General features: G+C 45.6%; 1 pseudogene; it reads right to left on the reverse strand.

Annotated features, from left to right (window-relative positions):
- Positions 1-2,654: 2,654 nt before the first annotated feature.
- On the reverse strand, positions 2,655-33,227 carry LOC124665039 (annotated as a pseudogene).
- Positions 33,228-50,699: the final 17,472 nt, after the last annotated feature.

Consider the following 50,699-nt stretch of genomic DNA (forward strand, 5'->3'; position numbering starts at 1 on the left):
CACACCGCCGCAAAGAAGCACCCCCGCAGCTAGGTACATTCGTGAAGTAGTCGCGCATCATGTACGATCCCATCGCTCGGTTGCGAGGGATGCACAGCCATCCGTCGGTAGAACCCTGCCTCTTCCTCTTCCGGTTGGCTTCGTCGTGAAGGTGCTGCAACGCGACGAACATAAGCATGTCTTTGATTTCGTCGTCATCGGATTTCGAATCTGAATCATCCGAGGATGATGAATTGAAATACTCGTCAATGGAGGTGCTCCACGATGATCTCCAAGATTCGCTCCACGAACTCATATATTTACAAATCAATCCAACACTTCTTATCTCCGTGGTGCTATGGCGCTAAATCTAAAACAAAATCGAAGGATGGGCGGAATCTTACCTCCAGGCGGTGGTGCGGCGGGACGGCGGACGAGCGCGGGGTCACCGACGCACGTGGAAGGAGGAGCGTGGGTGGCGAGCGCGGACAGGAACCGCGGTCGAAAGGCTCAGGGCGGCATAAAAAAACACGAGGTTCCGAGCCTCTACCTTGCTCCCAAACCTCGCCCACCGAAATCCATGGCGGCGGTGGCCAGAGGCGCTAGCGGGTGCGTAGGGATGGGGGACTCAGCTCCAGCGACTGCAGAACGAATGTGCTGGCGGGGTGTAAGCTGTTCGGTGGCGATGCACGACCGGAGCGGTGCAAATCTAGGGGCGGGGGCGGCGCGAGGGTTCGACACAGAAATCAGCTGTAAGTTCAGCGCGGGAATCTTTGCCTGAAATCCAAGTATATCTAGCTTTTCGGCTAGCGATGGGGTATTACAGTAAACTAATTTCGTCCAAGCCCATTCTGGTATCTGGTTGGGAGACTTTTTCGACCTGGTACCACATTCCAGCGATTTTTTTCAATTTTCACCCTGATAAGGGGTCTGCTAGAGATGCTTTTAAGTGTTCGGTTAGGCGTACATCTTCTAGTATTGTGGTTCGTTTACAATATTAGCAATCAGCATACGAGAAAACAATGTGCAATCAGCATACGAGAAAACAATGTTTGCCATATGAGCCAAATACAAACAAGCAAACAATAAACATCATTTGCGACCATCCAAAACAGAGTAGGTCTGCATACGTGCAAACAATAACCGTCTGCGAAATTGACCCCTTCGCACACAACACATTGACTACCTTTACCATAGTGATGGTTGGATAAACCGTGTGACGAGCCATTTCAGTCGTTATATGCTTAACTCTACTACATACTACTAGAGGTTATTTATTGCTTTGACACAGAGGACGATGGCTGAAATCAGAGCTCTAGCAAGGGCACCACAATACACCTGTGACCAAAACCGCGGAGATTAAGTGTCCACAGCGTTTCCTCTTGAAGGCGTCCCGGAGGACGGAGTGCGAGCAGAGCACCGTCTGGCCACCGCGTTTGATCGTGTGGAGCTGGCACAGCGCACGGCCGGCGACCTTCCACGCGAAGCCGCACAGGCTGATGTTGTCCCGCCGTATCGCGTACTGGTAGACGATCTGGTAGATCGCGCAGGCCTCGCCGAACACCTCGTTGTGGTTCCTCGGGCTCTCATTAAACTCCTCAGAATGGTACAGTATCTGTAAGTGCGGCCGGGTTTGAGTGCTTTCAATGCGCGGAAGATTGGTGAGATATGCAACATGCTTACCCGCTTATATTTTTGGTAAAGCTCCAGAAACCTCTTGTTTCTCTCTTCTTTGCTGTGTACTTGGCACCGTAGAAGGATGTGCTCTCCCTTCGATAGTCTTGGTAATGGCTTGTCCACTGCTCCCTGCACTCTTTGGTTACCACTTCCTCTGTAAAGCACGTCAGGACTGCTATATCTGAAACACATAAGGGAGACAGGAAACAAGACTACAGGTAAGCACTGTTTGAAACCAGAGACAGCTAGAACTGTTGTTATTGTCAATTTACCCGCCAAAAGGTGCATTCATGTATGGTAACCGAATTGAGGTCACGTTAGCAGAGTGTACACAAAACTAATCATAACCATGTGTTTGTGTACTAACTTTATGGCCTAGCACATGCTAAACTATACTTCACTGCCTAAAAATCCTAGAACCGAGGCATAGATAGGTGCATCTCTATTGACAACAACCAAGTGACATGGATATTTCTTCAGTAAGGTAGTGCAAGCAGGTGGAACTTGGAACTGCAAAAAAAGACAGATAAGCTAGAAACCCAATGAGAACATGAAACTCAAAGGTGCACCCAGGTGGGAAATCTATTTTCGGAATGTCAAAAGTTTTGGTACAAAAAGGGTATAAAAATTGCTTCTTTAAGCACTGAAAATGTTTTTTTATGACCAGAATGTTCCTTTTCCCATGAAAATTTACAAGCATAAAAAAGACTCAAACATTGAAAGGTGTATTTTTTTCGGATTTTAGTACACTTCCATGTTTTTATTCAAATTCTGACCATCACCTAAAAGTAGTGAAAGGGCTAAATTTTGTAGGAAGTTAATGCTTGGGAAGTCTCCAAGCCGTTAGTACCTCTGGTGACCAAAAAGCAAACTAGAAATAGCAACTTACTGACTGATGGAAAAATGTCATACTGTTGTGACATTGCGTTTGCTTGATCATAAATTTTTCCCAGCACTGATGTCGAATGGTAGGTCCGATGTGTTTTCCCATCCATATGTGGATATTCTTTGACCTTCAGTGTGTGGGGGATATCGATCTATTTGAAAGATAAACAGAGAAGGAAGGCTTAAACATCAGTTAGAGTACAATACGGCATAATTTTCTTACAAATGAAATCAAAATTATTCACAAATTTTTAAAAAATCCACATCATGTCTTCCTTTTCAACATCACAACTTGCGATGTTTCACAAAATGACAAGATTTTTTATGTGCATTTAGAAGAAAAAATAGCTAAGAGGTTGGGCCAACATGCAGAGGCCGAGGATTAAGCTCTTTAATAGTTGTATGAGCTTGGTGCAACAATAGACCTATCAGCCTTGTGCATAGTGTGGCCAAGCTGATTGCAAAAACCATGTCTCTTCGGCTGACCCCTATTCTGCCATCCATGGTCACTCCCAATCAATTTGCTTTCATTCGTGGTCATACTATTCAGGATAACTTCATGCTTGTTCAGCAGCTAGCTAAGTCCTTTCACTCTGCCAATGCCCCTACTGTCTTCAGCTTTTGATACAGTATCCTGATCGTTCTTGATCGAGCTCATGCAGCACCTTGGCTTTGGGCATATTTGGATTAATCTGATCTGCTTGTTGCTGTCAACCGCCTCTACCAGAATTTTGGTCAACACCAATCCCTCCGCTGAATTCTTCCACCACCGTGGTGTCAGGTGGGGGATCCCCTATCCCCAATGCTCTTTGTTCTAGTTATGCAGGTATTTCACTACTTGGTCGACCTATCTGCTCATTTGGGACTGCTTGCAGCTCTGCCGAGCAGCTGGGGTGCTTGCCGCACATCTCTTTATGCTGATGATATCATGATCTTCTTCAAGCCCACCCTTAGTGACTATGATACCATCAAGCAATTGATACAAATGTTTGGGGAAGCCACTGGTCTTCATACTAATATCCTCAAGAGTGCAGCTACTCCGATCAGATGTTCTGAGATGGATAGGCAACTAATTGCTGATCAGTTGCTTTGCCCTATCCTTGACTTTCCTATCACCTACCTTGGTGTGCCTCTATCCATTTACAAGTTGCGGGCCCAGGACCTTCAACCCATCATCGACACCCTCCACTGCAAGCTCTTTGGATGGCATGCCAACCTCCTCTCTAAGGGAGATCGCCTTGTGTTGGTCAAGTCTGTGCTATCTGCAGTCCCCATCCACACTATGTTAGCTACTGATATCCCCAAACCTGCTAGTGAGGCTATCGTCAAATGCTAACGGAACTTCTTCTGGTCTGCCGGTTGCAATGATGGCGGTGGGGGCTGTGCCATCGCCTGGAAAGATGTATGTCGTCATGTTGAGTTGGGAGGCCTTGGCGTGCTGGACATCAAACGCCTGAGTTGGGCACTGCGTGCCAGATGGCCCTGGCTCCGCCGTGTTGACCCTGCGAAACCATGGGCCATGTTCCCTATCCACTCCAATGCTCATGTTGAAGCTCTTGTTCATTTGGCCACCTCAATCAAGCTAGGCAATGGCACCAAGGTGCTTTTCTGGTCTGACAGATGGATCGCCGGACAGAATATTTCCCAGCTTGCTCCAGCTGTCCTTGCTGCTGTTCGCCCCAGCGCTGTCAGCTCCAGATCTGTTGCTGAGGGTCTTACCAATAATTCTTGGATCAGGGACTGGAACTCTCTCCGTTGAAGGGGTTCTGCAGTTTTTGCTTTTGGTCGATCTCACAGAAGCTCAAGTGCTGTCGCCTGCCACTGAGGATGAGTTCATCTAGAATCTCTCAAGCTCCGGTCTATACTCTAGCAAGTCTGCGTACAGTGCCCTTTTTGCCGGAAGAACTTTATCTCCGCACCATTTGGCCATTTGGGATTGCTGGGTTCCCCTCAAGTGCAAAGTGTTTGCTTGGCTTGCTGCGGCTGATCGCTGCTGGACCAGTGAGCGCAGGCTGCGATATGGCCTATCTACTTCTGACACTTGTGCTGTTTGTGATCAAGAATCCGAGTGAATTAGTCATCTTCTGCTGCAATGCCCTTTTGCCAAGCAAGTCTGTTTCCATACCCTGTCTAGACTTGGCTTGCAGGCCCGTTTGCCATGCCCTGATGAGACTTTCTCGTCTTGGTTTGAGATGGCTGCCACTCGTGTCGCCCCAGCCTGCTCAAGGCTGCAAGGTCCATCATCATTCTCACCTTGTGGAGAATTTGGAAATCCAGGAATGATGTCGTCTTCAACAGCTTGAGCCCTTGTCACATGGATCTCTCGTTCTCTATCCTCGAGGAGGCTCGGCTATGGATTCTTGCCGGCGCCAAGGAGTTACGTCGCTTACCTCTCCATGCTCGACCTCCGGACTCTCTGGCCGATGGGTTAACAAATGTTAACCCATGTATAGTTTTCTTCTTTTTGTCCTTGTCTTTTAGATCCTTTTTTTTAGTTTCTCTGCCTTTCTTTTGTAGTGCCGCTAGAGTTTGTACAGTTTTCCGCCTCTTTGCGGCTCCTTCTAATATACAAAGACACTCGCTTAGGCGTGTGTTAGAGAAAAAATAAAATATGCCATTATTGTAAAATTTGGACTAACAAAACTCCTCTTGAAGGAGCTCAATACCTTGGGCTGCTAGTTCAAGGTCTCTAGTATCATATACTGAACTGCATGCTACCTAAGATGGCGGAACCACTATGATGATTGTTAAGAGAATATTTTACTCAGCACATAATGCTACCCACGCCTCTAATTCTGATTACTAACCCTTGTGGACTCTACTCCTGAGATGGATGCCACAAAATAAACTTTTTCGATATTGAAGTACAAACCAGCTGACAACAACACACTGACAGTAAAAAAAGAGGATGCCGATAGTCAGAACTACAATTCATATGAGACCAGGACAGATAATAACCTTGTTCCCTGTCTTGGGGGCATCCAAGGCCTCATAGTAAATGTCACATAACTCAAGCATCTTAGTCTTTATCATTTCCCGTTTATGTTCTTGAACTTCACTTGTCAAGAGTTGATCCATATATACCAACCAACAATCCGCAGCTGTACTCATCACATAACTGAGGGTAGGAAATTATCAAATTATCTTACCATATAGTTTCTATAATTCACATGTAAAGGTCTACAAAATGGTCACACAAAACTAGATAACTTAAAAGCATATGGATCAGATATGATGTCTCTACATGCATCTTATCTTGGTACTACAGTTACACCCATCTTGCATATACTTGCTACGTGTTACTGTACACATACGTTATCACTTTAAGCATATTCACATACTATTTCCAAGAAACCCAACGAAAAATAGATGAAAATATTGCACGTGAATCCATAGTTTTTAGCATATATTAGAACACTTTGTATTTTCACATTGCATGCGAGTGCATAGTTTTTATGCAATATCTTAAAAAACACACATACAAAAGAGTATGTAATAGTGTGGCACACATGTGGAGTTATATACTCCCCATACCATGTCTACATACTTCCGTTAAACTAGATATCTCTACATTGTAAGGAACAAATCTTTGATTGGAGGAAATCACACCTAGTAATAAGATAACGGTTTCCTTTATGCGGAGCTCGAGGCACCGTTCAACGAGGATGAAATTTCGGAGGTGGTGCGGCGACTCCCTCATGGGAAGGCGCCGGGCCCGGATGGGTTTACGGCGGAATTCCTCCAGAGTTGTCGGGCCATGGTGAAGGGTGAGTTTATGGCCACATTTGCCAAGTTGTCCAAGTTGTGCGGGTGCGAAATTCAGGGTCTTAACGAAGCACCGCTAATCCTGCTGCCCAAACGACCAGGCACGGCGGCCTTGGGTGATTACCGCCCCATCAGCCTGATACACATTTTCGCTAAGCTGGTAGCGAAGACTTTGGTGAATAGGCTCGCCCCTAGGATGGAGTTGCTAGTGGATCGCAACCAGTGCACTTTCATTAGGAAATGCAACATTCACGACAACTTTATGTTGGTAGAGCAGATGGCGAGGTTCCTACACCACCTTAAGGAACCCAGGGTGATGCTCAAGCTGGACATAGCTAAAGCCTTCGACTTGGTCTCCTCGGGATTGCTAATTCAGGTTCTCTCGGAAACTGGGTTTTGGATCAAGGTTTTGTGAGCTTGTGGCCATACGGGTGATGCTCAATAGCGAGCCAGGCCCCCCATCTGGCACCGGAGGGTTATGAGACAGGGGATCCCTTGTTGCCATCATTGTTGGTGTTGATCATGAACACGCTTAGTAGGGTGCCGGCGAAAGCCATGGAGCTAGGCATGTTGCAAAGGCTGGTCCACCAAGAGATGACGATTTCGGTCTCGCTCTATGCGAATGACGTGGTGATCTTCTACCACCTGGATGAGGCAGATCTGCATGCGGTTTGTGCCAACCTCAAGGTTTTTGGCGAAGCCTCTGAATTGCGCACCAACTTTGCAAAATGCTCGGAATCAGATTCTACCCCGTCAAGTACTTGGAATACCCTAGCTATTCGTTGACTCCCAGCTGAAGCTTTCCAACCGATGATCGATCGGATTGGGATAAGTTGCCGACATGGAAGGCAGCCATGATGCCTAGAGCGGGACAACTTACCCTCATTCGCTCGGTGCTCGCCGCAATCCCTCTTCCAACTTATGGTGCTTTCCCTAAACAAGAAGGCCCTTAAGCAGGTGATTAAGATTTTGCGCGGATTCATATGGGTGCGCAGGAAGGATGTTGAGGGTGGACACTGGGACAAGGTGAGTAGGCCGATGTGCTACTGAGGCCTTGGTATACCAGACCCTGCACGCATGGCCATCAGCCCTAGGGCCCGTTGGTTGTGGAGGATGCGTACAGATCCCTTGCGACCTGGGCGCGGGCTTGACATGCAGTTCACTAGGAGTGAGCGCGATATTTTCTTTGCTTCCACAGTGATGGTGTTGGGCGATGGATCCTCCACTCTTTTCTAGGAGGATAGATGGTTGGATGGGAAGTCAATCGGATAAATAGTGCCTAATTTACTGGCGCTAATTCCACAATGCCCTAGGAAGCGATGTACGGTGGAACATGCACTTACCGAATGCAGCTGGATCACATATATTTCAGGGGTTGTAAACTCTCCGGCACTTTGGCAGTAGATTCAGCTGTGGACCAGGATACAGGGGTGCACCTGATGGATGAGCTTTACAAGCTTGTTTGGCCAGTTCTCCTCTAAGACCTGCTACGATGCCCCTTTCCAAGGGTCGTTAGTCGTCTCGGGGTCTTGGAAGTTGAACTGGAAATTCCGGGTGCCACCTAGGGTGTGGTTCGATGTTGGACGGGTGAGAGACTCGCGTGCCGCCGGTTGCCTCATCGGCCGTGATCCATGTTCTGTGACCATTCGGAGGAGGCTATGTCACACATTCTGACAGGGTGCCCGTTTTCGCGGACTGTCTGGCATGAGGTCATATCCTGGATCCGATCTACTGCTGGACCTCCCATTGCTGAAGGGGACTTCGTGGAGTGATGGACGCTGGTGGTGCAATCCAACCGACATCATATGGGCAAAGGAACCTACTCATTGATTATACTCACGGCATGGTGAATTTAGAAGCATATGAACACGATCGTCTTCAACAACGAGCTACCTTCAATGGACTGCCTAGTCGACACGATCAAATCCGAGGCAAGATCATGGAGCGGATGCGGGAGCACGAGGGCTACGCCAACTTCTCCCTTAGACTAGGTTTCTTGGGTTGAGTTGTATGGTGTGGGCGTTGGTCCACTATTAGGACTAGTAAATACAACTTCATTTTCTATCAATGAATGGGTGTTGGTCCACTCTTCGGACTTGTAAATACAACTTCTTTTTCTATCAATGAATCGAAACGCAAAGCTTTTTGCGTTTTCGCGAAAAAAAGTTTCATGTATGCGCATGTGCGTGCGAGCTTTTGTGATTTTAGCTGGAAATGCTAACGAATGTGGTATACACCAATACTTGGGAGTCGGAATAAAATGACGATTGACTAAATCATAAAATTATGTAAAGAAAGGGCACAAATTTGTAAACATAAAACACATCCAACAGCCAGGATTGGTGCCTAAAACTTACAAGGAGGGAATATTTTGAAAGGATAGCACATGCCAACATTATAACAATCTCTGATCTTAAGTTTTCAACTAGCCATGATGATTACCCACAAAATGAATATGATGTTACAATATTTTAATTATGTATTGAGTACTGACAACAACTTAAATATCATCATTAATTAGATGCACAGTGCTTTTTGGCACTATTCAGCTATCTTGGAGGCTTTGCCAGGCAATAACATAATCGTAAGATAATAATACCTGGGTGTAAATCTAGTTTTTAAAAACTCATGGAATAAAAGGATTTCCAGATCCGGACCATTGAAATTTTGAGGCTTCTTCTGTACAGTCTTTTTTGGCGGGACCCTTTGAACCCATGCTTCAGATGGTCTGAAGTGCTCCAGTAACTGAAAGGTTTTTTTTTCAAGAAAAAGTGAGAGTTCTGCAGAATGATGGCATAAAACAAAATATGAAACAATGGCATAGGCTCTTGTAAGCATAGTGAATGACCCCAAAGGCACACAAATCGTAACTCTTCTCATTTTTTAAGTTAAATAAGTCACAGCATGTTCAGCAGAAGTACATTTATTAAATTCTAAATTCTAAACAAAGATTTTTTTTTTTGAAGATAAATTCTAAACAAAGATGGTATGGAGAAATGAATGGTTATTGATAAATTTTTGAATATTATATATTTTTAATTTTTTTTGGAACAAACTATCCATACCAAATCGTAATACAAACTTGCAATTGAGCTGGAAGATAAAAAAAAGTAATGCACGTTGGTAGAAGAAAATATAATATATTAGCAATCAATGTTCTCCAAGGGATTATGTTGGTAATCAGATATATCTGAACCAAAAATTTCACTGCAAAATGGCAGACAAAAACTAGCCGACCTGTGGGTTTCTTGAGACGAAGAAACTGTCGCCGTCGTGATCGCCGCCTGCCATTTCATCAGCTAAAGAGCGTGGCCCGGAAATAGGAAAAAGTATAACATATTTGGAGAAGCCCACGATATTCTTCTCTAAATCAGGAATATGAGTTGCAGTTAAGACATGTATATCTCCAAAATGTAACCCAGGATATCTGTAGACAAGAACCTCTCCAGAAAGTTGGCCATTCTCACTGTTAAATGAAATAAAGATAGTTAAAGAATAGAAGTTAGAGTACTGATTTTTTTTCCAGTAAACCAAAACTCGTTACTTCAAAAGATATTTAACTACTTTTTGTGAATTCATTGTTCATCCTGAGAGCATGTGCTCCCAGGATCCATCTGATAGTAAAAAGCAGATTGAGAGAAACCATTATCTTATTCATGTTAAACTGCAACTGAGATTGTTAGATTTAAAATTGCGACAAGAGGAGAAAGGAAAAGCATCAGGATGACATGATAGATTGTTTGAACTGAAATCAACATGGTGGATCACTGGATATTGCTACAACAGTTCAACTTACTGTATAACACAAACTTCATTGGGCTTTAGTGTCCCTGTAGGGTCTGTTGCGCCGATCAGATTGTAAGTCTCGTCTATCGGAATTCTTCCTAGTTTGATCCCTTCTCTTTCCTCTCGAATCATTTCAGACAGCTGGTATTTCAAATAAGCCTCATCTTCAGGGTGGATTCCAGATAGAATCATTCGTGCCGACATTGAGTCATCCATGTCAGCATGGTTATATGCAACTGTAAATAGGGACTACATTAATAGAAGGACCAAGCCAAGGCTTCAAAATGACTATGTACAATAGTTGGAAAGTGATAATTTTCTAACATTAAAGAAATACAACTCCTGCCACATAATATTGCTAAATAAATGCTCTATTCACAATATTTTAGACTAACCTTCGAGAGAATCACTAGTGTTATAACAAGCTTTCTCAACATCTTTTACTGCCTTCCTTTGAAGCTCCAAAAAATAATCCACTGGAACCCCCCATAATGAAGCAATGTAATTAAGACCTTCGATGTATAGGCTCTTTTGGGACGATTGCTGAGACCAAAAGGAAAGGATTTTAACACTGGTAGAAAAGTTTGAAGAAAAAATATGCATATTTATCAAAAGATAGTACTACCACGGTTTAGAAATAAAATGTATTAGTGTCAGCTACCAAAACCAGTTCACCCAATACTTAAGCAGTGGGTAGAGTGGGCAACCCTACTCAGGCATGAACACTGAACACCCGTTCAGCATATACGCTCGAAGAAGGTAAGGAGAATGTGACCAAAATACATTACCATCTCCAATACATATTGATAAATGTTTAAGATTTTTCAGGATAATATGAAAAACTACATGTGCATATTCCAGTCATACAAACTACTTAAGCCTGACAACCAAATATACATGGCCATCAATTACCCTCTCAAGTTTTTAGTTAATTTTTTTCTGAACAAGTTCGTTGGAACAAAAAGGAAAATTCTTTTATGAAGAGTAGACTTCTGGCTATCACTCTCCTCGCCAACTTCCCATAAATTTGTAGTATGTTGGCGATTTCCATCCTTGTTTCTTTCAAGCAAATTCAATTAGAACTGGGAACTCGAAATGATAGTTCTGCTAAACTAAGAAGTTGGTTCTACAACTTTTATGGGGACTTTCCCAGTTTTTACCAAAAACAAAATGGTTTGGATGATTTCATCTGCATTATGGTTGGCACCAGATATCCCCCCTACTTGTACATAAATCCAATAAACACAGGTCTAAGTTGCTTACCTTGTAGAAACTATTTCCAATGAGTTGAAGGACTGCCCGTCTAGTAGATTTGGATCAGGTGACACTTTTATCATTGATGGTCGTATATTAATAGTTCTGGGAGGAAGCTGCAATAGAGAAGAATAGATTCTTAAAAACCTAGATAAATAAATTTCAGAAAATTGACAGATGGTCAACAAAAATGATGCTTGGAAAAGAAAACCAAAGATTTTGCTTCCACTTATCCATGACTGACGACAAAATAACAGAGAATTCAAATATAAGCTTTATTGTGAAGTTTGGCCATATTCTAGAACGGAATTCTCAGGCCAATACGATCAATGACTTCGTACTATTGCCATGCACTTTGTGATATATATAATGTACTACCTCCACTCCAAAGCTTAAGGCTTATATTATTTTTAGAAAGTCAAACTATGTCAAGTTTGACCAAGTTTTTACCAAAAATCATTAACATGCAAAATACAAAATCAATACCATTAGATAGATAATGAAATATATTTTCATATGGTATCTACAAAATATCATATTTATTGATAGATTTTTCTAAAAGTTTGATCAAATATTATTAGGTTTTACTTTTTAAAAAATATAAGCCTTAAGCTTTGGAATGAGGTAGTATATTCTACATATAGAAACCTTTAATGTACAAAGCAGCCACTCGTTTATTGAACCTGCAAATCTTACAAACAATAAAAATCCTACTAAAAAATGAATTCAAGTTACACCTACCCTTCTATCAACGAGAAGGGTTCCCTTTGCAACAAGTCCATCATAGAACATACGCATCTGCATAAGAACAGGCTGGAGATAGCAAATGAGCAATACACTGATCAGTTAAACAATAGAGTATTTGAGGGGTAAATAAGATCATCAGATGTTTTAGTCCAAAGAATACATATCGCAACCAATGTTAACCTGGCATGGGATATCATCAACCTACTTATGTATTTTCCTATGAAACGTGAGAAGTCATCAAGGTATTTAACAAGCGGAGCAAAATAATGTAGACATGATTACATGACATTTTTGTCCATTTTCTACAAGTTCAGTACGGAATTTAAAAAGTGGGGGAAAATGGTTTAGGACCTAATGGAGACTCCCTGGCCAGTGTACACCGTCGGATGTGCCAACAACTAAATATTTAGGATCAAAAATCCTAATATATGGAGCTTGTCATTGAATGATTAAACATGAATCTAGCAAAATAACAGAGAAAATAACGCAGTTGGATATAAGTTAAACAGATAAATATGAGAACAATATACCATTGGCATTAGGATGGAACTGTTATAGTACTTCTTTAGGTGAGTTCACAAGGGAGTAAAATAAAGTACCACCTTAAGCAGGCAATCTTATCCTCAATTAAGATATGAGTTTGTGTACCGATGATATTTATATCCATAAGCTTCCACTACAGTTATTAGTTGCGTGTTTTTGCATGTGCAGTACATATGTATGAGGTTAATATTTTGCTCACTTCCTTTACCATGCAGTGTAACTGTGCTGCCAAATCAGAATTTACACAAACTAACTCTGGATTCATATCATGTCTATTCAGAATTAAAACTAACTACTCTGCACTAGCTTGTAATATCATACAGGATCTGTGTTTATCAAAGTCTTCAGTTGGCATGTAAATGTGTCCAAAATGAAAAATAATAAAATATCCTTCACAGACCCGATATTTCTGTTTAAAAAATGATAACAAAGAAAAAAAGGTATGATGTTGAGATATCATGTAGATATTGGGAAAAAAAAGAGAAGCACACACGTGCAGGTCATTTGTCCCCAGTAAGTTTCCCTTAAAGACACTTGCAGGGCATTTCTTGGCTAAATCTTCTGATATTAGGCCAGTCCCATCAGTGTGGATCAAAGCATCCCCATGATTAAGAATAATGCTTCCATTTGTATCCTGAAATATTTCCATGAATATAAATTGTACATTCCCGTATCAAGCCAAAACTTCAGAGAAAGAGAGATATTTACCTTGCAAGGTACATCATCAATAGTTATGACATTAACATTTGATAGGTCGTTGGCATCTAGTAGTGTGGTAGCTTTGGATAATACTAAAGAAAACCTGTATTCAATAAGAGAATAAACAAATAAATTTCACCCAAAGAAGAAAGAGTGGCTGCAGCTGAAGACGAAGAGAACAGGCAGACAAGAGAAGCATCCGTTCTTCATTTCCACTACATAGTATGTTGAAACATCCCAAGCACAGTAACACTGAAAGAAACATGGGAGATAACAAAAATAGGCTATGAACTTGTGTAGAAACATCACATGTGTTGTCAAATCGAATAAAATTTCATGTTTTAAGTTTTAAAATCTGACAACTCTTTTTATAATCTTTTCAGCAGTCCAAGCTCCAATGCAGATAGAAAAAGCACAAAGTTACAAACAGGACATGTCCTAGAAGATATGCTTATAGGTATGCAATAAATAGTCGGTACTGTGAAACAAAGAAAATAGATCCTAACCTGGCCAAATATTTTGCCACGGTGGGCACAGTGTGAATATGCATAAACATCTTACGGGCCTCATCAATAGTTTTGTTGGAGAGGATATAAGGCTCGTCCCTGTCCCATCCAGACTCAGTACGAACAAAGTAACACTTGACAGAGGAACTATATTTTTGGTTTCCATCTTTCTTTCTTTTCTCCTTCCCTCCATTTTTGAAAACTGGCAACACAGTCAGACAAGTGAATACAAATAATTGAACCTAACAAGTGTAGTTAGTATCATAAGAGACAGCTTTTCTATATACAAAAAAGTGTAGTCCCGATGGTTCACATTAGTACAGAAAACATGAAAAACTAGTAACTTGTCCATTTATATCTAAGGTTACCAAGGCTTCTTGCAAAACCCCAAACCATCAAGCAAAAAGCATATTTTTCATCAAAAGAGGATGAATTTATTGTGACAATTCAAGAGTAGAGGAACTTTTCATGATTTTGTTTCCTTATTAATCATGTTCTACATAACAAGGATGTGCTAGAGGAATTATGTTGTAATTTAATCTTCGTTCAAATATGCCAAAGGGTAAACAAAGAACACATGTATAATGTTCTCATTAAGAGTACAACTTGCATGGCATGATCACCATGTATTTAAAGTTAAGCAAAGAAAAATGCATAGAAAGTATTGGATAACTGTTGGTGCATCTGTTGGGCTGTCTTCTTGTTCTCTGTTGTGGCCCATCTGGCCCAGCCCAGTTCCTTACCTATATAAGGTGCTTCTATCTCTCGTAACCCTAACAAGAGAGTTTCTCCCTGCAGCCACCATCTATCCCTACCTCAGGTTAGGCCCTCACCTCTATCTACATGGTATCAGAGCAAGGGGCAACGACAGGCTGCTACGGCAAGGAGGGGAAGGTAGTGACAAGTAAGGAGATGAAGAGGGCATCCTGCGGGTAAGCCCTTTGGTGTTTTTGAGAGGTTAGTTTGGTGTCAAGCATGGGGAGAACGGGGATTTGGCCAAGACTATAGAGAAGCTAGCAGAACTTATCACTACCAAAGGAGATGGAGGAGGATCTGCTGGAGGGGAGCAATCGTTCCCCATACCGACATCGGTCAGAAACTTGAGCTGCCGGCAAATGAAATCAAGTTGGAAGGAGTGGCCAACTATCTCCGATGGTCAAGGAGGGCGCTGTTGATTTTGAACTCGAAAGGGCTAGATGAACGTGTGAGTGGTGAAGCTACAGAACCAGCAGACAAGACCAGTCCTGAATGGAAGAAGTGGAATCCCATAAATTCTCTGATTGTGGCATGATTGCTTGACTCTTTGGTTCCTAACATTATTGCTTCTATAGAGGCACTCACAAAGGCTTCAGGGGTATGGGACACCCTATCAAATCTCTATTCTGGAAAGGGGAATATTATATTGATTTCTTAGATTGAGGATAAAGTGCATGACTAGCAACAAGGAAACAAAACTGTGATGGCATATGTGGCTGAGTTGCAGCATCTTTGGGGAGATTTAGATCATCTTGATCCTCTGGAACTTGCCCATGGGGAATGCGTGAGTGCTGCTGCAAGCTGGATTGAACGTCGGCGCGTCATAAAGTTCTTGAAAGGTCTTAATCAAGATTTTGAGGGATGAAGGGCTGCTTTACTGCATCAAACCACTACCCCTTCTCTCAAAAAAGCCATTGCAGCTATGTCCAGAGATGAAGTGCGTCTGAATATGACAAAGGACAGCGATTCTATCCCCATCCGACCGTCTACACAACCGAGAGACAAGAGATGAGAGACTGCTATACTTGTGGATAGAAGGGACACTTGAAGCATCAGTGTACCTCCTTTGCTACACCCGGTAGGGGGAGAGGAGGATACAGAGGAAGAGGTGATGGTAGAGGTGGTGGACAACAATATGGCAGAGGTGGTGGACAGCCATATGGACAGCAGTATGGCAGAGATGGTGGAAAACAATATGGCAAAGGTGGTGGATAGCCATATGGACATCAGTATGGCAGTGATGGTGGACAGCAGCACGCTACATCACCCAAGGCACATATGACAGCAGCTTCAGAGCCAACTACCAGTACCTTTCAGGGACAATCAAAGGAAGAAGGACAAAATGAAGCAACCTTTGGAAACTTTGCTCAATATGTCTACAAAGATGAAGGTATTATTGATAGAGTGTCTATAGCCACTCATAATGTTAATTCAGATTGGATTCTTGATTCTGGAGCACCCAAACATGTTACTGGGAATATTAGTGAGTTTGACTCTTACACTCAGTATCCTCCCACACATAGAGTCACTATCCAAACAGCAGATGGCACATCACAATCTATAAAAGTGGAGGGGTCGGTGCAATGTACACCCAACATAAAATTGTCATCAGTTCTACATGTTCCTGCTTTTCCTGTAGATATGCTGTCTCTAAGTGCCTTGATTGATCAGCAGGACTACGGTATAATAGTTGATAGATATATGTGTTTAATTCAGGAAAGGGAGAGCAGCAAGAAGATTGGGACTGCAACCAGGCATAGAGGTCTTTGGCACATAGATTGTAGCAAGATGGGGCATGATGCGAGTTCTCAGTGCTTGCTGCGATTGTTGGAGGAAAGGAGAGTATGGCATCTGGTTCATCATTTTCGAATGAGCCACATGGCGTTTGATAAAATGTTTCGAGTTTTTCCTGATGTAATGGATGGAGTGGACAAAACCAAATTACGTTGTGATGCCTCGCGAATATGCTAAGAATACGAGAACCTCTTATGTTAGTAGAGGGATCAGAAGTGTATCCCCATTTTTGTTAGTGCACTCTGATGTATGGACGTGTCCTGTTGTGTCACTAAGTGGCATGACTTTTATTGACTGCTATTCCAGAATGACTTGGATTTATCTTATGCGTCACAAAGATGAAGTGTTCATTTGTTTTCAGAGTTTTTGTGCCTATGTGAAAAACCAATTCAATGTTTAGGTGCAAGTGATTAGAACTGATAATGGTACTTAAAATATCAACAAACCTTTTACTGCTTTCTTATGTTCACAAGGTATACGGCACCATACTTCATGTCCTGACACCCCTCTCCAGAATGGAGTTGTTGAGCGGAAGAATAGGTACATTCTTGAAGTGACTCGATCTCTTATGTTTACCATGAATATTCCCAACTTATGGAGTGAGGCAGTTTACCAGAATGCCTTCAAAGATTCTAGGTATGCAGTCTCCTTGCCAACTCCTTCAAAATAACAATGACTTTGTTGTGCCACCCAAACTCTTTGGCTATACTTGTTTTGTAAGGGATCACAAGCCATCTATTGGCAAGCTAGATCATCGGGCTATTAAATGTATTTTTATTGGCTATTCCTCCATAAGGGTTACAAGTGTTGGAGTCCCACTGGCGGGAGGACATTTGTAAGCATGGATGTTACGTTTCGCGAGTCAGAACCATTTTATGGCGGTGAGAGTGATCTTAGTGGCTTGTTCTAGGGGCTTGACCATATCGGTGATGCTCAACAGGGGGAGCAACAACAAGGTGGTGATCAAGAGCAGTAAGATGGTGACCAACAGCAACATCAACAAATTCCTATTGTTGCGGATATTCCTGCAATTCCTTGTACACCTACACCACCTAGACCCGTACCACCACAAAGATGGCTGCAGAATCCACTTGTGTACTCCAGAAGACAAGTACAAAGGGAACAAGTAGATGCACTGGAGGAGCAACAAGACCAGGGGCAGGGGGAGCAACCCATTGGAGCTGAAAATCAACGAAGCACAAGCGTAGATTCTGTTAAAGAGAACCAACCTCAGACTGAGTCCAATAATAGCCTAGACTTTCCAATTGCAATAAGGAAAGGGACAACAAAAGCTGGGCCCCCAAAGCGACTTAGTTATGATGACTATGACGTAGGAAATTATATTTCTTACGAGGCATTGTCACCCTCTTTGCGGGCTTTTGTTGCTTCGCTGCAAACTGTATCTGTTCCTAAGGATTGGAAGGCGACCAGGTTGGACCCGAGATGGTGCAATGCAATGATGGAAGAATTAGAGGCTTTGAAGAAAAATAAAACATGGGAGTTGACATATCTCACTAAAGGAAAGAATGCAACTGTAAGTGCATCTATTCGTCAGAAACAAAATGCAGAAGCAAAAGTGGGGAGATATACGGAAAGACTTGTGGCCAGAGGATATAGTCAGACTTATGGCATTGACTTTGATGAGACGTTTGCACCAGTGGCAAAAATGAGCACTGTCAGAATATTGATCTCTTGTGCAGCAAATTTCGGATGGCCCTTGCATCAACTTGATATCAAAAATGCATTTCTGCATGGTGATCTTCAAGAGGAGGTATATATGGAGATGCCACCAAGATTTGTCACACCTGAAACTAAAGGGAAGGTATGTAGACTGAAGAAATCACTATATGGGCTCAAATAATCTCCAAGGGCCTGGTTTGACAGGTTTAGACAAGTGGTGTGTGGCATGGGATATGGTCAATGCAATGGATACCATACCTTATTTTACAGACATTCTGAGTAGAAAATCACTATCCTTGCTGTGTATGTTGATGATATTATTATCACGAGAGATGATGATGTGGAAATCGCAAAACTGAAAGGATGTTTGAGTCAAGCCTTTGAGGTGAAAGATTTGGGAAAACTTAAATACTTCCTTTGGTCAAAAGGGATATCACTATCTCAAAGAAAGTATACCTTAGATCTCTTAGATGATATGGGCATACTGGTGTGTCGAGTGGCTTCAACACCAATTGACCAAAATAATAAGTCTGGAGAACCCATAGACAAGGAGAAATATCAAAGACTTGTTGGAAGACTAATATACTTATGCCACACGAGACCAGATATATCATTTGCAGCGAGTGTAGTGAGTCGCTATATGCATGACCCGATGGATGGACACTTGGAAGCAGCTCAAAGAATCTTGAGATACTTGAAGGGCACTCCGGAAAAAGGATTGTGGTTTAAAAGTAATGGACACCTAAATGTAGATGGATATTGTTATGCAGATTGGGCTAGCTGCTTAGATGATCGAAGATCCACCTCAGGGTATTGTGTTTTTGTTGGAGAAAATTTGGTGTCATGGAGAAGCAAGAAACAATCTGTTGTCTCGAAATCAACAGCCGAAGCAGAGTACGAGCTATGTCACAGAGGCTCGGGTGAAATGTTGTGGGTATGAAACCTTCTAAGAGAGCTGAAAATTTTAAGGCAAGGAAGCTTGAAAGTGTGGTGTGATAATATGTCTGCCGTAAACATAGCAAACAACCCTATCCAGCATGAGCGAACTAAACATGTGGAGATAGACAGTGTGGCCCTAATCTCCTACTCAATCAATGCAAGAACACAAACGAGCAGAGACAAGGATTGTTGCCGCGTACAACGTACGTCTTTTCTGGTTTCTCTTCTTCCTATTATTTCTGAAGAAGCTCGGAAACAGACTCAACAACGCGAGCTAAAACCCCGCTGCACGATCCTACTAAATCGTGCCATCCCACGACTTGATCGTGCTGTTGAGGGTAGAGACCACTACCTGACGTTGGAACCGGTCAGCTAACAAACTCCTACCATCCCAAGACTTGGTCACCGACGGCTAAAGCCCAATCGTCACTAACTGACGCTAACCGAGCTAAGCGAAACTACTGACAGAGACACTAAGCTTATTGACACCTAGAACTGGAGAAAGGCTAGATTACCCAACAATCTCCTCCTAATCTTGACTTCAATCATCTTGACCATACCAATGTGCTGGCGCAGCTCCTGGATCGCACTCGCCCAAGTGACTTGGTCATGAAGTCTGAGAGCTGTGCCTCAGTACGGATGAACTGAATGGCGATGTCGCCATTCTCCACACATTGACGAATGAAGTGATAGCGAATCTGGATTGGCTTGCTTCGGTCGTGAAAGACCGGGTTCTTGGCCAGCGCGATCGCTGACTTGTTGTCGACGCGCAGTTCAGTGATGCCGTCGCCGTGGCCAAGCAGCTCACCCGGCGAGCCGCTGGAGCCGGATGCTCCGACATGCCGCACCGGTAGCAGCGACGTACTCAGCCTCGCAGGGTCGAGAGCACGACGATCTTCTGCTTGGTTGCTTGCCGGGAGATGGGACACTTGCCGTAGAAGAACAGCATCCCACTCGTGCTCTTCCTATCGTCGACGTCGCCAGCCCAATCGGCATCGCTGCAGCCGACGAGACGAGCTTCTTCTTCTTCCTGGCGTGCGTAGATGCACCCAAGTGTCTTGGTACCAGCTACGTAGCGGAGCAGGTGCTTGACCGCACTCCGGTGTTCGCCGGTGGGCGCCTCCATGAATTTGCTGAGGTAGTTCACCGCGAAGCATAGGTCGGGGCGCGTGTGCACCAAGTAGCGTAGGCCGCCGACGACGCTGCGGTAGAGAGTGGAATCCACCGCCTTACCGCTGCCCTTCTTGCTCAGCTTCAGCCGCGGCTCCATGGGCGTGGCCGCAGGGCTGCACTCGCCCATGCCCATGCGATCGAGCGGCTTCGCGCATACGCGGCCTGGCTCAGCTGGATGTGCCCTGGCGCCTGCTTCACCTCTATGCCCAGGTAGTAGGAGAGCAGGCCCAAGTCGCTCATTTTGAAGAGCTTGGCCATCTCCTCCATGAAAGACTTGATCTCCGTCGTGGCCGTGCCCGTGACGATGAGGTCGTCGACGTACACGCCAAGGAGCAGCCGCTGGCCGTGCTTCTCACTTGTGTACACGGCGTGCTCTGACGGACACTTGACGAAGCCGAGCGTGGCGAGGCTGTGATCCAGCTTTGCGTTCCAGGCGCGTGGAGCCTGTCGCAGCCCGTACAGCGCCTTGTTCAAGCGAAGCACCTTGCCTTCCTGTCCGTGTCGAGCGAACCCGGGCGGCTGTGTCACGTACACCTCCTCCTTGATCTCGCCGTTGAGGAAGGCAGATTTCACATCGAGGTGGTGCACCTCCCACCTCTGCTGTGCGGCGACAGCGAGAAGGAGACGGACGGAGTCGAGACGAGCGACAGGCGCGAAGACGTCGTCGAAGTCGACCCCTTCCTTCTGGACGTAGCCCTTTGCCACGATCCGAGCTTTGTACTTCAGGATCTGGCCACGCTCGTTCTTCTTGACCTTGTACACCCATTTGAGCCCAATTGGGCGGTGGCCTTTTGGAAGGTCAACGAGCGCCCACGTCTCGTTCTCCTCGACGGAGGTGAGCTCCTCTGCCATGGCCTTGGTCCAGCTCTCCTCCTTCAGCGCCTCAGCCACGCACGACGGCTCCTCCGGCGTGGTGAGTAGTAGGCGCTCGGCGAGCCCAGGGGCTACGAGCCCTGGTCCCAGCAGGTCAGCGACGCGGCGATACCTGTGCGGCTCGCCACCATCCGCAGCGTCGAGGAGCTCGGGATCAGCTACCAGGGGAGGCGTGGCGAGCTCAGCAGGGTGCTCGTGCGCCTCTTGGGCTTGTGGAGGCGTGGCCGGAGTTCCCGGGTCCTCCCAGTTGTAGGAGTGCTCGCCGCCGCGGTGCTCCTCCAAAGCCTGCGCCGGCTCCAGCGGCGCATATGGCAGCGACTCCGTGGTGACCACGTACTCCACCACGAAGTCCTGCGATGTGCTTGGCGTGCCGTCCTTCTCCTCCCACTTCCGGCTCGCCGGCTCGTCGAAGACGGCGTCGCGTGTCACATGCACGCGTCGAGTGGTGGGATCGTACACCCTGTACGCCTTTGATCCGGGCTCGTAGCCGATGAACACCATCGGCGTGCTGCGATCGTCCAGCTTGCGAAGGAGTGGGCGAGCGTTCTTGACATGCGCGACGCAGCCGAAAACGCGGAGGTGCTCGACGGAGGGCTTCGTCCCGTGCCAAGCCTCGTACGGGGTCATGCCGTCTACGGAGCGGGTGAAGGCGCGGTTCAGCACATACACCGCTGTGCTCACCGCCTCTCCCCAGAAGTAGTTGGGCATTCCCTTAGCTTTCATCATGGACCTCGCCATGCCCACCACTGTTTGGTTGCGACGCTCCACCACGCCGTTCTGCAGGGGCGCGTATGGTGCCGTCAAGTGTCGCTTGACGCCAGTGTCCGCGAAGTGAGCAGCGAGCGCCGCCGAGGTGAATTCTCCGCCGCGGTCCGTGCGCAGCGTCCGGAGCCTGCAGCGCCCCTCCGTTTGCGCTTCGGCTTGGAAGCGCTTGAGGGCCGTTGCTGCTTCGTCCTTCGTGGCCAACAACGTGAGCCACATGTAGCGGCTGTAATCGTCGACGAGGAGGAGGAAGAAGCGCCGCCCAGCTGGCGTGGGAGGGGAGATGGCTCCGCACAGGTCTGCGTGCACCAGTTCGAGCGGCTCCTCCGCTCTGAACTTTGCTTGTTGCGGGAAGGGCGTGCGCCGCTGCTTGCCGGCGAGACATGCACGGCACGGCTCCCCTGTCGGTACGACCGCCGGCAGCCCGCGCACCATGCCCTCGCGCCCCATCTTCTGCAAGGCATCGAGGTGGATGTGGCCGAAACGCTCGTGCCACCGCCAAGACATTGTGTCGTGGCGTGCGGCGAGGCAGGTGCCCACGATAGGACGCAGGGTCAGCTTGTACAGCCTGTTCGGCGCGCGCCGGACCTTGACGAAGAGGTTGCCGCGCCTGTCATGGATCGTGAGCGTCCCGTGCCTGATCCGTATGTCGCAGGCGAGCTCGTCCAGTTGGCCGAGGCTTACGACGCTGCTCCGGAGCTTCGGGATGTAGTAGACATCCGAGAAGACGCGGTGCTCTCCTCCATCGATGGAGAAGGCAATTGTCCCGCGCCCCATGATCTGAACGACGGAGCCGTCGCCAAACTTGACGCTGCCGTGCACCGCCTCGTCCAGCTCCATGAAAGCCGAGCGATCGCCTGTCATGTGATTGGACGCTCCAGTGTCCAGGAACCACACGGAATCGGCGGCGCCGCCGTCGTTGCTTGGGACGACCTTGGCCTTCTCCTCGTTGAGGAAGACCAGCTCGCGCGCCGGTGCTGCGGGCGCGACATGAGCAGCTGGCGGCGCCTCCACTACTAGTGCCATCGTGGCACTTGGCAGCCCAGGGGCGGCAGGCACTGGATCGAGCACCACCTCGGCCAGCAGCATGACGGGGTCGCCCTCGTCTTCCCCTTGGATCAGGTGTGCTTGCGCACCCTCGTCCCTCTTCTTCTTGCGACAATCGCGAGCCCAGTGGCCCTTCTTGCCGCAGTAACGACATTTGTCGTCCTTGGATGGGCCGCTGCGGGCTCCGTCCTTGCCACCACCTTGGCGATGGTCCCTGCGCTGCTGCTTCCCGCCGGAGCCACTGCCGGGCTGGCGTTCAGCGGCGCGTGCCCACCACTCCTCCTCCGTGAGAAGCAGGCGGTCGCCAGCGTCAGCCTCTGGCTCGCCGCGTCCCTCGGACGCCGACAGCCGGCCGCTCAACTCCTCGATCGAGACTTCCTTCAAATTGAGCAAGGTTTCAATCGAGCAAGCCATGTGTGCATACCTCTTCGACACGACGCGAATGATCTTCGACACGCCGTCGAGCTCGGTGGTGGTGTCGCCCAGAGCCTGGAGTTCGGTGATGATGCTCGAGACGCGGAGGGAGAAATCCTCGACGTTCTCCCCGCTCCTGAACGCCATGACGTCGAAGTCCTTGCGGAGTTTCTGCCGGCGCGCCTCGCGGACGCGATCGACACCAACGCGCATGGTCTTGATCGTGTCCCAAGCAATCTTGGCGTTGTCCTTGGCGGCGAGGAGCTGCACCATCTCCGACGGCACTGAGCTCAGGATGGCGCCGAGCGCCTGTCTCTCCTGCCGCTCAGGCGCGTCGTCCGCGTCGACAGCCTCCCACAGGCCCGCGGCCTGGAGCTTGACGCGCATCAGGATTGCCCACTCCGTGTAGTTGGTCTTGGTGAGTGTCGGCCAGGACGTGGAGCCGCCGCTGCCACCGTCCCGCACGATCGTCTCCCGCACAACCACCTCGCCGCTACCGCTCCTCCTTCCCCGCTTCGTCCGCGGCTTTGCGACGCGCGCGAAGGGGGCTCTCGGCTCGCTGCAGCGCTTGTAGCCGCTGCATCCGCCGGCGCTGAAGGTGCCGGCGGTGGAGTCCCAACCATGGGGTTAGGCTCGATACCACTTGTGGCCCTAATCTCCTACTCAATCAATGCAAGAACACAAACGAGCGAGAGACAAGGATTGTTGCCGCGTACAACATACGGCTTTTCTGGTTTCTCTTCTTCCTTTTATTTACGAAGAACCGGAAACGAGACTCAACAACGCGAGCTAAAACCCCGCTGCACGATCCTACTAAATCGTGCCATCCCACGACTTGATCGTGCTTGTTGAGGGTAGAGACCACTACCCGACGTTGGAACCGGTGAGCTAACAAACTCCTGCCATCCCAAGACTTGGTCACCGACGGCTAAAGCCCAATCGTCGCTAACCGACGCTAACTGAGCTAACTGAAACTACCGACGGAGACACTAAGCTTATTGACACCTAGAACTGGAGAAAGGCTAGATTACCCAACAGACAGGTTCTTTATTAAAGAAAAGATTGATAGAGGGAGTATCTCATTGGCTTATGTGAGATCAGGACAACAAGTGGCAGACTGTTTAACAAAAGGGCTAGGCTCAAAGGAGTGCAATCTTGCCTGTGCCAAGATGGGGATGATTGACATTTATTCCCCATCTTGAGGGGGAGTGTTGGATAAGTATTGGTGTATGTGGTGTATGTCCTGTTGGGTTCTCTACTTGTTCTCTGTTGTGGTCCATCTGGCCCAGCCCAGTTCCTGACCTATATAAGGTGCTTCTATCTCTGTAAACCTAACAAGAGAGAGTTCCTCCCTGCAGCCACCATCTATCCCTACCTCAGGTTAGGCCCTCACCTCTGTCCACAGAAATCATACGCATTAAATTCTTTTCATGATCGCCACTGGCAGGGTCTGTTGTATTTTGTGCCTTCTCGGTGTTGTGCTTGGTTCTTTTGGTCCATGGTACCATAAAGTATTTGTAGGCATGGTGTCTACATCCTGATTAACAAATCTAATTGAGAATGTGTGTATGGAAGGAGTTAATTGAAGATCTGTGAAGATAGAGACGAAGTTGGTTGGTTTGGATGGCTTCTACTTTTCCATAGGATATGTAATCTCTACTGGCATAATGTTTGTATGTAGTAAATGAAAATTGTACTAGAATAAGATTCAGCTGGGCGAAATGTTGTCTAGACAAGATTTAAATATTCTGGTTTCCAGCTAAAACTCTTACTATGTAGCATGTAGCAACAATGCTTCCCTACTTTTCCTTAGCAGTTGTAGAAACTTTAATTGTGATTCGTTCATCTAGGGCACATTATAGGTTACTATAGAACACAATAGAATACTAGTACACTAAATATTTCAAATCCATTATTCAGTCTGGCATTTAAATATATTCCAATAGATGCTGCATTCCAGGACATGGAAACTTACTGAGAAATCGGTAACGACGCAAACCCAAGATGATGCCATCTTCAGCAAACTGTTGGTAATAACTACAGTGGGTACCGATGTTATCTCCAATGTTTCTATGCCCAGGTATCTCTGAGAAGTTAACGATAAGAATATTGTCATCACCAACAACTTTCTGCAGCTTGTTCCTCGTGTTCTCCCTATATGGGCCCTGAAATAAATCAAATAAACATGAAGTTCTGGAATATATTGATGTGTACTGGACTACTGGTAATGCATTCTGTGCTATCAAATAAGAGGTTATAAGTTGTACGAAACAGATAAGAAAGAAGAGAAGTCGTTGTACTGATGGTGTCTACTGGACAGTCAAACAACCAGGACTTGTCTACTACAAGGCAAGCAGCACTTGCAATTATCATAGGAACGGTCTACTAATATTGAAACATTAGAGAATAAATTACATTCAAACTTGGCCGCACAATGAATCCACTCAATGATGAGCATTCATCATTCAGCTGGAAAATTGATTAACAAGGGTATGAATACCAGACTACCAGTCCACAGCTGGCGCATACACATTGCTGATTTGGTGCCCACATCCATGTTGAAAAATACATGGCGACAATGAAATTCAACATGAAATTTTGCAGGTACCAATACCACTGTACAATTGGGTATATTTGATGAAGTGCATCAGACCAGCACTTCCCAAAAAACAGGGATATCGGCACCCATGCATGGGCAGTTGGGCACTGACAAAGTATCTCACTAGGAGATATGAAAAGATGGAAGAGAAGATCAGGATAAAAATGTATCATGATTAAATAATGAATGTAAAATCTCCATGATAGGAGGACTAAGGAACTTTCAAACCTTAAAGATGGTAACTACCGAGTCTTCTGCTTTCTCGATACAGCAATGATATACACTTGCTTTACTTGGGTCCCAATCAAGGTTCTGCAAGTATCAGTTAGAAAATAATCCCATAAGATACATGTTAGGTATACAGGGAGAAACACATAAACAAAGGAAATGCATTTGACTTATCTCAACATGGATGTGAAATTTAACATTCAGATAGGAATCAATGTTGGGAGGTACATATAGAATCATTATTCAGAACATGGAAATGAGTCTACAATGAGCTACAGGAGATGCATAATGGCTTGCACATAGAATCATTATTCAAATTGTGACAGGGCTTATGATTACAAAAGCTCTTAAATAAAAAGTATAATGCTGATTTCTTTTGTTTCCATGGAAAACATTCGTACAATCTTTGTTTTTCATGAAATATAGATATATTTTCTAGAAATGCAAGAAAAACTTGCCTCCCTCATATCTTGGGAACATGACAGCTGGTGCTATAAAAAACTGTGATCTTATTATGGGTTCTCCATAGGAAGATGACAGTTGGTGCTAGTAAAAGTTAGTGATCATACTCTTGGTTATTGAGATATTTGACAAAATTAAATATGTCGAAACACCATAGGCAGAAAAGAAATATCCTAAAATGTCTATATTCAAGGTTAAGAAACTCAAACCTGAGCAATCGTAAGCTACTAAATAATAACATAAAATATATCAGCTGTAGACATGAGCAAACATATCTGATATATAATGAAAAAGAGAATACAAGTTCAATACATAATACAACCTTTCTTCTGTCTGTTTCAGCTATAAACTTGTGACCAAATCTGTGCCAGATTTCTGACTCAAAATGCTCCATTGGCAGTGAATGCAAGGACCGAATATATTCCTCATGTAATTCACACACATCTTCTATCTTCTTTCTGTGAATGAAGCCGGGAGGGATTAGCAACAACATAGCACAGACAGCAGACAGCCAGAACAAGATGTGCATGCTGAACTTCAGAAATTAGTAGTGTGTAGAATTATTAAGCTTTACAAGTAATCATAATAAAGTAAAAGTAAGGCTTATTAGTACATAAGCTAGCAGGTTGGTAACCAGAAAAGCTTCTTTGCAAAAGCTGTAGGCAGTAACGACTAAGGAGACTTACCCTGCAAGGTACACATGTATCAGGAAAACTTTAACAAACTCCAGGTCCCCCAGTGCTACCATCTGCGGGCTCGCTGTTGCCCTCAATGCGTTTTCATCGACAAGAGGTTCTGCTGGCATCATGCACGCTAGGGACAGCGCTGTTTCAACCCCTACCGTTCTCGATGGGCCTGCTATCTCATGGAAACGTCTTGTGATGTTCCGCAGAGGGCTTGGGGTGGAAACCATTCTCGCAGGCGAAAACATGGCATTCGGGGCTGGGGTTCCAACTTGCATCATTTCATGGTCTGCGACCTGAGGGGGCAGCTGCCGGGTAGTACTATCAGTGTGCAACCTGACAGGGCTCTCACTGCTATACATAAGCATCCGGCAGGCAAGGCTCGCAGCTGGCTCAATCCTGACCCGTTTTGAAGAATCAAATGGAATTTCCCCGTTGCAGATCTCCTCTTCCATTTGAGCACCAGCATGATTGTACATTGGTCCCATTGCAGATTCATCTGTTTGATCAAAGACTTTGTCAGTAGAAGAACAAAACAATTAATACTATGATGTGATATATGCCAGTAACACAAGCAAAAACCTAGATAATAGAGATAACTTCAGTTCAGTATAACTGTAGTTAAAATGGTATGACAGAGACCACGGCCACGAATCAATGTCTGATAATAGAAAATTCGGAGGGAATCCCCTGTTTTTCAAAAAAGAAAAAAAAAGAATCAAAGATGAACACAAACACCATTTATGAAACAGCAGCCTGCCTGAATCCCCACGAACGAGCAATGACAGTGAGGTCGCTTCTAAGCGGCGGCGCCGGCTCCACCTGCCGCTCCACCCCCTCGCGCCGCCCTTGGGGACAGCCATGAGATTGCTTCTTCGCGGCGCCACCGTCTCCCCCCACCCAACAAACCTAACATCCGGCAAAACGTACGTCTCCTCCCAGAAGGCCACAACCCTCGGTCCCTCCTTCCACCGGCGCCTCTCTGTTCCCCTGTACAACCAGGGTCTGTTGGGCGTCGGGCCTCCATCCAGTGAGAAAAAGACGAGGAAGGACGGACATGAAACCGGCCGTTATATTCAGCGAGAGAAATGACGGCGATCTGGGGCCGTTGGTTTTGTAGAGACCGACCAATAGACGACCAATGTCCCCGTACACGTCCGCCAAGATCGGTGCCTATTTCTCCATTTTTCGACTCCCAGAGCTATTCGAATCAAACGATCGATTCTCCTCCAGATCGAGCGATTATCCACCTAATAGCATCTCTAGCATATCCAAAAAACCGCAAACCCCATATCCGCCTATTTAGGCCACCTCAAACAGCGTTTTGGAGGTCGAAAAACGGCCGCACAGTTCAGACGCACCAAACACGGCCCGCATAACACTATATTCGGGAATATGCTGTTATGCGGACCATGTTTGGCGCGGCTGGATTGCGTGGCCATTTTTCGGCCCGCAACCAGAAACCGCAAACGCAGGTTTATCCAAATTATTCGATAATTCTCAAATACAGTAACATAATCATATAATCATGTAAAATAGATTGTTCAAAGTACTCTGCACCAGAAGAAGATTGAACATCACATGCATCATGAAAGAGGGAAGTGATCACGCGTCACCGTCTCTTGCCGGCGCATCGACATAGACGTCGCCGCTCGCGTAGCATCTCCGCCTCCGGCAGTCATCATGTTATGTGGCTGCTAGGGTTTGGGAGAGAGAGAGAGAGCTGCGAGGGCGCGAGAAGGCCGGACGGGGGCCTTTTGCCCACGGCCGGGCAAGAGGGAAGAGATTTCCTTCTTAATTCTTGCTTGATTAGATTGATACATCTCCTCTCCATATATAGAGAGGTTTACTTGACTCCCAAGCAAGGCTTACTTGACCCCTAAGCAAACCATAAGACTAACGGGTCCAGGCCCATGACGTACTCTAACACTACACCCCACCTGGACATGCAGCTCGTCCTCGAGCTGCAACCGAAACAAACCATGACTCGACGCAACACAACCCTAACACCTAAAAACGAGCCTTTTACATCTCGGCTTGTTTTATACTCTCAACCTGAAATAAACTGGGACGCTTTATTGTTGACCCCTGAAAATAAAGTGGACACCATTCGCCCGTCGGACGTGCACACGTACAGCCACCTGGATCCCATGGAAACCAGCGGGACAAAAGGAGCCCGCGCGGCGGCGGCGGAATGCAGTGGTGCTACGCGGTGCGCTCCTGTCGGTGACACCATGCCTTCTCCCCGCCGGATGACTGTCGATGGCGCAGACTTTGAGGTCGCTGCCCGCGGGAAAAACAGCATGTCCGCCGCCCGTGGGGGAAACCGCACGCCCAAGATCCCCGAAGCAGCGGACGAGATCGAGGTCCGTTGCGCAACGAAGCGCAACTTGGAGGAGCTGCAGCTGTAGATCACGCATCTCCCGCACACGCCGACGCGCTAGGAGGCCGCGCGCAGCAGCCTGCAGCCTCACCGCCGCGGACACGTGGCGGATAGCGATCCAAGCCGGAAGTGGTGACGGCGATGGAGGGAAACGGACCTGGTGGAAGGGCATCCCGGGCGGTGTCGATGTAGAGCCCGGGGCCAAGGTTGCTCCCACACCGCCGAAAGACAGAGACGGCATCGGTGGCGGCAGCAGCTGCTGCTGCTGTTGCAGCCCACCGAACGGCAGGGACAGCGTCGATGAGGACAACAGCTGCAGCGGCAGCGTTGGTGGCGGCGACAGCTGCTGCTGCTGCGTCCCGGTGGGAAAGAAGGCGGCCGGCTGCTGGAGAAGAGGAACCCCCAGCGCTGAGGTAGGGCCTGGCCCGGAGATGGTGGACAGCGGCAGCGGGGACTGCAGCAGCCCAGCGTCGGGTGGCGGCGACGACAGCAGCAACGTCGGCTGCTGCAGCGAGGCCACGACCGCGACGGGGCCCGTGAGGGGCTGGGACGGCCACGCCAACCAGGGCGGGGTGGTGGCGGCGACCGCGGCGGAGACCGCCAGATGCGGCGGCTGCCACGGCAGGAGCAGTGGCCCGGTGGTGGCGGCTGGTGGCGCGGCCGGCGGCGGCCCGTAGGGGCCAGCTAAGTAGAGGTGGATCTCCTGGACCGCGGTGGCGAGATCGCGGAGGGCTGCGGTGATCTCCGCCGGGGAGAGAACGGCGGGGACGTCGGAGTGCGGCAGCGGGTGGGAAGAACTCGGTGGAGGGCTGGACATGATCGAACCCGGGAAAGCTGATACCAAATGTTATGTGGCTGCTAGGGTTTGGGAGGGAGAGAGAGAGCTGCGAGGGCGCGAGAAGGCCGGACGGGAGCCTTTTGCCCACGGCCGGGCAAGAGGGAAGGGATTTCCTTCTTAATTCTTGCTTGATTAGATTGATACATCTCCTCTCCATATATAGAGAGGTTTACTTGACTCCCAAGCAAGGCTTACTTGACCCCTAAGCAAACCATAAGACTAACGGGTCCAGAGCCCATGACGTACTCTAACACATCACGACATCCATGGCAGCGCGTGCAGCTTCCCTTCTCCGCGTCAAGATCTGCGTCTTCGTGAGCTTCCACCACTCAAGGGTCTCCTCATCCATGGCCGGCCAGTTTCATCAATATAGTGGCATTCTCCGCCGCGATGAGCTCCGCCATGGCATGGTGCTCCTCGGCGCGTGCTCTCTTCTCCTCTGTGTCGGCCTTCCGCTTTGCATCCTCCCGAGTGTCGCCCACTTTGCCTCTTTCTCCCTTGTCTTCGCCTCCATCATCTCCTTCTTGGCCACCAAAGTCTTGATCATCATCGCCTCTTTGGATTTGACCATCACATCGATCTTGAGAGAAAATGAAGCGGCCTCTCCTTGTCTCTTGATCTTCTCCTTGGTCGCCTTGCATCCATCCGGCCTCTTGTCCTTGTTCTTCATCTTCTCAAGCACGTCATCCTCCTCCTCCGCGTCCTACTCAATGAGCTTGTGCTTCGGCGGTGGCACCTCTTGTTCCCTCAACTTCCATTTCGGATTGTGCTCAAGAAGTGCATAGCAATGAGCGAACTTGAATGGTACATGCTTCAAACCTGGCATCTCCCGGAACCTTTGCTGCTCAATAGCTTCCCAATCGCCTGCGTTGGTGCCGCTCGGTGGCGCATTCCTCACGCCCTCGATGCAACCTGACCACCGGATGCACGCCATCTTGATGGTGTCCCATCGGCCTTGGAGCAAGCGGTAGGAGCGGGTCGGAGTAGTAGAGAGAGACGGCATCAGTTGGAAGAATTTATCCTCGACGTTGCCAATACCTCTTGCCGGTTTGGTTGGTGCCAGTCATGGCATCCATTGAAACTGCCTCCCAAGCCTTGATCAAGATCACGTCTTCGAACTCGGTGTAGTTGCCGATCCAGATCGCTCTCCCCTTCGCTTTGGCCACCGCCCCATCGAACGCCCCCTCCTCGATCTCTTCCAATTCATCTTCTCCCTCGCCGTCGGCGTCTTCTTCCTCCTCAAACTCCTCCCCTTCGAGCCCCTCCTCCAATCCGTCGTTGTAGTCACCGTAGTCCGCAAGCGGCGGCGTGTCGATGTCCATGGCAGCATCGTTGAGCATGCCACCGAACGACTCCGACGCGTCATCAAACTCGGGACTTTCATCAACCACCTTGCACGCATCGACCGGCTCCGACGGTGTAGGCACCACCGCCACAGTCAAGGCAGCAACCGACGCCATCTTGGCCGCCGATGGTTTCTTCGCATCCTTCTTTGGAGCCGGCTTCTTCGGCGCTAGCGCCGCGACCGCCACCGTCCTTTTATTTTTATATAGACTGCTAAGTTAAGTGCGGAGACGGGAATCGAACCCGGCCGCTTCACCCGCTTGGCCGGGACGGCAGGGACACTGCAGCGAGGAGTGCCAGACCAGCGGGAGGCGCGGGGACAACATGCTGCCCTAGCTGCTTCCGCTTTCTGGCTGCTACAACAGCGAGAGGCGCGGCGACAACGGCCGGGTCGGTGGTGGCTTCTGCGGTGGCGCTAGATCCGGATGCGGTCGCTGCAGCTGGTCCGCGTGCGGCCTTGCCCGGGAGCGGCGGAGGGGCAGCTGCGTCCATGTCGGGGCGGTTGCGGAGGCTCCGGTGGCCGGAGATGGGCGCGGCGGCGGAATCGGGCGCGGCGGGTGGAGCGGAAGCGGTAAAGGGAGGAGCTGAAACTTCCTTCGAGCCAAGGGGGGAATGGATGTAGGCCGGCCTCGCACAGCCCCTCCGACTTGGGAACTTGGGGGTCATGCAGCGCGAGTCGGGACGGCCTGGATTTTTTTTGAAAATGAGGATCGGATGCGGATCTGAACGACACCCTCCAAACTAGAAATCGGCGGTTATTACGCGGATAGGGTCGGATAGGGAATCTGCTAGACATGCTCTAAATCGACCTCCGACGCTCTCCTAGCTAGGCTCCACCACGGCGCGAGGACTTGTCTGCCTCCGCTTCGCACTCTATCTCCCCCTTCCCTAGGCACCAATGCATGGTATAGGGGTAGGGGGGGGGGGGTGCACCTAAAATCTGCAGCGGCTTGGTGCACTGTGGATGATGCAATAACAAAACAGTGCAACACGCTCGCACGGAGAGAGAGAGAGAGAGCTTGTTCGCACCTCGCTCAGGATGGATGGAGCCGCAGGCGGCGTCTTGGGATGCGTTGAAGCCGGCCATCCACTGGATATAGGCAGACAGGTTCTGGACCGGCTGCTGAGACTCCCCGATTCTCTGGAGCACCCGCACCGCCGCCGCCTCGCCGAGCCCCGCGAGCCGATGCTGCGCATGCGAGTCCGCTCGCTGTCCGTGCCTCCCCTCGAGCTGCACCAGCTCCCGCTCCACAGCCGCCGGGAGCTGGTAAGCGCGCTTCGTCGAGACAATGGTGCTCAGCATGATTCCTGCCCTGCGCCACGCTGCACGCCTGCACGCACTCGAGTTGGAGACTGCCGCTTGGTGGGGATGGAAGGGGGCAAGACGGTGGTGTGGTGACAGTGAGACCATAGCTGGGAGCCTGTGAGATGGAATATATGGGAGAAGAGAGAAGACCTGTGCCTGGCGCTGCCTGGCAGGAGGGCGTGGCTTCGCTGAGCTCTACGACCTATACCTGTACTGTACGTACCTGCTGCTGCACGTCTGTCTTTACTCCAGTCAGACCGAGTCTCGTCTAGTCAATGGAAGTCGCCGTGCCAACCAAAAAGGCTAGTCAATAAGTCACCTTGCCAAGCAAGAAAGGCTTACGACTCGGTAGGCTTCTGCTGCTGCGACACGTTAGCTCAGAGACCTCGCTGCATTTTTTTATATTAGGGCATTTTCATACTACACTATTTCGTTCCTTCGCTGCTAAGCAAAGGATGGCGACGCAGTGCAAAACCAGCGCGTGGAACAACAGAGCGTGTGTGTTGGTGGCAGGTCTGTTCTCCCGCGTCCTTGTCATTTCGTCAATGGTATACATTGGTGTTGATATGAGTGCGGGTTCTAGCAGCCAGTATGCTACAGGAGGTGGGTATGCTGAAGGATTTGGTGTGGTGACTTGGGGCTCAGTTTGGCGTTTGGATGTGGCTGTGTACTGATTACTGAACACGGGGCCACTAACTTCTATAACTGTTGAACTTAAAGAGAAAGGAGTAGCAAATATCTTTACCACCAAGCCAATCAGTGACCATATCAATGAGCTTGGAGAGATTACCTTGAATCATATCCACGGTGATATGCTATTGTTCGAGGCGGCGCTCAATGTTAAGTATCTTAGCGCATCTCCAGCCATGTTCCCCCAAAGCAGCTTTTAAATGACGCCGGATTCATGGAACGCCACCACCTCGTATCGTATTTGGGGCGCGTCCGTTCTTAGCCGCGTTTCCTAAAATCACCCCAAACATAAATTCAAATAGAAGCAATTGTTCCTGTTGAAGTTGTCGCGATCAAAGTAGCCGCAATCAAAGTACTAGACGATATCATATTACAGACCGGGGTACGAATTGAACATAACTAGAAGAAGCAGGTCGGCGACAACGACGGCACATCCTGAGTCAACGTTGGCCCGTCGAGCATGACGACCGCGTCGTGCTCTGCCCGGTCTAGCTGCTCCGTCGACGATGCCGATACTGTCACCGACGCAGGTGTACTATTCGACGATGTCGCGGACATGCTGCTGTTGCCGACACAAGTGTAATGGCCGACGCTGTCGCGGAAGCGCATGCTGGTGCCGACGCGCCTCCGAAGGTGGGATTGCTGTCGTTGGTGTCGATCTTGTCGAGGATCATGACCTTGTAGTAGTTGTGCGTCGCCAGCTTCCGGAGATTCATTCCAACTGTCGACGCGGTAAACAGAGGGAGAAGTCATTTTTACGTTTCTTGAGCTCCATCTTCTTTTCTTGCCTCTTGAGCAGCGTCGCCCATCTTTCGCCGACCTTTTTGTTGCAGATGAGCAAGGTCGACGAGAGCTCGGCGAGGAACTTATTGATCGAAGACTGCGTCTTCTCCGTCGTCGCTGCCTCCAGCAAGGTGGCCTTGGCAGCCTTGTTGCCGCTAGGGCGCCCTGTCATTGTTGCGAGTGGCGCATCCAGATCAATGGCTCCATCTTTCCCCTTCGACAATGCAAGACGCGTCAACCGCCACTTCTTGCCAAGTTTCAGCTTGCTACAGCAATGCAACAACACGAAAGGCCTAAACCCTTCTGAATTATTCCGGTACAACCGCATGGCGTGGTTCAACTAATCAAACGTAGTGCAAAAGACTATCAGATCGTGATTGAAAGAGACGATGTAAACTGGTGGTAGAAAGAGGCGTACCAAGTCGACGACGTTTGTGCCGCTATCCTCTCTGTTCTCGACCTCGGAATGGAATCCATGGAACAAGTTCACTGATGCGTGGATGATGGCCCAACGCGTCGACATTGCCTTTTGGCTCCTCTTCATTGGCATCGTGCGGTAATCCACGTCGAGGAACTTGTGCTCGTCGAACTCTGCCTTGATCCTCGCCCGATGACCGAGTTGATGCTCATCGTCGACCACCAGTCGCACAAGCACTGATCTTCCAGATACTTCCACTTGGGGCCTTCTTCTTCTTCTGCCTCCTCTTCCCCGCACGCCGTCATTTCGTCGAACGGACTACCTGCGGCCTCGAATTGGAGCGGACCCCTGCGGCCAGTGAAGGCAACGCCGTCTGCACCTTTGCCTTGCTGACCTGCTGCTCGTCGTATATCGGGGAGAACACGAAGTTCGGGTTGAAGCCGCCATGCGCCAGAGCATCTCGAAGCTTTGCTGGCTGTTAATATCATGGAGCATGTTCTCGTTCCATGATGCTGGCGAAAAATGATATGAAAGCCGTGATCTAAGGTCTAGCAATGACCGCTCGAGTCTTGATGGTCATGAGCAATTGGCTTGGTGATTTGTGATTTGGAGCAGTGGCATGCAAGCGGAGACGACTGCACAGGAGAAGGTCATAGTCCTAACACTCCAGGTGAAAACCCAAGGTCTAGCCTTAGTTGGTGTCTGACAATGACCTTGTTGGAGACATTGTTTTGAGAGCGAGTACTTTCTTCAGGGTGAAAACCTAAGATCTATGATCGGGCGATGATGGTGTTCGTGCACTGTTTCTTTCTTGGAGGCGTCGCTTTTGAAGAAGCTGGACTTCAGGTGCTGTCTTGGTGGTATTAGTACCGCTGTTTCAGTGAATGAATCACTATAGCGGGATTTTTTTGTAATTTTCTTTCTTTTTTGGCTGTGTGTATCAGTAGTGCATCTAGGGCAGGCTGGATGTAATTGGTATCTTCGTGATATTAATGTATACTCTTTATCGGAAAAAAAATCAGTGGTGTGGTGCTTCACGGAGGAAGAGGTAACCAAAGAGTGCAGCAAGCAGTGGGCAAGCCGTTACAAGGAGTATCGAAGAGAGAGCTCAGCCCTCTACGATGATGCAAGTACAACAAAGAAGAGAGAAACGCTATGTTTCCGGAGATTTATCAAAAGGAAAGTACTGGGCGTCTCCCGGGGGATTTGATTTCCCAACCCCCGGGTCCCCGTGCTGACACGTGACATTTTTGCTGCCGGGTCGTACAAAAAATCTCGCTTTTGCTTCAGTGTAGCAAAAAATCTCGCTTTTGCTTCAGTGTAGTAAAATTGATGTTCTTGCTTCTAAGGTTAATAGTCTTGTTGCTGATGTTGATCTTTTAAAACTGAAAGTTATGCCTAATGAAACTAAATATATTAAGTCATTTGCTATAGCAAACGCTATCCAAGTTCGAATTAATGACAATATTAGAATGATGGCTAAATTGCATGCTAGGTGGGAAAGAAAAGAAAAACTTGCTAAAGAGAATAATGTAGCTAAGTTTGGACTGTTACTACCACTAGTACTGTGGATGCTTCACATGTTGCTAAACCTCCTACTATCAATGGTAAAATAATTGGTGTTGGCAATGTTTCTACTTCTAATACAAAGCATGCAAAATTGCCTGAAACTGCTGAAACTGTTTGTGATAAAAATGCTGAAATTTTTCAGAGTATTGGGGACAATGATCCCATTGCTTTAGATCATAATGGTTTTGATTTTGATAATTGTCATATCTCTGAAGTTATTAAGTTTTTGCAAAAAATTGCTAGAAGTCCTAAATTCTAGTGCTATAAACTTGGCCTTTACAAAACATTTTACAAATGCTCTCATAAAAGCTAGAGAAGAGGAATTAAAACTTAAAGCTTCTATTCCTAGGAAGTTGGAAGATGGTTGGGAGCCCATCATTAAGATGAAGGTCAATGATTTTGATTGTAATGCTTTATGTGATCTTGGTACAAGTATTTCTGTTATGCCTAAGAAACTTTATGATATGCTTGACTTGCCACCATTGAAATATTGTTATTTGGATGTTAATCTTGCTGATAATTCTATAAAGAAACCTTTGGAGAGAATTGACAATGTTCACATTACGGTTAACAATAACCTTGTCCCCGTTGATTTTGTTGTTTTGGATATTGAATGCTATGCATCTTGTCCTATTGTTTTGGGAAGACCCTTTCTTCGAACCGTTGGTGCTATTATTGATATGAAATAAGGAAATATTAAATATCAATTTCCTCTTAAGAAAGGTATGGAACACTTCCCTAGAAAAATAATGAAGTTGTCTTTTGATTCTATTATTAGAACAAACTAGTACAGTGGCCCTCGCAAATGCGAGGGCATCATCTTTAGTATGTCAAAAATATATAACGCTTTTTATCTTATACGTATAATTTCTAGATTATTGACCTCCTTCATTGACAAATGAACAACATTGTAGATCTATGGAATAACTTAATTAATCTGCGGGCGATTTTTTCATGTGCCACAAGCATGATAGATGGAATTAATTGAAAATATCTGCATGCCCCTTTCCTTTTTCAGCTTTTCTTCGCGGGAATGGGAGGATTCTAATTCATATAGATAATTAAGAATCCATATGTCATATGCATTTCCACTATTTTATTGTTTTAGTTTTCATATAAACTAAATTATATATTAGGTTGCCCCATTATTTTCTTTAGATTTTATGTGATACGGATTGGAAATGTGTTTTTTCCAGTTCGCGTTTTGAACCTATCTTGTCTGTTTAAAGTGTAGTCAACTGAAAACTCTAGATACATGGCAATGTTTTATTTATATATAAATAAAATAAGATGTAACATTAAAAGAAGCATGGAAGTCTATTTTTCAACAATATAGGAGAAGTAAATTGATGTTCAGTTCCAAATGACATCATGTTAATCAGTTAAGTTTCACATAAATATGCATCATCAGTTGAACCTTCATTTTTTAAATCATGCTTTGTCCTCTTTTTGCAGGCTTCAATCTAAGACTGTTTCATGTTCTCTCTCGGCTATTCTGTCTCACTCCGAAGTCAGAGTTCCAATGGCAACAATGACCATATCGTTTCCATCTATTAGGCTGGCATATAACGTTGGTACCCCGTATCTCTCAAGGGGCATCAGCTTAACATCTCTGTCAATCCTGTTGTATTTATTTTTTTATTTGTTCGAAAACCCCTTTTAGCACATATTTATCACATAAATGAATATGTTGTGCCGTCAAAACAGCGGTGACAAAGCAAGCTATTAACATTGTTCACAAACCTAGAAATTTGTCAGTATGTACAATAAATTGTAAGAACTAAGAGTTTGGTGAATTAAAATTCTAAGACTCAAACTTGCGTACTTCTCCCACTTGTAGTTTTCAAGAATATATATACCGATTCTAAGACTCAAAATTCTTAATTAAGCACATCGGTATATATATTCTATGAACCCGATTTTTCTTGTTGCTCTGCTGCCGATATCCCAATCTGGTGAGAACAACCTTACGGTCTAGAGAAATATCTAAGCTGACATGTGTTCAATGTCATCGAGGCAATGGAAGTTAATAAACCTAACATGTTTTTCCCGACGTGCTACTTTCATCCGTGCTTCCAGGACCTTGCTAGCATGCAGTACAGAAATATATGGAGCGGTATAAGAAAGATACATGTCATGTGCCATTACCTGGCTATTAGCTGTGAGTGAGGCAAATCTTCCATGCATGGATCGATCCATCTTGCTTGACTGATGGTGTATTCATCAGTCTGCTCTTTGGTGTCCAATTTTGTGCATGAGGCAAATCTTCCACGGATCGTCCTACATGGTGCGTACCTGATGACACCGATGTGCATACATCCATGGAGGGGATGAGATCTTCTTATTTCTGTTATGATTTTAAATCGTTGACAGGACTACCAAAAAAAATTGTCGATTCACTAAACCACAATAATCCAGGACGAAGACCAGACGTACAGAAGTAGCACAGATAGCCTACCAGCGGGATGCATCTAATTAAGCATCTATGCAAATCCTTCACCTCCTCACGCTTGGGAGACCCAACCTGTAGAGCATGAACATAAAAATTAAGGAAAAATATTAGTAAACCTTTTGAAGGCAAATTGGCAGAGATGTCTTTGAAGACACCATGAAGTGACTCTCACGGAGGTACAACCTCGCTCCAGATCAGGCCGTGAACACAAAACTAAGCGTGAGGATCTGACGCGGGAAAAGCACAGCGATGGTCGCCTGTGCGGAACTGCGTGACGATCAGATGCAAGAAAAGCACATCCGTGGTCGCTGGGATCGTCGCGTGAAGATCCGACGCGAGAAAAGCACAACGATAATCGTCCGTGTCGGACTGTGATCAGATGCAACAAAAGCACAGCCGTGGTATCCGGGATCGTCGCGTGAGGATTGACGCGAGAAAAGCCCAGCGATGGTCGTCCGTACCGGACTGTGTGACGATCAGATGCAAGAAAAGTACAACCGTGATCGTCGGGATCGTCCGGCCGCCGGTGCCAGACTGATGGCTCGATTGATCCGTTTGATCCATGAGTTTGCAAGATCTGGATTAGGATATGGATGCAGAGTGTGAGGATTGATGATCATACATAAACGGAGCAGATCAAGCTCGGGAGAAGGAGGATGTTGGGGCGACGTGAGGATGAAGAGATGCACCTTGATTTTTTTTTTTTTTAGTTTAGAGCGATGAGCACGCACAAATTGATTAGATCCAATATAAGTTGGAAAAGGTACGTACAAAATTAAGTAATGGCAATGGTGGGTAATTTCTTTTAACTCTATTACCAATAAGTTTTTTTTCTATAATCTAGCGGTTGTGGTTTGCTGTGGTAAAAATTCGACGGTTAGATGTTTCTGATTTTTGTGGTAATTTCTAGTAATTCTAAATTTTCTGGTTAACCCGTAATGTACTTTTAATATATAATAGATTATGATGTTGATGCTTCTTCTCTTGATGTTACTTGATTTACACTTTCTGCGCCTAGCTAAAAGGCGTTAAAGAAAAGCGCTTATGGGAGACAACCCATTATTTTACTTCTGCAATTTTTGTTTTATATTTGAGTCAAGGTGCTTATTACTACTGTAGCAATACCTTTGTATCTTTACTTTATTGCATTGTTGTGCCAAGTAAAGTCTTTGATAGGGAGTTGATACTAGATTTGGATTTCTGCGCAGAAATAGATTTTTAGCTGTTCTCTCTGTAGGAGAATCTAAAAATTCTGTAAAAATTCATGAGTAATCCTCAGATATGTATGCAACTTTCATTCAATTTGAGCTTCTTCATCTGAGCATGTTAAGTGCCTCGAAAAATTCATCTTTACTGATTGTTCTGTTTTGACAGATTCTGCCTTTTATTTCACATTGCCTCTTTTACTGTGTTTGAGTGGATTTCTTTGCTCCATTAAATTTCAGTAGCCTTGGGTAATGTCCAGAAGTGTTGGGAATGATTGTGTCCTCGCTGAACATGTGAATTTTTGATTATGCACTAACCCTCTAATGAGATTGTTTTGAGTTTGGTGTGAAGGAAGTTTTCAAGGATCAAGAGAGGAGGATGATATAATATGATCAAGAAGAGTGAAAAGTATAAGCTTGGGGATGCCCCCGTGGTTCATCCCTGCATATTTCAAGAAGACTCAAGCATCTAAGATTGGGGATGACCAAGGCATCCCCTTCTTCATAAACCACTTATCACATCACCTCTAGTGAAACTATATTTTTATTCCGTCACATCTTATGTACTTTATTTGGAGCATCTGTGTGCTTTTATTTTTGTTTGTGTTTGAATAAATTCGGATGCTAGCATTCCTTGTGTGGGAGAGAGACACGCTCCGCTTTTTCATATTGAACACTGGTGTTCTTAGTTTTACTTTTAATGTTCATGGCGAAAGTTGAAAGCCGCTTCATTTATTGCTATTTGGTTGGAAACAGAAAATGCTTCATGTGGTAATTGGTATGTTGCCTTGAATAATTTGATACTTGGAAATTGTTTTGAGCTCTCAAGTAGATCGTGTTTAAGCTCTTGCATCTTGTGGTTTAAACCTATTAGTGGAGAACTACCGTAGAGCTTGTTGAAATTTGTTTGCATGATTGGTCTCTCTAAAGTCTAGATATTTTCTCGGTAAAAGTGTTTGAGCAACAAGGAAGACAAGTGTAGAGTCTTATAATGCTTGCAATATGTTCTTATGTAAGTTTTGCTGCACCGGTTCATACTTGTGTTTGCTTCAAACAACCTTGCTAGCCAAAGCCTTGTACTGAGAGGGAATGCTTCTCGTGCATCCGAAACCTTGAGCCAAAACCTATGCCATTTGTGTCCACCATAACTACCTACTATGTGGTATTTTTCTGCCATTCCAAGTAAATTGCTTGCGTGCTACCTTTAAAAAAATCATTCCTTGTCTTTGCAATACATAGCTCATGGGAAAGTAGCCTAAAAAACTATTGTAGTAAAGAATATGTCGCTTATGTATCTTAGTTCTTATAAGTTGCTTGTTGAACGGTAATCATGTTTCTGGGGACGCCATCAACCTGTCACACCTTTGTTGAATATCATGTGAGTTGCTATGCATGTTCGTCTTGTCTGAAGTAAGGGAGATTTTCCATGAGTTAAATGGTTTGATTATGCATATTGTTAGAGAAGAACTTTGGGCCGCCAACAAAAGCCATGTATCATGGTGGAAGTTTCAGCTTGGACATTAATCCTCAAATCTCTTATGAGAATATTATCTGTTGTTGAATGCTTAAAGCATAAAAGAGGAGTCCATTATCTGTTTTCTATGTTGTCCCGGTATGGATGTCCTCAAGTTGAGATCTATCAAAATTGAAAGATCAAATGCGATCTATCTCCTTGGACCTTTGTACAGGTGGCATAGAGGTACCCCTTTGTGACACTTGGTTGAAACATATGTAATGCAATGATAATCCATGGAAATCCGAGCTAATTAGGACAAGGAGCCGGCACTATTAGTATTCGATGCATGAGGCTTGCAACTTATAGGAGGTTTTATGCATAACACATATGAATTGTTACTGTCGCTGATAAAATTGTTTCCATGTTTTGAAAATAAAAAGCTCTAGCACATGAGTAATCCCTGCTTCCCTCTGCGAAGGGCCTTTCTTTTACTTTATGTTGAGTCAGTTTACCTACTTCTTTCTATCTTAGAAGCAAACACTTGTGTCAACTATGTGCATTGATTCTTACATACTTGCTTATTTGCACTCATCATATTACTTTGTGTTGACAATTATCCATGAGATATACATGTTGAAAGTTGAAAGCAACCGCTGAAACTTAAATCTTCCTTTGTGTTGCTTCAAAACCTTCTATTAAGAATCTATTGCTTTATGAGTTAACTCTTATGCAAGACTTGTTGATGCTCGTCTTGAAAGTACTATTCATGAAAAGTCTTTGCTATATGATTCAGTTGTTTAGTCATTATCTATTTGTTAACAAACTATAAACTCTTGCTTTGAATCACTTCATTCATCTCATATGCTTTACAATAGTATTGATCAAGATTATGATGGTAGCATGTCTCTTCATAAATTATCCTTTTTATAGTTTACCTACTCGAGGGCGAGTAGGAACTAAGCTTGGGGATGCTTGATACGTCTCAAACGTATCTATAATTTCTTATGTTCCATGCTAGTTTTATGACAATACTCACATGTTTTATATACATTTTATATCATTTGTATGCATTTTCCGGCACTAACCTATTAACAAGATGCTGAAGCGTCAGTTCATGTTTTCTGCTGTTTTTGGTATAAGAAATCCTACATAGGAAATATTCTCGGAATTGGACGAAACAAAAGCCCACGGTCTTATTTTCCACGGAGTCTTCCACAACACCGAAGAGGAGACGAAGAGGGGCCACAAGGCGGCCACACCATAGGGGGGCGCGGCCCCACCCCTGGCCACGCCACCATATGGGGTGGGCCCCTCGGGCATCCCCTGATGGCGCGTGATACACACGTCCGTTGGGAACCCCAAGAGGAAGGTGTGATGCGCACAGCAGCAAGTTTTCCCTCAGAAAGAAACCAAGGTTATTGAACCAGTAGGAGATGAAGGCCACGTGAAAGTCATTGGTGAAGGAGTGTAGTGCAGCGCAACACCAGGGATTCCGGCGCCAACGTGGAACCTACACAACACAATCAAAATACTTTGCCCCAACTTAACAGTGAGGTTGTCAATCTCACCGGCTTGCTGTAAACAAAGGATTAAACGTATGGTGTGGAGAATGATGTTTGTTTGCAAAGAACAGCAGAGAACAATGATTGCAGTAGATTGTATTCAGATGTAAAAGAATGGACCAGGGTCCACAGTTCACTAGTGGTGTCTCTCCAATAAGATAAATAGCATGTTGGGTGAACAAATTACAGTTGGGCAATTGACAAATAGAGAGGGCATAACAATGCACATACATATCATGATGACTAATATGAGATTTACTTAGGGCATTACGACAAAGAACATAGACCGCTATCCAGCATGCATCTATGCCTAAAAAGTCCACCTTCGGGTTAGCATCCGCACCCCTTCCAGTATTAAGTTGCAAACAACAGCCAATTGCATTAAGTACTGTGCGTAATATAAATAATACAAATATCCTTAGACAAAGCATTGTTGTTTTATCCCTAGTGGCAAAAGCACATCCATAACCCTAGAACTTTTTGTCACTGTCCCATATTCAATGGAGGCATGAACCCACTATCGAGCATAAATACTCCCTCTTGGAGTCACAAGTATCAACTTGGCCAGAGCCTCTACTAGCAACGGAGAGCATGCAAGATCATAAACAACACATATATAATAGATCAATAATCAACTTGACATAGTATTCCATATTCATCGGATCCCAACAAACACAACATGTAGCATTACAATAAGATGATCTTGATCATGATAGGCAGCTCACAAGATCTAAACATGATAGCACAAGAGGAGAAGGCAACCATCTAGCTACTGCTATGGACCCATAGTCCAAGGATGAACTACTCACGCATCAGTCCGGAGGCGGGCATGGTGATGTAGAGCCCTCCGGTGATGATTCCCCTCTCCGGCAGGGTGCCGGAGGCGATCTCCAGAATCCTCCAAGATGGGATTGGCGGCGGCGGCGTCTCTGGAACTTTTCTCGTATCGTGGCTCTCGGTAATAGGGTTTTCGTGACGGAGAGAATATATAGGCGAAGGGGCAGAGTCGGGGGACGCTCGAGGGGCCAACCCCATAGGGCGGCGCGCCCCCCTCCTGGCCGCGCCGCCAGGTGGTGTGGGGCCCCCTCGGCTCCTCTTCATTTCCTCTTCGGACTTCTGGAAGGCTCCGTGGAAAATAAGACCCTGGGCTTTTGTTTCATCCAATTCCGAGAATATTTCCTGTGTAGGATTTCTGAAACCAAAAACAGCAGAAAACAGGAACTGGCGCTTCGGCATCTTGTTAATAGGTTAGTGCTGGAAAATGCATAAAAATGATATAAAGTGTATATAAAACATGTGAGTATTGTCATAAAACTAGCATGGAACATAAGAAATTATAGATACGTTTGAGACGTATCAAGCATCCCCAAGCTTAGTTCCTACTCGCCCTCGAGTAGGTAAACGATAACAAGGATAATTTCGAAGTGACATGCTACTATCATAATCTTGATCAATACTATTGTAAAGCATATGAGATGAATGAAGTGATTCAAAGCAATGGTAAAGATAATGATTAAACAATCTGAATCATATAGCAAAGACTTTTCATGAATAGTACTTTCAAGACAAGCATCAATAAGTCTTGCATAAGAGTTAACTCATAAAGCAATAAATTCTTAATAGAAGGTTTTGAAGCAACATAAAGGAAGATATAAGTTTCAGCAGTTGCTTTCAACTTCAACATGTATATCTCATGGATAATTGTCAACACAAAGTAATATGATGAGTGCAAATAAGCAAGTATATAGGAATCAATGCACACAGTTGACACAAGTGTTTGCTTCTAAGATAGAAAGAAGTAGGTAAACTGACTAAGCATAAAGTAAAAGAAAGGCCCTTCGCAGAGGGAAGCAGGGATTACTTATGTGCTAGAGCTTTTTATTTTGAAAACATGGAAACAATTTTGTCAACGGTAGTAATAATTCATATGTGTTATGCATAAAACATCCTATAAGTTGCAAGCCTCATGCATCGAATACCGTTAGTGCTCGCACCTTGTCCTAATTAGCTCGGATTTCCATGGATTAGCATTGCATTACATATGTTTCAACCAAGTGTCACAAAGGGGTACCTCTATGCCACCTGTACAAAGGTCCAAGGAGATAGATCGCATTAGATCTTTCAATTTTGATAGATCTCAACTTGAGGACATCCATACCGGGACAACATAGAAAACAGATAATGGAATCCTCTTTAATGCTTTAAGCATTCAACAACAGATAATATTCTCATAAGAGATTGAGGATTAATCTCCAAACTGAAACTTCCACCATGATACATGGCTTTGTTTGGCGGCCCAATGTTCTTCTCTAACAATATGCATACTCAAACCATTTAATCATGACAAATCACCCTTACTTCAGACAAGACGAACATGCATAGCAACTCACATGATATTCAACAAAAGTGTGATAGTTGATGGCGTCCCCAGAAACATGGTTACCGCTCAACAAGCAACTTATAAGAAATAAGATACATAAGCTAGATATTCTTTACCACTATAGTTTTTAAGCTACTTTCCCACAACAACAACAACAAACAACAACAACCAAGCCTTTCAGTCCCAAACAAGTTGGGGTAGGCTAGAGTTGAAACCCATAAGATCTCGAAGCCAAGTCATGGTTCCGGAACGTGGATAGCTAACTTCCACGCACCCCTATCCGTGGCTAAATCTTTGTCGATATTCCAAACCTTCAGATCTCTCTTAACGGACTCCTCCCATGTCAAGTTTGGTCTACCACGACCCCTCTTAACATTCTCATCACGCTTTATCCGTCCGCTATGCACTCGGCGCTTCCGGAGGCCTCCGTTGGATATGTCCAAACCATCCGAGACGATGTTGGACCAGCTTCTCTTCAATCGGTGCTACCCCAACTCTCTCCCGTATATCGTCGTTCCGTACCCGATCCTTTCTTGTGTAGCCACATATCCATCTCAACATGCGCATCTCTGCTACACTTAACTGTTGGATATGTCGTCTCTTCGTTGGCCAACACTCAGCGCCATACAACATCGCAGGTCGGATAGCTGTCCTATAAAATCTGTCTTTTAGCTTTTGTGGCACTCTCTTGTCACGAGTACGCCGTAAGCTTGGCGCCACTTCATCCAACCAGCCTTGATTCGGTGGCCCACATCTTCATCGATATCGCCATCCTTCTGCAACATGGACCCCAAATATCGAAAAGTGTGTCTCTCCGGTACCACCTGCCCATCAAGGCCAACCTCTCCCTCCTCGTGCCTAGTAGAACTAAAACTGCACCTCATGTATTCAGTTTTAGTTCTACTAAGCCTAAAACCTTTCGATTCGAGAGTTCGCCTCCACAACTCTAACTTTCTATTAACCCTCGTTCGGCTATCATCGACTAGCACCACATCATCCACAAAGAGCATACACCATGGGATGTCTCCTTGTATATCCCTTGTGACCTCATCCATCACCAAATCAAAAAGATAAGGGCTCAAAGCCGACCCTTGGTGTAGCCCTATTCTAATTGGAAAGTCATCAGTGTCGCCATCGCTTGTTCGAACACTTGTCACAACATTATCATACATATCCTTGATGAGGGTAATGTACTTTATTGGGACTTTGTGTTTCTCCAAGGCCCACCACATGACATTCCGAGGTATCTTATCATAGGCCTTCTCCAAATCAATGAACACCATATGAAGGTCCTTCTTTTGCTCCCTGTATCTCTCCATCGACTCGTCGTACCAAGAAGATGGCTTCCATGGTAGACCTCCCAGGCATGAAACCAAATTGGTTTTTGGTCACGCTTGTCAACCTTCTTAAGCGGTGCTCAATGGCTCTCTCTCATAGTTTCATAGTATGGCTCATCAGCTTGATTCCACGGTAATTAGTACAACTTTGAACATCCCCCTTGTTCTTGAAGATTGGCACTAAAATACTCCGCCTCCATTCTTCGGGCATCTTGTTTGACCGTAAAATGAGGTTGAAAAGCTTAGTTAGCCATACTATCGCTACGTCTCCAAGGCCTCTCCACGCCTCGATGGGGATACCATCAGGACCCATTGCCTTGCCGCCTTTCATCCTCCTTAACGCCTCCTTAACCTCAGACTCCTGGATACGTCGTACAAAGCACATGCTGGTATCATCAAAGGAGTCGTCTAGCTCAATGGTAGTGCTCTCAGCCTCTCCATTGTAAAGGTTGTCAAATTACTCCCGCCATCTACGCTTGATCGCCTCATCCTTCAAGCTACTTTCCCATGAGCTATATATTGCAAAGACAAGGAATGAAAGTTTAAAGATAGCACACAAGCAATTTACTTTGGAATGGCAGAGAAATACCACATAGTAGGTAGTTATGGTGGACACAAATGGCATAGATTTTGGCTCAAGGTTTTGGATGCACGAGAAGCATTCCCTCTCAGTACAAGGCTTTGGCTAGCAAGGTTGTTTGAAGCAAACACAAGTATGAACCGGTACATGACAAAACTTACATAAGAACATATTGCAAGCATTATAAGACTCTACACTATTTTCCTTGTTGTTCAAACACTTTTACCATAAAATATCTAGACTTTAGAGAGACCAATCATGAAAACCAAATTTCAACAAGCTCTACAGTAATTCTCCACTAATAGGTTCAAACTACATGATACAAGAGCTTAAACATGATCTATTTGAGAGCTCAAAACAATTGCCAAGTATCAAATTATTCAAGATAATATACCAATTACCACATGAAGCATTTTCACGTTTCCAACCAAATAGCAATGAACGAAGCAGTTTTCAACCTTCGCCATGAACATTAAAAGTAAAGCTAAGAACACCAGTGTTCATATGAACAAGCGGAGCGTGTATTTCTCCCACACAATGAATGCTAGGATCTGAATTTATTCAAACAAAAACAAAAATAAAAACATACAGACGCTCCAAGTAAAGCACATAAGATGTGACGGAATAAAAATATAGTGACCTGATAAGTTGTCGATGAAGAAGGGGATGCCTTGGGCATCCCCAAGCTTAGATGCTTGAGTCTTCTTGAAGTATGCAGGGATGAACCACGGGGGCATCCCCAAGCTTAGACTTTTCACTCTTCTTGATCATATTATATCATCCTCCTCTCTTGACCCTTGAAAACTTCCTCCACACCATACTCAAAACAATCTCATTAGAGGGTTAGTGCATAATAAAAAAATTCACATGTTCATAGAGGACACAATCATTTCTAACACTTCTGGACATTACCCAAAGCTACTGAAAGTTAATGGAGCAAAGAAATCCACTCAACACAGTAAAAGAGGCAATGTGAAATAAAAGGCAGAATCTGTCAAAACAGAACAGTGCGTAAAGACGAATTTTTTAGAGGCACTTAAAATGCTCAGATGAAGAAGCTCAAATTGAATGAAAGTTGCGTACATATCTGAGGATTACTCATGATTTTTCGCAGATTTTCTGAGTTTCCTACGAGTGAGATCTACTCAAATTTGTGACAGCAAGAAATCTGTTTCTGCGCAGAAATCCAAATCTAGTATCAACCTTACTATCAAAGACTTTACTTGGCACAACAATGCAATAAATTAAAGATAAGGAGAGGTTGCTACTGTAGTAACAACTTCCAAGACACAAATATAAAACAAAAATTGCAGAAGTAAAATAATGGGTTGTCTCCCATAAGCGCTTTTCTTTAACGCCTTTCAGCTAGGCGCAGAAAGTGTAAATCAAGTATTATCAAGAGATGAAGCATCAACATCATGATTTTCCTTAAAAACACAACTTGTCACAATAGGTATCTTAGATGCTCCATTATCTAAATTTCCCATAGTGGTACTAAGGGCTTTATCAATTTTAGGCTTATAATAGTTCTTTGGCTTAGGCACCTTAGAGACATACATGAACTTTTGCTCCTTACCCACATAAGCTTTCTCCTTAAACTTAAGAGAAGAAAAAGTTGAACCCATGGTTCCCATAGCTTCTTCAAGTTCACCAATCCTATGGGTTTGATTATCATGGATAGCACAAGTTTCTAAGACAACAATTCTTTCATTAATTCCTCCTAGAGATTTATCAAGTTTATCAGTGTTATCAAGTAATATTCCCAATTTAGTCTCAACACTTGGAAGGTTTTTCTCTATGGCCTCCAACTTTTTCATGACATCTTCAAGAGAGATTTCAGTTTTACCTTCATTAACAGGTGGTATTCCAACTAGACTCTCAATAATGCAACTAGCTTCTAAAGCAGGAGTGCCTAGGAAATTACCTCCCGCAAGAGTATCAAGAACATACCTATTCCAGCTAGAGATACCAACATAAGAGTTCCTAAGGAGGATAATAGTGGAGTGTTTCTTAGTGCACCTATGATGAGCATCACTAATTATATACCAAGCATATTTAAAACTTTCTCCCCCTTGTTGCTTAAATGAACGAACTTCAAATTCAGGATTACTCATTTTTAAAATAAACTAAACAAAACCAAATTAAGTAAAGTAAAACAAGTAACTAATTTTTTTGTTTTTGATATAAAGAAAGCAAACAAGACATGAAATAAAATAAAGTAAAGCAAGACAATAAACAAAGTAAAGAGATTGGGTGTGAGAGACTCCCCCTGCAGCGTGTCTTGATCTCCCCGGCAACGGCACCAGAAAACAGTCTTGATGGCGCGTGATACACACGTCCATTGGGAACCCCAAGAGGAAGGTGTGATGCGCACAGCAGCAAGTTTTCCCCTCAGAAAGAAACCAAGGTTATCGAACCAGTAGGAGATGAAGGCCACGTGAAGGTTGTTGGTGAAGGAGTGTAGTGCGGCGCAACACCAGGGATTCCGGCGCCAACGTGGAACCTGCACAACTGATACGCGTACAGCACGCGTCCGTTGGGAACCCCAAAAGGAAGGTGTGATGCGTATAGCGGCAAGTTTTCCCTCAGTAAGAAACCAAGGTTTATCGAACCAGTAGGAGCCAAGAAGCACGTTGAAGGTTGATGGCGGCGGAGTGTAGTGCGGCGCAACACCAGGGATTCCGGCGCCAACGTGGAACCTGCACAACACAACCAAAGTACTTTGCCCCAACGTAACAGTGAGGTTGTCAATCTCACTGGCTTGCTGTAACAAAGGATTAGATGTATAGTGTGGATGATGATGTTTGCAGAAAACAATAGAACGAGTATTGCAGTAGATTGTATTCGATGTAAAGAATGGACCAGGGTCCACAGTTCACTAGTGGTGTCTCTCCCATAAGATAAATAACATGTTGGGTGAACAAATTACAGTTGGGCAATTGACAAATAAAGATAGCATGACAATGCACATACATGTTATGATGAGTAGTGTGAAATTCAATTGGGCATTACGACAAAGTACATAGACCGCTATCCAGCATGCATCTATGCCTAAAAAGTCCACCTTCAGGTTATCATCCGAAACCCCTCCAGTATTAAGTTGTAAACAAAAGACAATTGCATTAAGTATGTGTGGTGACCCGGC

This window comes from Lolium rigidum, chromosome 6 (assembly GCF_022539505.1).
Source record: "Lolium rigidum isolate FL_2022 chromosome 6, APGP_CSIRO_Lrig_0.1, whole genome shotgun sequence".
Classification (NCBI taxonomy): domain Eukaryota; kingdom Viridiplantae; phylum Streptophyta; class Magnoliopsida; order Poales; family Poaceae; genus Lolium; species Lolium rigidum.